General features: G+C 46.5%; 1 protein-coding gene, 1 long non-coding RNA gene and 1 pseudogene across 6 annotated transcripts; 2 read left to right on the top strand and 1 right to left on the bottom strand.

The window, feature by feature from the left end:
• Window positions 1-10,429: 10,429 nt before the first annotated feature.
• On the top strand, window positions 10,430-44,154 carry LOC119252022 (class I histocompatibility antigen, Gogo-OKO alpha chain-like). Of its 5 annotated transcripts, none has more exons than XM_054698512.1 (10): window positions 12,491-12,617; window positions 18,564-18,711; window positions 32,401-32,439; window positions 32,589-32,739; window positions 32,939-33,208; window positions 33,441-33,716; window positions 34,282-34,557; window positions 34,681-34,797; window positions 35,056-35,088; window positions 37,421-40,088. In XM_054698512.1, the coding sequence occupies exons 2-10, from the start codon at window positions 18,706-18,708 to the stop codon at window positions 37,459-37,461; spliced, it is 1,209 nt and encodes a 402-aa protein (XP_054554487.1). In that variant the 5' UTR covers window positions 12,491-12,617; window positions 18,564-18,705; the 3' UTR covers window positions 37,462-40,088. The 5 variants fall into 5 exon arrangements, with proteins under 5 accessions (XP_054554490.1, XP_054554487.1, XP_054554489.1 ...); XM_054698514.1 differs by having other exon boundaries at window positions 12,493-12,617; window positions 37,440-37,481; XM_037519266.2 differs by lacking the exon at window positions 37,421-40,088 and adding an exon at window positions 40,095-44,154 and having other exon boundaries at window positions 12,500-12,617.
• Window positions 19,123-26,468, bottom strand: LOC129146408 (uncharacterized). Its single transcript, XR_008553099.1, has 3 exons — window positions 25,987-26,468; window positions 23,019-23,216; window positions 19,123-19,542 (listed from the first exon to the last, which is right to left on the bottom strand). It is a non-coding gene; the product is annotated as an uncharacterized LOC129146408 (long non-coding RNA).
• A 21,831-nt stretch (window positions 44,155-65,985) lies between the features above and the next one.
• Window positions 65,986-66,496, top strand: LOC119253169 (60S ribosomal protein L21-like; annotated as a pseudogene).
• Window positions 66,497-71,057: the final 4,561 nt, after the last annotated feature.

Raw genomic sequence — 71,057 nt, 5'->3', positions numbered from 1 at the left:
TTGTATAAAATAAATAAATAAATCTCAAAAAAATATTAAGGTGTTCTAAATCTGCTTTCACTAGTTTCTTGTAACAAATTAAGACTGTTCAGGATTCTAAAACTCCTGGTGCTCTTTTACCTCAGGCTACCTAAGAAAAAACCTTACCATGTCAGCATTGCTGAGCCTGTCAAAGAAATAAATCTACTCTTAAAAATCCTTGTTACTGGTTACTAGGGAGGTGGAGCAACATGGCGGCGGCGAGGAGACGCTGCGAGTAAGATCTCCCATTAAAAAAAGTGAATAGGGAGGAAGCGGCAGGTCCCAGTGAGAAACTGGGACACCGAAGATAAACGGGTGACGCCAGCGAACTGCCCGAAGAAGAAAGTGGCCATAAAAGAGGACCAGAAGGGAGGGAAGCGCAGAACCCTGCTCCCTCCCCGCCCAGAGAGCAGCACTCTCCGACCGGCAGAGAGGAGGAAACAACAAACCAAACGACCACAAGAACAAACGACGCAGCAAGCGGGACGTGAGTGGAAAGGAACTATTGCAGCCACCACACCCCGTGAACGGGAGCTGAGGCGAACCCTGCAGGATCCGCCGCGGCGGTGAGCGAACGGCTCCGGGCGCCATTAGAGAAGAACAAAGACCCCGGGAGACGCGCACACACAGCCCGGGCTGCCGGTAAGCTGGGCGCGGGAAAGCGGCTCGCTCGGCGCGCTTGAAAAGCAAGTGCAGACTGGATCGCGGCTGCCCAGGTCCCCGCGCCTGCGACCTAGGCTTGCGGGGAGACGACCTAGGCTTGCGGGGAGACGCGCGGAGTCCTCACTGAGGTGAGGTCCCTCCCTGAGTGAGCAGGAACCAGGCGCCACGCACTGGAGCGGTGCAAAAGGCGCCATTCCCCGCGCACTGACTGGGCTACAGCCCGCGTCCTGGAACTGAGGGCTTTGAACTGAGACCCGGGGCACGAAAATTCGGGGCGTGGTTTCTCCACGACGGTGGGGCACAAGGCAGACGACAGCACGCCCCAAAGCTGTTGAGGTGTACCCTACCATTCCGCTCTGTTCTCTGTCCCACGGGGTGGGGGGAGGCGAAAAACAGCCCCCCAAGGACATAGGAGAGATCTCTGGCGCCACCTAGCGACCAGGAAAAAAAAAAAGTCACTAAACACCTATAAAACAGGACATTTCTTAAGACTGCTTGAAAAGGGCAGAAGGTTTCTGGAGGACCCAGTGGCCAGCCGGGAAGTTATTCCACGCCAGGCTCCTTCCGACCAGCAGTCTGAGCCCACAGAGGGAGCAGGCACCCACGTCCGGGGCAGACCGGGTGCGCAGAAGAGTGTGCCTGAAACCGGAGGCGCAGGGACTGCATCCCGCTTCGCCATTTGAGAACAGGGACATTTCTTCAGTAAAAACTGCCTAAAACCAGCAGAAAGCTCCCCCAGAAGACAGAGATGGCTCCTGGAAGAGCCAGAGGGGAGCGGAGAAGTTCACCCAAGATGTCAGTCAGTCCGAGCAACACAGTGTCCCAACGCATACGACAAATTAGAAAACAGACAGTAGGGAGTAGAAGAACCACACGCACCTAACAACTCCTCAGGAAAGAAGCACACACAAAAAGAAAACCACTCCCCAGATTGCAACAACAGCAACTTGGAAGAACTTCTGAGCCTTCCAGAAAGAGAATTTAAAATTGCCATGATTAAAAAGTGATAGATCAGAAGAAGGAAATTGAGTCCCTAAAGAGGGAAGTAAGAGAAATGCAGGAGATCAAAGAATTAATGGAGGAACTAAAGAACTCTGGGAAAAGCAATGAAAGCAGAATAGATGAATGGAAGAACGAATAAGTAATCTTGAAGACACAGAAATAAAAGAACCAAAACAGAAAAGGAAAGAGAAGTACGAAGGAAAAAGATGAAGAAAGACTTCGGGAACTATCTGACTCCATGAGGAAAGGAAATATAAGAGTTATAGGAATTCCAGAAGGAGAGGAGAGAGATGTAGGAACAGAGAAAATATTCATGGATATAATTGAAGAGAACTTCCCAAATGAGAAGAAGGAGCTGAAAATGATATACAAGAAGCAAGAAGAACACCAAACTTCCACGACGAAAGGAAAAACACAGCAAGACACATAATAGTAAAGCTCCCAAGAATCCAGGACAAGGAAAAATAATGAAGCTGACAAGAGGGAAGAAACAGATAACATTCAAAGGAAAACCAATCAGGCTGACATCAGACTTCTCTGAAGAAACATTACGGGCAAGGAGAGAGTGGAGGGACATAGTCAACAGACTCCAAGAAAACAGATGCCAACCAAGAATACTCTATCCCGCAAAGCTCTCTTTCCTCCATGAAGAAAGAATATGGACCTTCCCAGACAAAGAGAAACTCCGGAATTTCATTGCGACTAAACCCCCACTCCAAAAAATACTACAAGGAATCCTAAAGCCAGAACCTCAGAGGGACGAATAACAACGAAAGAAGACCAAAAAAAAAAAAAAAAAGTTATTAAAAGAAAATAAATAAAATCAAAGGAAAGACAAACATAATGGCAAATACAGATGCTAATATATCAATATTAACTCTAAATGTAAATGGACTAAACTCTTCAATAAAAAGACACAGAGTTGCAGCCTGGATTAAGAAACAAAACCCAACCTTTTGCTGTCTCCAGGAAACACATTTAGCTACAAAGATAAAAATAGGCTCAAAGTCAAAGGATGGAAAACAATCCTACAAGCAAATGGGCCAAAAAAGAAAGCAGGAACAGCTATACTTATATCAGATAAAACAGACTTCAAACTCAAAAAAATAAAAAGAGACCCAATGGTCACTACATTATGATTAAGGGGACAATACTTCAAGAAGAAATAACACTCATTAACATATACTCACCAAACGAAAGAGCACCAAAATATATCAGACAACTGTTGTCCTCTCTGAAAACAGACATCAGAGAAAACACATATGTAGTGGGAGACTTCAACACACCACTATCAACAATGGATAGATCAACAAGACAAAAAATAAGTAAAGAAACTAAAGCTCTAAATAAGGACCTAGAGCATTTGGGCTTAACAGACATCTATAGAACACTAAACCAAAAAAAACGGAGTACACATTTTTCTCAAGCGCACACGGATCATTCTCCAGGATCGATCACATACTGGGGCACAAGACAAACATCAACAGATACACCAAGATTGAAATCATACCAACCATCTTTTTCTGACCACGAAGGCATCAAACTAGAAATAAATCATAAAAAGAAAGGCAAGGAACTATCCTACCTCATGGAGATTAAAAGCCACATTACTGGAAGACCACTGGACTAACGAGGAGATCAAAGAAGAAATTAAAAAATTCTTTGAATTGAATGACAAGGAGGACACCAATATCCTAAATGTATGGGATGCAGCAAAAGCAGTAATAAGAGGAAATATATAGCAATAGAAGCTCACATCAAAAAACAAGAAAGAACTCAAAGAAACAACTAATCTCGAAGCTCAAAGATCTAGAAAAAGAACAACAAAAAACCCCAGAACCAGTAGAAGAAAAGAAATAATAAAACCAAAGCAGAAATAAATGAAATTGAAACTAAAAAAACAATCCAAAAGATCAATGAAACCAAGAGCTGGTTCTTTGAAAAATAAATAAAATAGACAAACCCTAGCCAGGCTCACAAAGGAAAAAAGGGAGAAAGCACAAATACACAGAATCATAAATGAAAGAGGAGAAATCACAACGGACACAGCAGAAATCAAAAGAATAATCAGTAACTACTATGAACAGTTATATGGAACAAGTTCAAATCTAGAGGAGATGGACAAATTCTACAACTCTACAATCACCCAAAGCTAGATAAAGAAGAAACAGAACACCTAAACAGACCAATTACAAGCAGCGAAATTGAAATGGTAATTAAAAACTCCCCAAAAACAAAGCCCAGGACCTGATGGATTTACAAATGAATTCTACCAACATTCAGAGACGAATTAGTGCCTATCCTTCACAAACTCTTCCAAAAAATTGAGAAGGAAGGGACAATACCAAACACGTTCTATGAAGCCAATATTACATTAATACAAAACGAATAAGGACAACACAAAAAAGGAAAACTATAGGCCAATCTCCTAATGAACACTGATGCAAAAATCCTCAATAAAATTTTAGCTATCAGAATCCAACAATGTATCCATAAGATAATTCACCACGACCAAGTTGGATTCATTCCAGGGGCACAGGATGGTTTACATCCGAAAATCAATCAACGTTATCCAACACATCAACAAAAAGAAATATAAAACCATATGATAATATCAATAGATGCTGAGAAGCTTTCGACAAAGTGCAACACCCATTCATGATAAAAGCCCTTGAAATTCTTGGGATACAAGGAACATACCTCAACATCATAAAGGCCATCTATGACAAACCAACAGCCAGTATCATTCTCAATGGTGAAAAGCTGAAAGCAATTCCATTAAGATCTGGAACAAGACAAGGATGTCCACTCTCACCACTGCTTTCAATATAATACTGGAAGTCCTAGCCAGAGCAATAAGACAAGAGAAAGACATCCAAGGAATCCAAATAGGAAAAGAAGAAGTCAAACTATCACTATTTGCAGATGATATGATAATATACATAGAGAACCCCAAAATCTCCACAGAAAAACTAATTCAACTCATCAATCAATTCAGTAAAGTGGCAGGATACAAAATCAACACGCAAAAGTCAGTAGCCTTCCTATATACAAACAATAAATCTGAAGAAGAAGAATCAAAAAAACACCCCTTTTATTATCGAAACAAAAAAAATCAAATATTTGGGAATAAATCTAACAAAAGAGGTAAAGGACCTATACAAAGAAAACTATAAACACTGTTAAAAGAAATAGAAGAAGACACAAAGAATGGAAAGACATCCCCTGCTCATGGATTGGAAGAATAAACATTATTAAAATGGCCATCCTACCAAAGCAATATACAGATTCAATGCTATTCCAATCAAAATCTCAATGGCATTCTTCAAGAGAAATAGAACAATTATTGATGAAATTCATATGGAATCACCAAAAACCCCGAATAGCCAAAGCTCTACTGAAAAAAAGAAGGAAATGGAGGCATCACACTCCCGGACTTCAAACTATACTACAAAGCCATAATCATCAAAACTGCATGGTATTGGAACAAGACAGACATACAGACCAATGGAATCGAATAGAAAATCCAGAAATAAACCCACAGATTTATGGTCAACTAATCTTTGACAAAGGAGCAAAGACTATGCATTGGAGCAAAGAAAGTTTGTTCAATAAATGGTGCTGGGAAAACTGGGTCGCTACATGCAAAGAATGAAGCTTGACCACTACCTCACACCATACACAAAAATCAACTCAAAATGGATTAAAGAACTAGACATAAGCCTGAAACCATAAAATACATAGAAGGAAATATAGGCGAAACACTACGGGATTTGCACATCAAAGACATCTTTACAGACACATCACCCAAAGCAGTGATAGTGAAGAGAAAGATAAACAGCTGGGACTACATCAAATTAAAGAGCTTCTGCACAGCAAAAGAGACAATAACAAAAACAAAGAGAAACCCCACCAACTGGGAGAACATTTTTGCACCCAACACTAATGATAAAGGACTGATCACAAAAATCTGCAAAGAGCTGATGAGACTCAGCAACAACAAAGAAAATAATCCAGTCAAAAAATGGGCAGAAGAGCTAAAAAGAAACTTCTCTGAAGAGGAAATGCAAATGGCCAACAGACATATGAAAAAATGTTCAACATCACTTGTAATCAGGGAAATGCAAATCAAAACTACCATGAGATACCATCTCACACCAGTGAGAATGGCACATATTAAAAAAACTAGCAACAACAAATGTTGGCGAGGATGTGGAGAAAAAGGAACTCTTGTGCACTGTTGGTGGGAGTGCAAACTGGTCCAACCACTATGGAGAGCTGTGTGGAGATTTCTGGACCTACTAAACATAGAGCTTCCATATGATCCAGCAATTCCACTCCTAGGTATTTACCCAAAGGACACAGAAACATCAATTCCAAAGAGCACCTGCACTCCTATGTTTATAGCAGCACTGTTTACAATAGCTAAGCTTTGGAAACAACCCAAATGCCCAAAAATAGATGACTGGATCAAGAAGATGTGGTACATATATACCATGGAATATTACTCAGCATTCAAAAAAGATAAACACATGCAATTTGCAGCAACATGGATGGCACTGGAAGGGATCATGCTCAGCGAAATAAGCCAAAAAGAAAAGAAAAATACCGGATGGTCTCACTCATAGCAGGAATCTAGAAAACTTAAATAAGGGACCAGGAAAATGAATATAAGAAAGTGAAAAATCAAAATCAACAAAAACTATGAACAAGAGACACTTTTTGGGGGGTGGGGCGGGAGGGGAAGGATTGGGGTCAGAATGGGGCGTTTGCAATTGTATGGGGGAATATAAAAATAAAATTTAATATTTAAAAAAAAAAATAAAATAATAAACAAATAAAAAAATCCTTGTTACTGTCAGTAATTAAGTGCTTTGTAAAGATCTGTAAGTTTGTTCTATGATAATTTCATTCTGATATAGTAAAGTTTTTGTCTTATGAGGACTCTAAGACACCTGATAAAATTGATTTTCATTGTGAAAACCAACAAAACTGAGTCAATTTGGGTATATTGATACCTCATAGGAAGTATTCTCATAGGATTGTTACACCTGTTCAACATAAATGTAAACTAATGAGATTATTCTAAAATACATAAGATTTCTTAAATATAATAAGCCAGTTAATTATAAAAGACCTGAGAAAGTTACTCAAAAGCCAAAAAATCCCACATCATTTTGAATCCGAAGGCAAGTTAGGGAGGATGAGGCAGCCTCAAGGACATGCAGGTGGGGACCTCGGAGCATTAGGAAGGCTTCAGAGATGAGACACCTAGAGGAATGGAAGGAATTCCACGGGGAATAATAAATATCCCAGGGCCAAGGACAACATTGTTAACACTGGCCTCGGTTTCCCTCAGGTGATAAAGGGAGGTGGAGTTTGGGAAACGGAGAGTGGTTTAATGTATGGACAAATGAGGAGGGCAGCAGACTCCTGTCTGGTAGACCACCGTCCTGCCTTTGTCAGAGTGCAGGAGATTTATGCAAGGGGGGGATGGGAGGGGTCAGCACTGAGACCGGTGGGCGCCAGCCTGGTTTTCTTCAATAGCTGATGTTTACCTTTCTCTTCCCTAAAATGCAGGGGTGCTCATCTGGGAGACTGGGCCATAAAGACAAATCTATCAAACAAGGGGAAGATGCAACAAATGGGGAAAGACAAACCTGTTAGATAAGGAATGTGAAGATCCCCCACTCAGTAGCAGATTAAGTGAGACAGCCGAGAACTACCAATCACAAAGAGACTGTGGAGCTTTAGAATAATGAGGGAAATAAGGTATACATTTCCTTAGACACAACTCCACTTTGGCTTCCTTGCCTCCCTGGCCTGGTTTCATGGCCTGGGATCCCACTTTATTTCTGCTCTTTTTCTCCTCAATAAACTTTTTCTTTCTTTAAACAAACCTGCCTCTTCTTGCTTGCTTGCCTGAGAGTCTGCAAAGTTCCTGCTGTGGCTTCCTGAGACACCAACCCGTGGTGGTCTAGTGGCTGGGACTTCGCGCTGCACCTGCAGCCTGGGATCCGTTCCTGGCTGGGAGACTAGGCCTGACAATTCCGGTATCAATTTCAGGCTAAATTTGCTGAGACTATTAAAAGGTATATAATCTAGACCCAGAAAGGACAAGCATTTTAGTGGCTTCCTTCATTAGCCAGCCTTGCTTTGACATCAGGCACAGACTCCAGAGACTAAATCAAGGGCCTAAGATCCTTTTAATACTTTGGACATGGACTTCAAGGGCCTACAGTAACATGGAGGGGACTAGCTAGACTGAAAAAAGAAAGGGAGAAAGACAAGAGAAAGCCCCAGTATACGGCAGTTGCCATTGTCAGTGCCCTGCCACCTCAGGCTCACTCAAGGCCCCATGCACCCCAGGGCATTTGAGATTTCAACCTCTTAATGGGCTGCCTCCACTGCCAAAACCCAGAAAACATCAGGGGCAAGAAAGGTGCCCCCAGTGCCATCACCCAGGGCACTGAAAAGTAGGACTGCCCCACTCTCCAGAAAGGGAGAGGCCAGCCCAACCCACAGGCCAGGATGGGAGGACAGGCTTGACCATCAGCTGCCTCTGACTATGAAGAACCCGGTGCAGGAGACCTTCTCTGACGAAGCCAGAGGTGAGACAGGCTCCTGTTTTTACTGTTTCTGTGGATAAGACTCAGATGACCCTAGGAGCAGCAGACAAAAAGATCACCTTTTTGGTAAATAAGGGGCCACTTACTCTTCCTTACTCCAATTTTTGGACTGACCTTGGTCAATTGTCCCCCTTACTAGTACTGATGGCCAGCCTGAGCCAGGACACTGTATAGCACTGCTTCCTTGCTTGCTACAAGGCCACATGTTTATATTTTCAGTCTTGCTTTCCTAGCTTCCTCTATTAGGACAGGACATGGGGACTAAATTCCAAACTAACAGCCTCGGCAGCCACGATTGGATCCCCCAGCTGCTGCTACACAAGACAAGAATAACATGGAAGCCCTAATTCTCACTGATGCTGCCACTTTGGCTACAACCCCTCCAGGTGTTTGGGACACTACAGTGCCAGGCTGAGGTGTCTTTGCCACCCCTCTTAGGGTGCAATTAAAGGAACCTCCTCTCTTCCTGATGGAACCACAACCCCCTCAAGCCAAAGCCCAACAATGCTCCTTGAATCCCCTAGTCTCAGTGGTTATGGAACACCATGGAGTGCTGGGCTCACTCACGAGTCTGTGCCCTCCTTACTCTTAAATCCTTAAAAACCCAGCTTCTGTCCTGGATGTTCCCCTTTTCCATTCCCTTACTAAAACTTTTTAATTTTTTTATCGTTTTTCTCTTGCTTGGGCCCTTTATCCTCAATGCCCTCATCGGGATCATCTCTCGCCTGGAGGCCATCAAACTCCATCTGGTCCTTCAAATGGAACCCACTATAAAGCCTCCACCATCCTTCTTCCAGGTCCCTTAGACCATCGCCCTGAAGAAGAGCCCTGACTGTATCCCCACCTCGCCTGCCCGCATTCAGCAGGAGTAGTCACTGATCAGATGGACATCCTTTGTCCCAACGACAGTTAGGGGCTCCATCCATAGGGGGGAATGAGTCCTAGGGCAAGTTAGGGATAATTAGGCAGCCCAAGGCAGTGCAGGGACTTCAGGAGAGTTCAGGAAGGCTCCAGAGATAAGGGCAACAAATTCCAAAGGGACTAATCACACTCCCCAGGACTAGGGGCAACAGGATATTCCTGGACAAGGACAATAAAGAAAAAAAGATAAGGGCTGGACACAGACACTCAGTTCTGGGCAGAGACATTCAGGCAGTGAGTGAGACACCAAGGACTAACCAATCACAAAGAGCCAGGTGGAGCTTTAGAGTAATCAGAGAAAGCAGGTCTCTATTCCTGGGGCCAGACTCCACTTGGGCTTCCTTGCCCCTCCCTGGCCTCGTTCCACTGGCCTGAGAGTCCCACTTTATTTCTGTTACTTTTCTCCTCAATAAACGTTTTCTTTCTCTAAGCAAATCTGCCTCTTCTCGCTTGCTTGCCTGAGCATCTGCGAAGTTCCTGCTGGAACTTGGGGGTCAAGTGGCTGGGACTCAGCGCTGCCCCTGCAGCCTGGGATCATTCCTGGCTTCTCCATTCTGGCTGGGAGACTAGGCCTGAAAACCTACAATTCCAGTATCATTAAGGCCTTTAGAATTTATGGTGATGTGAGCTAACATTGAGAAGAACAGATTTTCTGGGGTCTCAGGCGTCCCCTTGAGCTTTAGTATTTTCTGCTTCACTTGTTAACTTTTTTAGATCCCAGCTCAGTGGAGTGGATGCTTCATTGAGTCCACAAGATTAATCTTTGTCCTTTTCTGTCCTCTCCTGGGAGGCAGGTATGGCAAGTATTGGATCTCAGGAACAGTCAGCTGACCAACACGGTGGGAAAGAAACGAGTAAGTTCTCCTGTAAAAACAATAAATAGGGGAAAAAGCGGCAGGTCCCTGTGAGAACCGAGACACAGAAGATAAACTGGGGGTGCTAAAAATTGCCGGAGAGGAAAGTTGCATATGAAAGAGGAGAAGAGAGAAAAGCAGCAGAACCTGTGGCCCTGCCCCACCCACGAAGCTGGCCCAGAAAAGAGAAAAAAACAAGAGCAAACTAGAGATCCAGCAGGGTAGAGAACAGGCACCACGCCCTGCGGCAGGAAATGTGGGCAACCCTGAGCTAACGGCTGGGGGGATTGCAAACTGGGCGCCCCCGGAGCAAGGCCAGGACCCCGCGGAGAGACCCGCAAACAGCCAAGGGCAGCCGGGAGCGCGGGAAGCACCGGAGGGTGCGGCTGCCCAGGTCCCCGCCCGCGCCCTGGGGCTGTGGGGAGACGCGGAGCCGGCGCTGGGGTGAGTCTCCCGAGTGGGATTCACCCCTGTGGGACCCAACTCCTGGTCAGGGCGCACAGCCTGTGCCTGCGGGGACAGACAGCAGCGCCCCCATCCGGGTCAGGGATGGGACAGGCCGCCAGTCTGGTCCTGGCAGCGGGGTCGGTGCAAACCGCCGGTCTTGTCCAGACTCAGCAGGAGTGAGATGCCTGCACAGCTGCTAGGGCGGAGGGATGGCAATTTAGGGAGCTTAAAGTAAGTGGAGCTTTATATATTTGTTCCCGTGGGGGCAACTTGCTCTCTCGATTCCTTTTTGTTTTATAAGTTATGTTTTAAGGAGCCTGTTGGCTCTTTTAACTGTAGCTTGTCCTGCAGGGCTACAAGGGCCGCCAGGCACATGTTGAATATTTCACTCTAGCAGGAAGAGTTAAAGGCTTTGGACATGTAGGCAGGTCCATTATCAGCTTTTATTTGTGAAGGGATTCCCATCGCCACAATGGCAGATTAAAGGTGTTTTTTAAACATGTTTAACAGTTTACCCTGTTAGGGCCAAGGTTTGATAAAGCAGAATAGGTGTCTTTAGAGACATGAATGTAAGGTCTATTGCTGCACCTCCCCCTGCAGTGACCTTCAGGGCTAATGACTGTTGCCATGGTCCCTGAGGTCCGGTGTGGGCAAGGAACCATGCGCGCAGGGGGAGAACAGCAAAACTCCCTAAAACATAAATAAACTGGATGCCTGTTAAGACATAACGACCACTAAAAGCTGCCATAAAGCTTATCTTGCTTTCTCAAGTCCCATAAACTTTATTCTGCTACAACTGTCTTTCTAAATTCTTTCCTTTTTCTGGTCATTGATTGCTAATTAAAAAACATACGTAATTTAATAAACAGGCTAATCCAAATGAAACATTAATAATAGAATTGTTGGTTTAATAATCTTCTATTATGTGCTTGTCTTTAGTACCTATGATATTAACTGCATTATAAATTCACCCATGACAGTTAATTATGAGTAGAAACGAGTAAGTGATAGTTAGTGCAACTAAAATATACTTATAAGAATTAATAGCCTGTCTATTTAGGAATGTGAATAGGTCTAGATGTAGCTTCGGACATAGATCACTGCCCTGTCAATAATAAATCTATGAGCCATCTGGCTTAGTTCACTGATAAACAATCCTATACTATCTTTAGAAGAAAACATATATATACTGACCACTGACTAGAATAAAGCTGCACTCAGATTTACACTCTCCCTTGAAGTGTGTCTGTTTGCCATTTCTTTAGCCGAATCCCTGACCACCCTGCGCAGTCTCTCAACCCTGAGACGGCCTCATCGTTCACTGCTGTGCTGGTCCACAGCAGTCTATTTGTCAGGTATCATTACCTTGGAGACCTGGGGCTTCTGTATTATTTCTACCTTTTGTAGGAGTGGCTAGAAGAGCCAATACACTTAGTTTGGAATTTGGTTACAATGTCTTGTCCTAATAGAGGAATAGGAAGGAAGACTAAAATTTATTGTGCTGTGTATTTTTATCAATATACCCAGATTGACCCAGTTTGTTTTTACAAGGAAAACACTTTCTAGGACAAAGACTTTAACATTTTAGAATATTTGGTATCAAGGAAGTTATCATAGGATTAACAACTTACAGATTTTTATAAAATAATTAATTACTCAGACTGCTAAGGATTTTTAAGAACAGAGCTATTTCTTTGACGAGGGTTCGCAATGCTGACATGAAAAGATTTTTTTCTCATGTAACCTGAGGGTTAAAAAGCACCAAGATTTTAGATTACATAAACAGCCCTTAATTTGTTATCAAAACCAGTGAGAGTGTTAGGGGGAAAGGATGTCCTGAGCTAATCCCATACAGGCTTTGTGGACTCCACCCCCACTCCAGACTAAAGCCATCAAGACATTGGAAAGACAAATCCCATCACCACCAAAGGGAAGGTTGCTGGGGCCTGAGGGTGGAGTTAAGCAGCCAGGTTTGAGATAAAACCAGACATGTTGGTCTTGGGGGAGCTTTTTGGCTTCAGGGCTCTTGGCTTGCGGCCAGCTCTCATAGTACTATTGGGTTTCCAGGTTGGCGGATCAGGTAGGACACATTTAAGACTTTATTTCCCTATTTTCTCCCAGAGCTGTACATTTCCTCATTTCCCTTTCCCTTGTAAATAAACCTTTTATTAACCTTTCACGTGTGCCTGCAGTAGAGCATTGATAAGTCCTTTTAAGCGCGCGGGTGAGGACCCACAGTCAGGCACCCGTTTTGTATCGGGGTTGCTCTACAACAGAATTGGTTACATTCCCTTGGTTGTCCTTATCTCTGAAGCCTCCCTAAATTCTTCAGAGGTCCCCTCCTGCACTGTCCCTAAAACTGCCTAATAACCCTAGCTTGCCCTGTCTCACTCTGAATAGGTTCTGCCATCCACCACATCAACACAAAACATAAAAGATCATATATATATATATATATATATATATAATACTTAGATCATTTTTCATTTTTGCACAATGTATGCATTTTCATTTTGGTTATATTCCCCATACAATTGCCCCCCCCTTATTTTGACTCTAGTCCTTCTCTCCCTGCCTCTCTCCTCCCCCCCAACTCCCGTAGTGTGTCTCTGGTTTATAGTTGCTTGTTGATTTTGATTTTTACTTTGTATTAATTAGTCTTTTTCCTGGTCCCTTATTTATGTTTTCTAAATTCCTGCTATGAGTGAGACCATCCGGTATTTTTCTTTTTCTTTCTGGCTTATTTCGCTGTATTATTCTTTGTTTTAAAGAAGGCACAGTTGCTGAACAAAAGTGTTCTTAGAATAGTCATTCACCTTAAACAGTCATTTTATTACTAGCAAAAAACTTATGTGACTGAAACTAACATATGTTTGCCATAGTGAAGGAATAACCAGGTTAGGGGAAAAAAAGGACAGGAAGTTACCTGGGGGAGGGAAGATGCCCTGACTCTTCCCCAGCCCCAAGCTCTCAATTAAGGGAGGAATTTTCCTAATCTAACAGAAGAGTTTTTCTACCTGTTACTCCTATACTTATCTCTCGTCAGCCTAGTTTCCTAGTTTCCGTATCTAATTTTAAGATCAAGGGAAAATTTATTTTTCTGTAAAATTGTTGATTGTTGTTTAAAAGAACTACACACATTTCATCAGGGGCAGGGCCAGGGTTGGTTATAGCTTTTGGTTCTCAGAATCGTTAATACAGTGACATATCAGTAGTTGTAACACTGACTATTTCCAAGTGCATTATTTGTGCTGCCATGGTTATCAACTCAATCAGTCACAAAATTGCTGTTGACTTATTCTGGAATGCATACTCTCAGGGCTACTCTACCAATTGTCACCTCCAGGGGAATCAGCCCTAAGCAAACAGGAAGAATTTAGCAGGAGCCAACTACGGTGCCTCCTGGCTTATGAGGAAATTTCTTATACTTGGAGCATGGCTTGCATCTGCCACCCAAATGCTATCTTTAACTTTATTTTTATTTTTTTAATTTTTTTTAATAGAGGCATGTTTTATTTGTTTGTTTTGTTTATACATGCACTGGGTACAGTCAGAAGCGCGGGAGGGTGAGAGAATTCACCAGAACCAGAGCTGGGAGCAGAGCAGGCAGAAGGACCAAAGGACACTGCTGAGGGGAGCAACGGGTGGCAGGAGAGGTCTGCAGGCCAAGTGGGACCCTCCTCTGGTGGCCAGGGAGCAGCCAGGGATTGAACCAGCGCCGCAGAGACCTTGAGCAGCTTTGCAACCCCCTATCTTTAACTTTAAAGTAAAAGAATTTCCTTCTCCATTTAGCCCTTGCCTCAAAAGGCCATATATCCATATTAAAGACTTGGCCAAGGGATATTTATAGCCTTTTGTTCCCAGAAGTTTTTTCACTTGTTAATGTAAGGCCGAATTTTGAATTACTGCCTTTTGGCAGAGAACTACTAATTTTATAAAAAAATATTTGTATCACGCAGTGCCATTTGCCATCAAATTGGTTATTTAGTAATACAGTATTAGCAGTTTTACTTTTAAATGAGTATTTTAACAATGGTAGAAACTAGCCATAAACAAATGAGGAGAATCTAGCAGGAGTCAGCGAATGAGATTCCTGACTTTTCAGGAATCTGTCCCATGCCCGGACTCTTGTCAGACTGTTAGGGGGAAATGATGTCCTGAGCTAATCCCATACAGACTTTGTGGACCCCACCCCCACTCCAGACTAAAGCCATCAAGACATTGGGAAAGACAAATCCCGTCACCACCAAAGGGAGGGTGGCTGGGACCTGAGGGTGGAGTTGGGCAGCCAGGTTGGATATAAAAACCAAACACGTGGGCCTTGGGGGGCTTGCTATAGCTCGCCTCCTGGCTTCAGGGCTCCTGGCTGGAGGCCAGCTCTCAGAGCGCCATTTTGGGATTTCTGATCGGCGGATAGGGTAGGACTCATTTAAAACATTGTCTCCCACTTTTCTCTCTAAGCTGTGCATTTCCTCATTTCCCCTTCCCTTGTAAATGAACCTTTTATTAACCTGTTTTGTATCGGGGTTGCTCTACAATAAGACAACATGAGTAGCATGGCTCCCGCAGAGGGGAGCAGTGGGCGCGACAGGAGAGGTCTGCTGCATCATGTGGGACCCTCAGCGGCCAGCCGGGATCAATCTGTTATAGGACAAGGAGAGGGGCAGCCCAAACCCGCAAACTGCCTATTCTAAATGGGTTCTGCCATCCGCCGCATCAACACAAAACATATGACACTTTAATGGGAAGGAACTTTAATAAAACTAGGAAACAATACAGGTAAGGCAAAGAGTCTAGTTTCTAAATGAAGCACCCAAAGTTACCCATCCCTCGTGGGTAAAACTCCATCCATATGGGGTCGGCCCAGAGCAAGGCCCAAAGCCTGCCACAAGTCTAAAACATCTTCCAGTGGGGACCCACAGAAAAGGGTCACAAACAACCGGACAAGCCCGGAAGGAAAAGAGCAAAATCAACATCCAGATAAAAGCTGCCATTGTCACCTCCCCACGGGTCTCACCCACATCTGTGTCACCCAGTCCACGACCAAAAGACAAGCTCAGTTTCTTCACATGTCTCTAGGCTCCATGCGCCTCCTCCAGGTCTCCTGGCTCCATCCTGCTTCCTTCCTCAGTCTCTTCTGCAGCTTCTCCTCTTCCTGCTCAGCTCCACCCTCCCTTGGGTGGGGCAGGGAACCTCCCCTTTCCTGGGGACCACCCTGTTGCAGAACCAGCGCTGCAGAGGCTGTGGACAGCCCCACAGCATGGCGCTCAACTGCCTGCGCCACTAGGGGAGGCCCAGGGCTGTAATTTTAAATTAATTCCAGAGTTGATAATTGTAATAGTCCCATAAGCCAAGTTTCTTTCTTAGGCAAGTACTAGACAGATTGATGAAAAACAAGAAACATCAGAGACTTAATCTCATATACATTTTCTAAATACCTGTGAGGAACTCAGTACTGCTAAGTAACTTGCCCTTTTTGGCTATAAGCTTCATCTTTAAATTTTGCTAGGACAAGGGGAAAGAAAGTCTCATATACATTTTCTAAATACCTGTGAGGAACTCAGTACTGCTAAGTAACTTGCCCTTTTCGGCTATAGGCGTCATCTTTAAATTTTGCTAGTACAAGGGGAAAGAAAGAAGTCACTTGGGGCTTTTCCTAGAAAAGCATTTTATCAAGAGAAGTTTAGGTATAATCATCAAAATGCAAACATCTTTTCTGATGTAGACTAAGTCAAATTACTCTTTTTTTCCTCAATACTGAGTCCTTCCTTTTTAAAATAAAGACAGTGAAATATAAAGTATTGATACCCAATATTATAACCATAAGGTATGCATGCTTCAAATTCAACCATTAAGTTTTTTTTTTTTTCAACTATAAGTCCAATTTAATGGTTAGCAAAAGTGAAGGGGAAAGGGTGAGGGCAAGTTGGATAAAAATGATCAGCTGTATGGTAAAGGATAAATTTAAGCTTTAGTGGTGAACTTATGTAGTATATACACATGTTCATTTGTAATGATGCATACCTGAAACTTACATAATGTTATAAAACAATGTTACTTAAATTAAAAAGTAGTCCCATGTGCATGAATACAGCCAGTCATACAAGAAGACAGCATAGGGCAAGGTGGCCCTACATGTAACTTGTTGAGTTTCATCATACATGTTACCTAAAAAGATTTCTAAAGACCCCAAGATTTTTTGGGAAAGAGCAAGCTCTCACTGATAAAGTCCTTACAGGGTAAACCTTCTTCTGAGTCCTTATAGAAGTCCCCCTTCACGAGGAAAACACACAGGCTAAGAGAAGTTTAAAAATTTGCCCAGGACACTGACATGGGTCTGAAACCACTTTTGAAGTTCCTACTCTATTGAGTGGAGTGTGATTTAATACAACTGCTTTGGAAAACCATATGGCCATTTCTACCAATATTGATCATTTGAATACCAGTGATTCTGCATTGGAACTCCTGAGTATGTAACCAGGAGGAATAAGGACATATGTTCACTGAAAGACACACCCTAGAATGTGAATAACAGCATGGGCATACTGGCTAAAAACTGGAAACTCCCCAACTGTCTATCAATAGCAGAATAGGTGAAGATGTTGTGGAACATTTGTACAGGGAGCCCTCTGTAGCAATACAAATGGAGAGCCCACACCTACACACAAGTGCATGGGGCAATCTCACAACCATGATGCCGAACCGAAGAACCAGACATACTATAGAATGCGGCAAATAATTCCTGCTACATAAAATTTGAAATGGGCAAACAAATCTGTGCTGTTAGAAGTCAAAGTAGACATCACTCTTGAGGGTAGAGGAGTAACTGGTCCAAAGGGAAATCTTCTGGATGCTTCTGCCTGATAGTTGTGCGCATGCATTCACTTTGGAAATGTTTTGCATTTTATAACTTTTCCTTGAGCTGTGCATCACTGAGCTGTGCAGTGCTCTGTATGTTATTTATTTCAATAGAAATGTTTGTGGGGCTTTTGAATATTTTGACTATGAAGTCCCTACAACAAATTCAGAAGACAAAGAATGGTCCTCCAGGTTGCCCTAACCCCTGCCTAGACAGCATCAACCATTAAGTTTTGAACTAGTTTTTGATTACCAAAATTTTAGATCACCATCTCAAAATTTGGGGCTTTTTCTTAGAATTTATATAGGTGCCATTTATAATGAAACCATCAGCGGCATAAGACAGTGAGAGACACACTTTTTGATTCTCATTTTAAAACTTTGGCCATGTGTATTAGTTTTAAGTAGTAGTTATTTTTATTTTTTAAAAAAGATTTATTTATTTATGTATACAAGAACTGGGGTACAGGCCAGAAGTATGGCAGGTGAGAGGATTCACCAGAGACAGAGTGGGGAGCAGAACAAGAAGATCTACTGAAACAGAGGAGAGCAGCATGTAGGCAGGAGAGGTTGGCTGTACCCTGGCCAGCTGTGGATACAACTTGCACTGCAGAGGCTGGCAATAGTCCCAACAGCTGTCTTTAATCCTTGCACCACCAGGGAGGCCCAAGAAGTAGTTATTCTGTCTGTGAAAACACTGAGACATTTTTATTGATTAAATTTACAAGCTGTATTTACCAATTCCTTTAGATAAAACATATCTCAAATTTGTATTTTTAAGAGTGACTTGTTGGCTTTAACTTTTTTTTTAAAGATTTCTTTATTTATGCATACAAGAGCTGGGGTACAGACCAGAGATGCGGGGGGGGGGGGGAGGTGAGAAGATTCACCAGAGACAGAGTGGGGAACAGAGCAGGCAGATCAACTGAAATACACTGCTGAGGGGAGCAGCGGGCGAGGTCTGCTGTGCCATGTGGGTTCCTCTCTGGCCGGCCGGGGATCAAACTCATGCTGCATTGGGTGCGGATTGCTTCATAGTGCGGTGCTTACCCCCTTGTGCCACCAGGGAGGCCCGACTTCAATTATTTTTGTGAACCATGAGGTGTACAGGAGAAGAGACAGATTAAGAGCTTATTTTGTAAATTGTTTGTTCCTGGACTCTCACTAGAAATCCGAGGTTTGGAATTTAACTCAAGAGCTGAAGAAGGAAGGAAGCAGGATGGAGCCGGAAGGAGAACTTGAGCAGGCACATGGAGCCAAGAGACACATGAAGAAACTGCGCTTGCTTCTTGGTTGTGGACTGGACACAGATGTGGGTGAGACACCCGTGGGGAGGTGACAATGGCAGCTTTTATCTTGATTTTGATTTTGCTCTTTTCCTAGAAGACTTGTCTGGCTATTTCTGACCCTTTTCTGTGCGTCCCCACTAGAAGTAGCTTTAGACTTGTGGCAGGCTTTGGGGCCTTGCTCTGGGCCAATTCCATTTGGGTAGAGTTTTACCCAAGAGGGGATGGGTAACTTTGGATGCTTAATTTAGAAACTATATTCTTCGCCTTTCCTGTATTGTTTGCTAATTGTATTAAAGTTCCTTCCCATTAAAATCTTACATGTTCTGTGTTGATGCGGCAGATGGCAGAACTTATCTAAAGCAGGCAGGTTTGCGGGCTCTGGGCTGCCCCTCTCCCTGCCTTATAACAATTGAAAGGGTTGGTACAGTAAAGAAAGGAGAGCCAGGCTAAATTTCTCACAGGGTAATCTTTTATAGGACGGAGTCTGGCCTTGGTGGGAGGTGGAGTAAGGTTGCTTTACAAAGTTGTTCTCTCTTGCCGCTTGTTCTTTCATGGCTGCTTATCAGGCACAGTGCAAACCAGGTAGAGCCAACTCCCAGGATGCAGGTTGCCGGGATGCAGGTGGTCTCAGTTTCTAGTTCTTCCCTCTGCCTCATCGATGACCTTACATTCTGACCTTTTAGTTATAGGATAAAGGGTGAAGGATTCTTTCTGGCTACTTCCTGCTGATGTGGAGCAATGTGAGGAAGAGAGGTCAAAAAGCAAGGTCAATGGCCTGGCTCACTGGTGGGGAGGCTTGAGTAGGGTGTAGTTGGTTGAAGGTGGTGCGAGTCATCTCTCGAATGCGGCTTGGATGAACTGGAGCATACAAAGGGCAAGGAGAAAAAATAACAAAATTAGAATTAGTGGTCCCACCAGGGAGAGTAACCATGCAGCCAGAGGTCTACTCAGCCAGGCAAAAGGGGAGATGTACCTGATGTTCAAGGTCTTTTGCCAATTGTGAGAGCTTTTTTGAGGAATAAGCAGGTACCCCCTTTTCCGGCTGTTAGGAGCTCCAGAGCCCTTCTGTTCTGGTTAATGAGAAAAGGTCTGCCATACATTAGTTCAAACGGGCTCAGAAATAGAGGGCCACGGTGGGGTGGTCCAGATGCGCATTAGGGCTAGTGGGAATAAATCAATCCAAGATTTGTGGAGTTCAGAAGAAAGTTTAGTTAGGTGGTCTTTGATTAAACCGTTGACCCATTCTGCCTTACCAGAAGACTGAGGTCGGTAGGGAATGTGTAGTTTCCAAGTAAAGCTTAAGGAGGAGGAGACCTAGTGGGTTATCTTGGAGATAAAGGCAGGTCTGTTGTCCGACTGGATAGTGTTAGGGAGGCCAAAGTGTGGAATGATGTGGTTAATTAGGGCTTCAGCTACCACCTGTGCTGTTTCTTTAGTGGCGGGAAAGGCCTCCACCCACCCAGAGATGTGTCTACCATAGTAAGAAGGCATCTGATTTTCTTGTGATTTTCTTCATGTGGGTGAAGTCGACTTGCCAGTCTTGTCCTGGGAGATGTCCCCTCATTTGATGACCTACAAAGGAGGGAGGACGTATTCCCCCTAGCAAGTTTGACAGCGGGAGCAGGTCTCCCAGACAATCTTAGTGTGAAGGGTGAAAGAACAAAGTGAACCAGTGAGTGTGGCCCAATGTGCAGCGTCTTGTGTACCTTTTGGGTAATGTCAGAGGATTGCTGTTTGGGAGAGCCAATTTATTGTTAAATGTAATCCAACCTTGTTGTCCTTCAGTGACACCCTTGGAAAGAAGATTTGTCCGTTCATTAGGCTTATAGAGGGGTGAGATAGAGCATAAAGAGAGAAACAGAACAGGTGCGACAGAAGGCTATCCAGGGCTTGTCAAGGCCCTGGCCATTTCATTCACTTTGTTGTTTCCTCATGTCACCTCCAAAGAGTCTGATTGGTGTCACTTGCAGTGAACTATGGCCACCTCGGCTGGTAGCTGGAGGGCCTGGAGCAGTTTGAAAATAAGTTTAGCGTTAATGATAGGAGATCCTTTGGTGGACAGAAAACCACGTTCCTGCCAGATTGCCGCATGGCTATGAGCTATTAGGAAAGCATATTTAGAGTCAGTGTGTATAGTGACCCTTTTTCCCTGTGAGAGAGTAAGTGCTTGGGTGAGAACTATAAGCTCAGCTTTTTGTGATGTGGTCCCTTCAGGGAGTGAGTTCGCCTCGAAGACCTGGTGTTCAGTCACCACTGCGTAGGCAGTCCTGTGCTTCCCTTGCAGATCTATACAGGAGCTGCCGTCTGCAAACAGGATGTTTTCTGCATGTAGAAGGGGAGTGTCAGTGAGACCCGGACAAGGTGACCGCAATTCCTCCAGAACCTCAGCACACGCGTGGGAAGACAGGGGAGAGTCAGGTTGTGGTAACAGAGTGGCTGGGTTTAAAATAGGAGATTGGGATAAAGTGACCAGAGGGTTTTTCGATAAAGAGGGTGTGAGAGTCTAACACACATGAGGGCGTTAGGAGAGAGAGCCTGGTGAGTAAGTAAGTCCTGGAGCTGATGTGGAGAACTGACATTTACGGGTTGACTCAGTGTGAGTTTCAGGGCCTGCCTGGCGAGGCGAGCAGCTGCTGCTAGTGCGTGCAGGCAGGGCTGCCATCCTCTTACCGTTGAATCCATTTGTTTGGAGAGATAAGCAACTGGTCGTTGGACTGGCCCGGTGGGTTGGACCAGAACACCTAGGGCAATACCCTGTCGTTCATCTGTGAATAACCGGAATGGCTTTTCAGGGTCTGGGAGAGCTAAGGCCGGAGCCTGGAGCAAGGCTGTCTGTAAAAGGAGGAAGGCCCTGTGCATCTCAGTTGGTGTCCGGAGGGCCCTGGGGGGTAGCCTTTGCAGCCTCATATGGTGGTTTGGTCAAGAAGGCGAAATTAGGAACCCAGTGATGGAAAATCCCACCAAACCAGAAAGGACAGAATTTGTTCAGCATTTTCAGGGACCAGGAGGGAGAGTATAGCCTCCTTGCGGTCAACAGTGAGTTGTTTGCCTTAGGCCCTAAGGCCAAGTAGGTAACAGTAGAGGCTCAGTGGTAGCTGGGTAGCCTTTGCAGCCTCTATAGTGGTTTGGTCAAGAAGGCGAAATTAGGAACCCAGTGATGGAAAATCCCACCAAACCCAGAAAGGACAGAATTTGTTCAGCATTTTCAGGGACCAGGAGGGAGAGTATAGCCTCCTTGCGGTCAACAGTGAGTTGTTTGGCCTTAGGGAGGGACCCTAAGGCCAAGTAGGTAACAGTAGAGGCGGAGAGCTGTGCTTTTGAAGGTGAGACCCAGTATCCCTAAGTACTCAAGAAATTTAAGAGCTATGCAGTGTGAGTGATTGACAGTTCCAGTGAAGGGCTGCATAAAAGGAGGTCATCTACATACTGGAGGAGAGTGCCAGGACTGAGATCACAGACTGCTAGAGCCATGGCGAGGGCCTGTCCTGAGAGGTGAGGGCTGTCTCTAAACCCTTGAGGCAGGACTGTCCAGGTGAGTTGCTGAGGTGTGTTTGTGTCAGCGTCCTCCCACATAAAGGCAAAAAGATGATAACATTTTGGGTCAAGGGGAATAGTAAAGAAGGCATCCTTTAGGTCTAGGACTGAGAAATGAGTAGTCGAGGGAGGTATGTGTGAGAGAAGCGTATAAGGATTAGCAATAACAAGGTGTATGGGGTCCACCCCGTCACTGATAAGGCGCAGATCCTGGACTAGTCGGTATGAGCCGTCAGGCATTTTAACAGGTAGGATGGGAGTGTTGCAGGGTGAATTAGTAGGAACCCAAAGTCCTTTGTCCTGGAGTCATTGAATGATGGGTTTGAGACCTCACCGATGGGTTAGGGAGATAGGGAACTGAGGACGGGCTGGGAAAGAGGTGGGGTCTTTGAGAGAGATCAGCATTGGTTGGTGGTGAATAGCCACAACCGGGGTAGAGATTTCCCAGACCACAAGGTCGACAGTGGAAGGAGACAGCGGGTAGTCCTGAGGAGGATTAGATGTTTGGAGCAATGGGAGGATGAGAGCAGCGCTAGGGTCTTGGAACCATGAAAGAGTAGCCCCTAGTTTGGTTAGGAGGTTGTGACCCAAGAGTGGTGTGGGGCAAGAAGTCATGACTAAGAAAGAGTGAAATAACGACTTGCTGTCTGTTTGACAAAGGATGGGTCCAGTAGCCCAAGGCTGAGAGGGTTGGCTGTCAACACCCATAACTGAGATTTGGGAAGGATAAGTCTGACCTGGGTAGGAGGGGAGGACAGAGAAGGTAGCCTCTGTGTCAACCAAAAAGGAAATGGACTTACCTGCTACTTTGACTGTTACCCTGGGCTCCCCGAAAGTTATCAGGGTCCATGAGTCCAGGCCTCTTCAGTCCTCAGCTGCCAAACCCAAGACCGCCGGTGGCAGGATCACAGGGGCCGGAAGGACTGGCCCACCACAGCCAGGCACAGAGGGACAGTCGCTTTTCCAGTGACCCTGGACACCGCAGATGGGGCACAGTCCTGGTGGAGGGTGTGATTTGGGGCAATGTTTGGACCAGTGGCCCTCCTGGCCACACTTGAAGCAGGGTCCCAGGGGCTCTTGATGGAGGCCCATTGTCATCCTCTGTCAGGCGGCAGTTGCTACGGTGGTTGGAGGAGCTGGGCATGACGGTCTCAAGGCAGCCACCAAGGCCTGAATTTGAAGCTCAGCCTTTTGGCAACTACGGGTCTCTCTATCTGTCCTGTCCTGTTACTCCCAGTTGTTAAAAACCTTAAAGGCCATGTTCAGCAGGTCTCGGATAGGGATCTGGGGGCAATCCTCAGCTTTTTTAAACTTTTTTCTGGTATCCGGGGCTGACTGGGATATGAAATGAGTAGCCAGGACTGTGGCACCTCCAGGTGAATCAGGATCTAACCTAGTGTTCCGCTGAAGGGCCTCAGTAAGGCGGCTAAGAAAGGCTGCTGGGTTTTCTGAGGTGGACGGGGTGATCTCCCTAAGCTTATCAAAATTTACCGCCTTGTGTGCCATGTCTTGGAGACCAGACAGGAGACAGGTAATAAAATGGTCTCGGTGAGCCCTGCCTTGGTGGCCGCGTCAGTGTCAGTCTGGTAGTCCCACCCCGGCTGTTGGAGGGGAACTGCTTCTGGGCTGGGGAGCATGGCTGCATCGATCAAGTGGACCTGATCTGCATGGTCTTGAGCAGACTGGTAAACACGTTCCTTTCCATGATAGGTCAGGTTGGAAGAGAGGATAACATGTACATCATGCCACGTCAGGTCATAGGCTTGGGTAAGATAACGAAACTCTTTGATGTAGCTAGTGGGGTCATTAGTGAAAGAGCCAAGATGCTTTTCGATTTGAGAGAGATCAGACAGAGAGGAAGGAACATAGACCCTAACTACTCCCTCAGTCCCTGCCACTTCCCTAAGGGGGCAAAGAAGAGAAGATCATGAGAGCAGGTGTGGCGACTAGGAGGAGGTGAAGGACGGGGGCTGGATTGGTTGGGGGCCATGGAGGGAGGGTGGGCTGAAGCAGGTTCCGGGTAAGGCAGGGGTCTCTGGGGAGCTGAGGGAGGTGAGGACAGAGAATCTAGAGGATCAGAAAATGCTGAAAGGGGGTCCGGAGAGGGCAGTTTTTATTTGTCCTGGATGGGGTTACGGGAGGGAGAAGAGTGGGAGGAGTCTCGGGCAAGGAGGACTTACAAAGCGTGGCAGCTTTTTAGGAGAGAGGGACGGCAGTGCAAGAAAAAGCAAGCCTGGACATAAGGGATCTCTGACCATTTTCCATTGTGGTGACAGAAGTTGTTAAGGTCTGTAAGGACCAAGAAATTGAAGGTGCCGTGTTCTGGCCAGTGAGAGCCATTCTCCAATGGGCACTGAGGCCGGGCAGTGTTGCAAGAGAAGACGAGACGCTGAGGTGCAGATCTGGCCTAAGCCCCAGCGGATCGAGGTTTGAGAGAAGGCATCCCAGAGGGGTGGCCGGTTCAGGCTTAGAATTTGCGGACCCCATGGCTAACCCAGCTCCTTTTCCCAACCAACAGGGGGCACAGTGTCAGGACTGCTGCACCTCCCCCTGCAGTGACCCTTAGGGCTAATGGCTGTCGCCAAGGTCCCTAGGTCCGGCTGGGCAAGGAACCAGCGTGCAGGGGGAGAACAGCAAAACTCCCTGAAGCAGGGGGAGAACAGCAAACCCCCGAAGACATAGATAAGATGGAAGCCTGTTGAAAGATAACGGCCCCAAGAGCCACTACAGGAATGCTGACCGCACGGAACCTTATCTCACCTTCTCAAGGCCCACAAACTTTATTCTAATACAACTGTCTCTCTAAAATCTTTTCTCTTTCTAAAATCTTTTCTCTTTCTCTGTCTAAAAAGGTCATTGGTTTGCTGATTAAAAAAGAACATATAAAATCTAATAACTAGGCTAATTCAAACGAAACGTTACTAAACTCTGTGTATTAATAGAACTGTTAGCTTAATAATTTCTCTGTTGTATGCTTAGCCTTGTTAGTATTAATCTTAATGATAAAAATATTACATTGTGAAAAGTAAAATTCACCCGTGCTAATTAATAGTAATTTAGTGGTAGTGAGTAGCTTAAACAAAAAGTAATCACATAAAATAAAAAGAAAAATTAATAGCCTAACTAGTTAGGAATGCGCCTGGGTCCAGATGTAAATCACTGCCCTGTCAATGATAAGCTAAACCTATAAGCAAGCTGATTTCTTCACTGATGTTCGCCATTCCTATGCTTTTAGAAAACATGTATATATACTGGTCACCAACTCAAAGAAAATTACACTCAGATTTACACTCTCTTGAAGTGTGTCTGTTTGTCATTTCTTTTGCTGAATCCCTGACCACCCTGCACGCTTCTCTCAACCCTGAGGCGGCCTCATCGTCTACTGCTGTGCTGGTCTGCGGCAAGGACGCAGCGTCCCACGAGCCTGACCTGGCCTACAGGGGGCACAGACCCAGGACTGCAGCGTCCAAGATTAGGTTCTGGCCAACAGCAGGGGGCAAACAAGTGAGGGGGATGTCTCCACCACTCTGTTGTTGCCTATAGGACAGGAGACAGACAGATGAGGGCGATGTCTCCACCGCTCACCTGTTGCCTTAAACCGGGCACCTAGTCTGGATGGGCGTCCCCAAATCCGGTCTAGGTGTAACAGGGGGTCAGCTGACGTGGGCCCACGGTTTCAAGACAGCTGACCAAACAAGGAGTTAGGGGAGGAGCCAGATAGCCAGAGGCGAGGGCCTCCTAGGAAGGAGAGTCAGATTGATGACTTACCCCAGGAATCAAGGTCGGTGGTGGATGTGAGGCGTCTGCAATGGAGAAGAGAGGTCCCTGGGACAGGAAAGCGGCCTCAGCGCCAGGGGATGCAGCCATCCTGGGTTCAGCACCAAGATGAAAGGATTGGCGCGGTAAAGAAAAGGAAAACCAGGCTAAATTTCTCACAGGCAAAAAGTTTATTGCGCCCCGGTGAAGTTCACTGACCCCCACAGAGGTCAGAGAAGTTGTGCCTCTCAGGGGATGAGGGTAATCTTTATTAGGAGGAGTCTGGCCTTGGTGGGAGGTGGAGTGAGGTTGCATTTCAAAGATGTTCTATCTTGCAGCTTGTTGTTCTTTCATGGCTGCTTATCAGGCACAGTGCAAACCCAGTAGAGCCAGCTCCCCGGATGTGGGTTGCCTGAATGCAGGTGGCCACAATTTCAAGTTCCTCCCTCCGCCTCATTGCTGCCCCGGCCTCATGCTTATAATATCACACACACCAGCCCACTTCATCCTAGGCAGACCCCTGTCCCACAGCCTCAGTCCTGCCTCCCCGGGCGTGGGGCCTGCTCACCTGGGTGGGGCTGAAGGCCCAGATCCCCCACCTCACCCTTGGCCTCTCTCCTGTCCCTGCTCCCCTGTGGTTGATTTTCCTGTGTCCTGTTCTCTGTGTCCATCATCTTTGTTTCCCCTTTGCCAATTAGTGTCCTTTGCCCACTAGAGGAGGGACGTGGACAGTAACCCCTGAGACCACGCACAGATGAAGTGAATGTCTGTGCCTCCAGCGCCTCCCTCAACTGGGCCTGACACAGACTCTGGGCTGGATTCCCCTGAGGACTTGGCAGGCCTTGCTCCAGGGTCTTCTGGCCTCCAGGCCTGAGTTGTCTCTTGAGGGTCCCAAGGTCTGTCCTTCTTCAGCCTCTTTCTGAAAGTCCCTGGGGCAGGTCATGGTGTGGGGCTGCTCATCCTCTGTAGGAGGAACTGGGTAGGACACCCAGCGTGCACATTTTATCTGTGAGTGCTCAGGGATTTTCTTGAATTTTTTTCATCATTTCCACCTTCCATTCTTTTAGACACTTGTATTTTTTTTTTTAAAGATTTATTTATGTAAGTACAGGGGTATAGGCCAGAAGTGTGTGAGGGTAAGAAAATTCACCAGAGACAGAGCAGGGAGCAGAACAGACAGACAGACAGAAAACACTGCTGAGGGGAGCAGCGGGAGAGACAGAAGTCTGCCGTGCCATGTGGGTATCTCCCTGGCCGGCCAGGAATTGAACCTGGGCTGCAGAGACTGCAGAAAGATTCACAGCACTGCACTCAACCTGCCATGCCACCGGGGAGGCCCTAGACACCTGTATTATTAACTACTTGGAATCTCCTAGTCCATAGACTCACTTTCTTGTAGGTCTTCTCTTTGCTTGTCATTTCTTTTCCATTTACGTTATTTAGTGGAAGTGAGACTTTAATATTTCAGTTCATCTGCCTGAAGCCAGCTCCAGCAAACTGTCCTGTCAGGGTCCCTGCAGGAAAAGACAGCATCTCCACTTGAGGGGATGAGGGGGTGGGGGAGTGAGGAGACACACTTGATCAGGGTGCAGTGTCTCCTGCCTAGGGTCTCAGCAGTTCTTTATTTATACATCTCGAGCAAGCAAGCCTTGAGAGTACATAAGCAAGTGCTTTCAAGTAAAAAAAGGACTAACAACCCAGGCACTTTTTTTAAAACCGGCCATGCCGCGAGCCAGCCACAGCAGCCTGGGTGTCAGGGGTTCCTGAAGGATGGGGGAGCATTGGCGCAATTGTGGAATGATGGGGAGGGGGAGTGAGGAGACACAGACACTTGGTCAGGGTACAGACATCATCCTGCTGAGGGTCTCAGCAGCCCTTTATTTATACATTTCAAGCAAACTGTGAGAGTGCATAAGCATATGCATTAAGGCAGGAAGATAACAATCATTACATCATTCTCAAGAACAGCTAAGGGTCTATTTGCCCTCCTGCAGAGGTCATGACATTTATTATTCTTTATTTTATTTTTTTTTAAGATTTATTTATTTATTTATTTATTTATTTATTTATAGCACTGGGTACAGTCAGAAGCGCGGAAGGGTGAGAGGATTCACCAGAGCCAGAGCAGGGAACAGAACAGGCAGACTGACGAAATATACTGCTGAAGGGAGCAGGGACCCTCACTGGTGGCCGGGGATTGAACCCGCGCTGCCCAGCTTCGCAGCCCAGCGCTCAACCACTGCGCCACCAGGGGAGGACCTATTGACTTATTCTTGAATGCATACTCTAACAGCTACCATACCAATTGTCACCTCCAGGGAAATCAGCCCTAAACAAACAGGAAGAATTTAGCAGGAGCTAGCTATGGCGCCTCCTGGCTTATTAGAAATTTTCTTATACTTGGAGCAGGGCTTGCATCTGCCACTCAGCTGCTATCTTTAACTCTAAAGTAAAAGAATTTCCTTCTCCATTTAGCCCTTGCCTCAAAAGACCACCTATCCATATCAGAGACTTGGCCAAGGGATGTTTACAGCTTTTTGTTCCCAGAAGTTTTTTCACTTGTTAATGTAAGGCCAAATGTTGCCTTTTGGCAGATAATTACTAATTTTATAAAAAATGTAATATTTGTATCATGCAGTGCCATTTGCCATCAAATTGGTTATTTAGTATTGATCAAAAAGCATTTGCAGTTTTACTTTTAAATGCATATTTTAGCAATGGTAGAAACTAGCCATAAACAAATGAGGAGAAACTAGCAGGAGTCAGCTAATGAGATTCCTGACTTTTCAGGAATCTGCCCCATGCCCAGACCCTTGTCAGAAGACATGAGTAGCATGGCTCACAGCATGGCCAAACTGGCCTGGGGACCTTTGACCCCTTGCTGAGGTGATAATAGCCATTTCACTTAGTTCTAAATGTAAATACAATGACCATAAAAAATGTCCACTGACAATCATTTTATTTTCCACTGCCCAGTAATCATTCTGTTAATGCTAAAAAATAGCAAAACAACAAAAAACTTATATGACTAAAACCTAATTCCTTTGTAACTGCTAAATTACTAATTAATCAAAATTTATAAAATTCCTAAATCTTAAACATTAACAAACATAATTGTGGAACCAAGCTTAGCCGAGGTTTCACCATTTTGTATATCTTGAATGTTAGTCTCCATCAATTGTGTTAGTCCAACCGCATTCCACATTAGTTGTATATCATCCACATCTTGATCATGTCACATGATCTGTTGTACAGCCGCATTCACATGAGATATAGCAAACACAACTTGTACAGCCGCATTCGGAGATAGTTCTAGTCACAACCCTCACTGGTGATGAAAAAGCAGAACACCACAGCCGCCAATGAGGGCAGTCCTATCCATAAATGGGACAGCATCTCTAACAGTCCAATCAGTTTGAAACTGTAACTGTGCACACCAAAATGCCTTTGTAGTAGCCAATGAGTAATTGCCAGCTTGTTTCAAAATTCGTGCCTGCTTGTGACCCTATTTAAGAGCCCTGCTTCCTCTGTTCTGGGCTCTCAATATCTGCTGCTGCATTGGTAGGTGCCATGAGCCCGGACTCGAGTCTGTAATAAACTCCCTATTGTGTTTGCATCGGCTGTCTTTGGATTCTTGGAGGCTATGCTCGCCGAGTCTGCTGATCTTGGGCACAACAATAATCACCTTATATATTGGTAATCAAGTCCAATTACTGCTAAAATCAAAAAAACTTCTTATTCCTATAACTAATCTATTCTAATTTAATAAAAGTAGTAAAAAAGTTAAAAAAAAAAAAAGAATTCTGGTGCCACATAAGTTGCACTAACCCTTATCTAACCACAAGCTTCAAAAGGAAAAAAAAAAGGGAAACTCCTTTTACTTTCTCAAGGCTATATTTTCACCTGTTACTTCCCTGATTATCTTGTCAACTAACTGCTGTTTCTAACTTTAACTGCTACCTCTAACTTCAAAACTCCTCTCCAGATGGTCTCTGTCTTTAAAGACCACAATTCTACATCAAAGACTTGGCTGGGAATGTTTACAGCCTTTAGTTCCCAAAAGATTTTAAGTGTGGCATATCACTTGTTACAATGAAACCAAATTCTGAATCACGGCCTTCAGGCAGAAGTTTATTAATGGTTTAAGAATGTACTGTTCCCATCACGCAGGCCATTGTTGCCCAATTAGTTATTTAGTAATTGGTCATACAGCATTTGCAGTTTTACTTCTAAAGGCATATTTCAACAATTGCCACATTCAGTAGAAGCCACCCATAAACAAATGAGAAGACTCTAGCAGGAGTCAGCTAAGGAGATTCCTGACTTCAGGAATTTGCCCCATGCCTGGACCTTTGTCAGAGGACATGAGTAGCATGGCCGGTGCCAGTTCATCTACTGATTTATTCATTTCTATGATCAAATCTCTAATTTTCAAGAACTCTTATTCTGAGCACATGAAATTTTATAAAATCTTTTCTTCTTTTTTATATTTTAGCACTAGAAAATAACCAAATTTACCTATATATGCATAAGGAATCTACATCTAAATGAGTGTCTGAAATCCCTGTAGGAAAGGAGGGTGTGTCTCCTGAGCTAAGGAGTGAGTAGGGCCTGGGACCTCCAGGAGAGAGAAGGGGATCCCATGGCAAGGACAGGGTGGCTCATATGATGAAGACCAGATGTTCTACGATTATGTTTGCCCTGACATATAGGTAGGTTTCTCAGATACAAAGTTCATTTCTAGTAATAACCCCAATTTGGGCTAAGACCACCAGTTTTCATACTAGGAAGTTATAAAGTAGTAAACGTTTCTTAAGATGAACCCCTGATAAAGCTCAGATGGAAATAATTCACATGCCAAAGTGGCCTGTCTTGGGGACAACTTTCTGAACATCTTGGGGAGGCCTGTCCTTCAGAGCATAATAAATGAGGGGAAGAGCAGGTGAGCATGAGGATGGGGCCAGGAAGGACCAGATTAGGCTACAGGCCTCCTCAATTTGGTTGAGTCCTGGGGCAGGTCATGGTGGGGTGGTGGGTGCTGAGGGAAGAGCAGACAGGCTGGTTCTATGGGGCCAGAAAATGTGTGTCAGGGGCAAAAGTGACAGATGTAGAAAGAGATAAATTCTGTTTTCCTTATGCTTAATTTGTTTTTAATATTTTTTTTTTACATCTGTTCATACTATTGATAATAGTGGTCCAACCTGTTAGCACTCCTGCTTCTCTGCTTTCACAATAAACATGCTCCTTCCTCCCAGCACGGGGCTCAGGTGGGGTTTACACGTGTCTTTGTTACCTTTACTCAGTGTCCATCTCTCATGACAGAGCAAACTCCACGTGTCCTGGGTCCTCTCTCTGCTCCCCATTGTATCTGCAGGGGAGGCATCTTGGGGAGGCAGGAGCCAGGCAGGGAGAGGGATGCTGGGAAGTGATGAGGAGACAAAGGCAGAGAACACTTGGGAGATGCTCCCTGGTTTCCTGAGAAAAGCATTTCTCAAAGTGTGGTCTGTGGAGCCCTTGAAGTCACCCAGAACCTTTCATGGGATCCATGACATAAAACTTTTCAAAACATCACTTAGATGCCATTTGTCTTGTCACTCTTTTGGCATTTGCTGAGGTAAAATTTAGTAAGAGTGGAGCTTATAGTACCACTGCAGAAGTAGTAATTCTTCACCAGCACTTACCTGCAGAAACAAAAAATGAAAGCCAGTTTCACTTGAAAATGTACTGGAAAAAGTATTAAAAGTTATCTTCATTATTGCATCATCCTCAACTACACATTTTAAAATATGTGGTGTGCTGGGCTGGAAGGACACACAGAACACTTGTGTGGCTTTCCCAAGCACTGTGTGCTGAGGAAAATATTTGTATGTGATGAATTAGACTTTTTATTTGTGAGCAATACCAATCTTACCTGAAGGGATGAATGACAAAAACTAAGGTGATATAAATTGGGTTGATTAGCAGACACTTTCCTCAAAATGAATGAACGTTTCTTGAAGAAAATCAACAACTGGCAAATGACAGTAATTTTGTGTGATAAAATATAAGCCCTCAGAGAAATCCAGAATTATGAAAAATTGAGTGCATCACTACTTGTCAATTTATAGTATGAATTTTTCTTTTGGAATTTGGAATTAAAAAATAAAACATTTTTTGATAATTTGACTCTAGTGTAATCAGCACTAAAGATTTATGTAACTTAGTGAGACAATGTATCACCTTAAAAAAAGCCATACATTAGCACAAGTTTCAACCAATATGCCAGAGGCCTATGGAAATGTAAGAGAATGTAAGGAAATATTCCATGATATTATTTCAGGTTTCACTCTCAAAATAACCTTTGAGAAACTACCACCTGTACAGTTTTTATTTAGTATCAATATTCATAATTATCTGAAAATACTTCTATTTTCTTCATTCCTCCAGGCTGCTGCTTCTCCCAGCCCAAATCCACTCCTCCATAAGGTGAGGAAGAGAATTTGGAGCCTTCCCTGTCTGTGGATGTCACACTGTCACAGCATCATGTCTCCCTCTCACAGGCTCTGTGGGGTGGTGCAGCCTTGATGACCCCACACTCACCCCATTCTCTCTCCCCATTTCCTGGGGGTGTCCAGGGAAGACAATCAGCATCATTGCTGCTCCAGTTACAAAGTCTCCAAGGACCCTCCTGGACTCCTTCTCCCCAGACCCCTGGATGGGGTGTGATGCCCCTCACCCTCCTGCTGCTGCTCTGGGGGCCCCTGGCCCTGATGGAGACCCCGGAGGGTGAGTGCGTGTCCAGCTGGACACTGTTGCCCCAGGAGGGAGGAGCAAGGAGCCCCCTGCGGGTGCAGGACCCCAGGAAAGGCTCATCTCCCCAACATCTTGTACCCCTTCAGGCCCCTTGGGTTCTGGCCCCTTCTGTCCCTCCCGCCTCCCCTGAGTGCTCTGGCTCCCCTGAATCTGGGCCCCTCCCCTGCCGCAGGTTCCCATTCCCTGAGGATTTTCCACACCGCGATGTCCCGGCCCGGCCTCGGGGAGCCCCACTACATCGCCGTGGGCTACGTGGACGACACGCAGTACGGGTGGTTTGACAGCGACTCTCCGGGCCAGAGTGCGGAGCCGCGGGCGCCCTGGGCGGGGCAGGTGGGGCAGGAGGACCTGGACGAGGAGACTCAGAGCCAAAGAGACAACGCACAGTGGTTCAAAGCGCTCCTCGAGGAATTGCGCGGCCGCTACAACCGGAGCGAGGACGGTGAGCTTCGGGGAGCGGGGCCAGGGTCAGGTCACCCCCCGTTCCTACCATAAGGCCGGGGTGTCCCGAGTCTCAGGGTCCACTGACCCCTCGAGGATGGTGGATCTGCCAGGCCCCTCCACCAGGAAGGGACTCTCCTGCCTGCCCTTTCATTTTCAGTTTAGGTTTATTCAGGGTGAAAAGACGGGGTGATCTCGGGGTGACCTCGGGCTGACCACGGGGTGGGTTTCAGGGTCTCACACCCTCCAGAGGATGTTTGGCTGTGAAGTGGGGCCAGACCTGAGTCTCCTCGGCGGGTATGACCAGTTCGCCTACGACGGCGTGGATTTCATCTCCCTGAGCAAGGACCTGCGCTCCTGGACCCCCGCGGACTCGGGGGCTCAGATCACCCAGCACCAGTGGGAGGCGGCGGGGAGGGCCGAGCGCGTCAGGCACAGTGTGCAGAGCAGGTGCTTCCCGCGGCTCCGCAGACTCCTGGAGACGGGGAAGGAGGTGCTGCAGCGCGCAGGTAAGAGGGGCCACGAGGCCTCGGACCTCCCCTCTCCTGGCGCCCCACAGGGAAATGGAATCATGGGCAGAACAGCACCTGCTTTCTGGGCAGAGAGGGAGAGTCCCCCTGGGTTTCATGTTCTGTGCTAGAGAGAGACTCGCCCAGAAGACACCACTTTTCTGGACAGTTAAGGAATCCAGTCTCTCCCCAGGGAGGGGAGGCCATCCTGAAATAACTTCCTTGGATCCTTTTGACCCAGCAGCCATGCTGGGATCCATGAGTGTTTCTTTCAAGGCCTTGTTTTTGGTCAGAACATTTTTGGATCTGACTTCTGCCTTTCTGTGTCATTCACCCTCCAACCAGGTCAGGAGCAAAAGTCTATGTTCTCCTTATAGACCTGTATGCTCCTACCCTGGGCTCTCACCTGATTATCCCAGATTCCCCAGACCAAGCTGGTTTCTGGGTTTTGTGCTTCTTCCCTCCAAACCAATTGTCATGTTCCTTCTGAGGAGGATGGTCAGTGAGGCTACTTCAGTGTCCAGGAAAGAAAAACCCAAAGTGTGAATTTTTTGACCCTTCCCAGATCCCCCAAAGGCACAAGTGACCCTCCATCTCACCTCTGACCATGAGGTCACCCTGAAGTGCTGGGCTCTGGGCTTCTACCCTGCGGACATCACCCTCTCCTGGAAGCGAGATGGGGAGAACCTGACTCAGGACACAGAGCTGGTGGAGACCAGGCCTGGTGGTGATGGAAACTTCCAGAAGTGGGTGGCTGTGGTGGTGCCTTCTGGAGAGGAGCAGAGATACATGTGCCATGTGCAGCATGAGGGACTGGAGGAGCTCCAAGTCCTGAGATGGGGTGAGGAGGGGGTCATGGGCACTGAGCTTCTGTTCAGAGGAATCAGGAGCCCTTCTGGAGAACTTCAGAGAGGCAGGATGAGGCCTGGGGCTCAGTCTCCCCTTCCCCTCCCTTCCCTTCCAGTGCCCCCTCCTCAGTCCTCCAAGCCCAACGTGGCCATCATTGCTGGCCCAGTCCTTGGAGCTGTGCTCACTGGAGCTGTGGTTGCTGCAGCTGTGATGTGGAGGAAGAAGCGCTCAGGTAGGGAAGGGAGTGGGGGATCTTGTCCACTGGGGGCTTTCATGTCCCAGGGAGAACTTGCCCTGCCTGGTTAATGGGAAGTACCATCCACGCATGTGTGTTGCCCAGAGGGCATTTGGTCCAGTCCCCCCTCACCTCCTTTCTTCATTTTTCCCCTCCTGACCTGGGTCTTTATTCACAGTAGCCAAGGATTAGAAGATTCCTTTAGAACTTCTGACCTGACTGCTTTCTTGTCTCACATGATGCTTCTTCCCACAGGTGAAGAAGGAAGAAGCTACACTCTGGCTCCAGGTAAGTGTGGATCAGGGGTTTGATCCCTGAGCCCATGGGGACAGTGTAGATGGAGCCCATGGGGGAGTCACTCTCATCAATTCCTCCCGTGGTCTCATCTCTGACCAAGTTTTGTTGTGTTCTCCCCCAGGCAGCCACAGTCCCAGTGCTTTTAAGTGTATCTCATAGGTGAGACCCTGGAAGACTGCAGTGGGGCTGGGGGTTGAGGCAGAGAGGCTGGCACTAGGTGATGGGGATGCTTTCAGGAGGACATCTTGAGAATGCAGTGGACCATTGATAATGTTAACACTCAGGTCATTCACCTGAATTTCTTCATGATTATTTTCTTTCACGTTGTGAGACAGCCTTGTGTTGGCCTGAGTGTTACAGGATTTCTTTTTGCCCACATTTTCTAGCTTTATGTTCCCCTGGTTTAAACCACTTCACACCTGCAAGAATGGCCCATATCCAAAAGACCAGAAATTCAAGTGCTGGCAAGGATATGGAAAAAAGGGGACAGTCCTGTATTGTTTTTGGGTAAATATTGAGCCAGCCCTTATGGAAACAGTACTGAGGTTTCTTAAAAGGGTGAATGTGGTTCTGCCATTGCTCCCAGCAATTCTACTCTGAGGATCTCCTCACAGAGGATAAATACTCTCCTGTGAGGGGACCTGCACTCCCGTCACCACTGCAGCACTATTTACAGTAGCCAAGCTATGGGAACCACCTGAATGCCCCAGACAGGTGACAAATCAAGAAGAAGCTGGGATTACATGTATACATATATGTGCATGTACAGGTGATGTATGTCCCTGTGTAATGAAGTAGCATCCACGGTCAGAAAACATAACTCATGCCACTGCGGCAACATGGATGGAAGAGGGAAAAGTCAAAAGGAAAAAGAGAAATACTTATATATGAATGTAGAGAAAGAAAATTAAGGGCCAGATTAAGCCAAACTTGAAAACTAACCCTTGAGCCCCGCCAGGCTGCGCCTATTGCTGACCAGGGCTGCAGACCAGCCCAGGCTTCCTGGCCCAGCAGTTCTGGATGGTGGACGGACCCTCTCTAGTTTGGCATCAGACTCATTTGATGACAAAGCCTGACTCCCGCTGACTGAGTCCCCCCTTGTGTCTTGTTGCACCTGCACCACCACTGGGTCCCCAGCCTCTGCTGTTTGCTGGGTCTGAGATGGATCTTGTACTTGATGCTGCAGATTATGACTTTTTTACAACACTTATATATTCACCACATGGCCAGAAGCTGACATCTTCCAACAAATTGTTATTCTCCTGATAGTAACAAATCTTGATGCTTTTATCCTTTATTTTCCCTTTGCAACACTGAGTTATTATTTATCTATAATTCCCTAATGAAACATCCACAAATTTTTTAAGTTTTTTTTTTTTAATTTTTGTTTAGAATAACTGGGGTGAAGGCCAGTGGTATAGGGCAGAGGCGTCAGAGGATTCTCCAGAGACAGAGTGGGGAGCAGAACAGGTGGATCTACTGAAATGCACTGCTAAGGGAGAAGTGGGCGAGACAGGAGTAGTCTGCTGCACCACATGGGTCAGCTCCCTGGCCCGGGACCCACTCAGGCTGTTGCAGTGGGCCTTCTCAGTGGTAGTGCTGAGAGTTAACCCTTAGGCAACCACAGAGGCCCAACACCCACAATTTTTAAAGAATCAAATCTCACAAGAAATTGTTTACTGTTACATCATTACCATGGATTAAGTATTCTCACCATTTCATTGTTACCGCTGGAGCTGAGAGGATACAGCAAATTATATGACAACATATGAGAGTTTCCAAATGGCTGGATTCAACTCATTATTAGTGAATGGTCCACAAGCTGGCTTATTTAGGTGCTACATCTTGGTCAATATCTGGACAGTTTCCATTCATGATGGTGATTTTTGTATCTTCAATTCTTAAGGACATTTCTTAATGGCTCAGCTCACCATACATACCTTCACATCTTCTTCATTCAAAAATTCTTCCTCCTTTGAAGGGAAAGGACCACTGTTATGTGAAGAAGGGGACAGAAGACTAGCACAGCAGCCAGCAGGAAATGGTGAAAATGAATAGTTTTTCGATGGAGAGGTTACAAAGGCTGAGATTATTGCCATTTATTAAATATTTTTAATGAGGGAAAATAATCTATAATCAGCCAGGAGACATAGCAATGGTAGCACTTGAAACTCCACATTGAGGGCCCTGCTGAGGGATGGTCATGCTGAGAGACCAAGAGAAACCAACCTCTTACATAAACACCAGGGGTGACCTAAGAGGTGACTGTGTCTTTCCGGCCAGTGAATCTGTAACTTATATTGTCTCATCAATAATTTTTAAGGGTCTCCCTGGTGTTGCAGGTGGTTGAGCACAGCACTGTGAAGCTGTCTGCAGCCTCTGCAGTGCCTATTTGATCCCCACCAGCCCTGGAGCAACCCACATGGCGAGCAGACCTCTTCTGTCTCACCCGCTGCTCCCCTCAGCAATGTATTTCGTCAGTCTGCCTGTTCTGTTCCCCGCTCTGTCTTTGGTGAATCCTCTCACCCTCTCACGCATCTGGCCTGTACCCCGGTTCTTATATAAATAAAATAAATCTTTAAAAATAATAATAATAATAATTTTTAAAAAGGTGGAGGGAAAGTAAATGATTGAGGGGAACTTTTGTTTTAACCCACCCCATTCATTAAGAAAAACTCATAGTGCTTAATAGCACCAAGGCTCAGCACCCTAACACGGAAACATAAATACAGGATTCAGGTGGTGCCTGGTGTCAGGAGTGAGCTCCGTGTTCCATACTGGTCTGGCAATGACTGCTTGTAGTACTTTGTTCACAGGGAAGCCTCAGTATGAGAGCAGTTCTGTTATAATCTAGTAGTGACTGCAAATGACCCACTTCATAGCAGGTGTGATGACACTGTCATCTCCCTACACACAGGAAGCTTATTCTCTAGCGATATTGTCAAATATTACATTTTACTGATGAATAAATAAACTGGAATTTATAAAAAATATCCATACTACCATGATTCAATCCAGATGTGATATTATTTAACTAAAGATTTTGATGGCTTTTATTTTTAAAAGCATTCTGTAATAAGCGTAGAATTATGTGAATATAAGTGAATTTAGAAAGGGAAACTTGATGGCCAAGTAGTATGTTTGGCTGCTGGATTTTTAACTAAACTGTGTTTTTGCTATGTTTCAAAGTGAAAAACCTATACTTTTCTATAAAAGGAAATAATTGACAAATATTTAGGCTTGTCATTGAAGTTTGGTTTGGATTTCGTAATCTTTTCTCTGAGTAAGATGTGTTATCAATGGACCTTTCTGGACAGAGTGATGTGGTGCAACTTCTCTTTAGAAGCCTCAGTCTGGGTGCTGTACAGAATCAAGAGGTGAAGGTGAGAGGTGGAAGATAAATGTAGGAAACTAGGACAGATTCTAGGATGGAAAATTTGGTAGCTTTTTGGGGTGTGATCAGGAAAATAATAGGAAGTCATTGGAGCTAGCTATATTTAGAGACGGGCTTTACAGCATTTCCTAATGTAACATCTGGGGTGTGAGATAGAGGGGTCAGGATACGACCCAACATTTCAGACTGTGAAGTAGAGATATGAAGGGCCTGTCACTATTCCTGGATGGATTTCTCACTCATTTGATACAAATTTACAACAGAAATTCTTCAAGTAAAATTTACTAAAGGCATTAATAGATACATGTGAATGTGTGTATGTTTGTATATAATAGTATATTGTGTGACACTGACTCCAGATCCCTGTGGCTTACCCAGCTCTTTCCTGCCCCGAGTGGTGGGACATGAGGGTTTGTTGGTGGGGCTACCCCAGTGGGCACAGCCAGAGACCTGCAGCCTGCCAGAGCAGGTGGGAGCAGGAATCTGAAAGCACTGGCAGCAGCAGTGGTGGTTTCCTGCCCTGGCACCTGCGTGTGCAGTTGGGAGCTGGTGGGCACAGCTCTAGAAGTGGTGGCAGAGGGGGGTTTCCTGCCAGGGGGCAGGCAGTCTTCAGAGGACCCCTCCCCCAGAGCAAGCCAGGGTTAAACAAAGAAGCCCCTAGGGCTTAGGGTCCCCTCCCCTGTCCCCCAGAGGAGCTGCTTCTGGGCAGCACCAAGGCTGCCCTGCAGTAGGTGCCACAGGACAGCTTCGCTGAGGCCACCTCCCTGGGCTAGGCATGAGAGCTTGGGACACAGCTGGGTTTGAATGGAACCCTACCTGCTCTGGCAGGCTGCAGGAGGCCACTGCTTGAGGACAGGGCCCAGTCCTCCCTGACAGCTGTGCCCACTGCAACCTGCAGCGGGAGTGGCAGTGGTTGACAGTATGTGGGGGCACTTTACCACCAGCCACCGTCAGTGTCTTTGACAAAGGCGGCAGCCAATCTGGAAGCAGAGGCGCTCTCTCTCCCCCCCACACCACCCCAGGGCATGTTGCCCACTGGGGTACAGCAGCAAGGTCACCTTTGAGACCTGTCATTGCTGCTGACTGGCTGGCACCACCTCCTGGTGCTGTTGCCTCCTTCTTGTCCCGCCCAGTGTTCAGACTGTGGCTGTGCCTGCTGGGGTGTCTCCTCAGAGGTGAACACCTCCTGGGAGCACCTCCCACTGCCACTGTGAGTTGGATCCTGGCCCAGTGCTTATGGCTGTGCTACCAGCTCCAGGCCCTCCCTGACAGGACTGTACCACCTTGCACGGCAGCCTTAATTTGGGACTATTGAATGCTATGGACACTATCTGCGGTGAACAGCTGCCACTGAGGCCTTTGAAACTCTTTATTTCCCTGCTCTCCTGTTTGCTAAGAAACCTCATTGCTGTTCCCTGAGCCTGAGTGGTTGCAACTGAGCACACGGGTGAGAACCATAGACAGTGCCCTGTGCGCTACCTTAGCTCTGTCCTTCTGAGAGGGGGCCAGGGAGGAAGGGCCCATACCTAGTACAGGAATCTGCACACACACAGGCTGCACGTACACGCTACATGACTCATGATCTATCTTCTTTGAACTAAAGCTCTTGTTTGACACTGAGATTCCCGCCCTGCTGATGCCCCAAAGAGGAGGAGGCTGGACACTGATTCCCTCAGATGTACCAGGGTCAGGATAACCGGGAGGCTGACGACAAGTTCTGGGGCTGAACAGGACGGACACTGGGAGTGTCAGCTGTGACGGGCTGTTCTGATGGGCTGTTTGGTCAGAACATGAAGGTTTCTCAGAGCAGAGAGCACCGGGAGGACACACAGGAGAGAAACGTGTGGAGAAGCCGCCTTGCTTCTTGGCTTTGCACTTGAACTGGGAACTTAGAGACGTAGAAGGAGACGCCTGGAAGACACCATGATGGCCTGAGTTGGATCCCTAGCCAGGTAGCTGACCCCCGTGGTGCGGCAGACCTCTCCTATCGTGCCTGGTGCTCCCCTCAGCAGTGTATTTCAGTAGATCTGCCTGTTCCGTTCCCCACTTTGTCTCTGATGAATCCTCTCACCATTGCAACCCCCACCACCTCTGGCCTTCACCCCAGCTCTTCTGCACATAAGTAAATATATCTTAAAAATGTGTTTGTTTTCATAAATCCAATAAAGTTCTGTTTCCCCTTTTCTTTAATAGATAATTGGAAATACGGGTATTTTACCAAGGCTTTGTCTGGAATGTTGTGTTTTCAGAAACCAGACTGATCTCAGAGCCTACAAGGAAACAATAACCTGGCACTTGTTTTAGGGGTACAAAAGGTCTGTCATGAGTGTAAAGAATAACCCCTTGTGAGGCCCAGAAACCCCAGATGTCTTGGGAACCTCAAGAGAGGGTTCCTGGAAGATCTAGGTACTGCAGGCCAAATCTGATGGTGAGACCTTGGTGTGGTCCTGAGCCCTGACTCCTGGCTTTCAGAAGCTCTTAGTCTGAGGGTTCTTATAAGTTCCAACAAAGCAAAATTAAAAGGTCTGCATAATAATTTCTGTTCCTGTTGAATTCATGCAAACTGACTGTGATGGTGTAGTGTCTGGGTGAGGCCGGGACCTGATAACAGTCTGGAGGCTGAACATGCTGGATACCAGGAACAATAACTGTGACAGGCTGTTCTGACAGCTCTTTGCTGTGACTGTCTGTGTGTAACTGATTATAACAAGGCCAGCTGGAGATGAGACGGGCCCTTCAGGGTGCGATGCCCCCCATTCTCTCAGATCAATGGCCAGTGATCTGAAAAGTGAAAGTGCCTGAAGATTCCATTCCTGGCTCTGCTTGTGGCTTTCTGGTGGTGATGGTGAAGGGTCCATGCAGGAGGCCTGAATGCAAAAGCCCACCACGAAGCCTACCTGAGGGCAGGAATGCGGAAGCTGCCTGGAGGATTCAGACAATGAGCCTCCCCCCTCCCCCTATGGGTCTCTTCTCAGACAAAGAACCTCTACCTGCCCCATGAATCTTTTCGTGCCCTACAAAGTTCTTCCCACCTTATGAACCCAATTTCCCACCTGACCTCTCCTCACTCTATAAAAGCCTGCCTCCCCCTGACAATGTGTGCGGCTTTACTGACCCCCACCTTGGTCCGTGAAGCTCTCCCGGGCGCACAACAAATTTTCCCCATCTTTGAGAAACTTAGCCTGGCTCTTCTTTACAGCGCTGAACCTTTCAATATGATTTAAGCCATCATGAATTTATGACACTTGTGTGACCAAACAAATGGTGTATTCTGGAGACTATTCCAGGTGCACCTGACAAGAATATATATTCAGCTTTTTGGAGTGTAGCGCCCTGTGAATATTTATTCAGCCCACATGGTCTAATTCCTCACTTAAAGCTATAGTTTCCCTGAGTTCTGTCAGGTGATGTGTCCTTGATGAAAGTGGGGTCTTGAATTTCTTTACCACCATTGTGTTGCTGCTGATATCTGTTTTCAGATCTGTTAATAGTTGCCTTATATATTTTGCTGCTCCTTTGTTTTGTGCATGTGTATTGATGAGTGTTATGTCTTCCTGATGTAGGATTCCTTAATCAGATGATGGTCATCCCTGTCTCTTGTTACCTTTTTTAGCTGGAAATTTATTTTATGTTATAGAGCAGCCCCTGCAATTTTGGGGATGCCCCAATTAAATTGTGTTTTTTCCCAAGAACTTTTCAATCCTATTGGTTATCTTAGTAGCTCCAGTGGGTCTCCTGGAGAGGCATAGAGTTGGGTTTTATTTTTTGGTACAATCAGGCACTGTGCCTTTTTGTTTACTAAGCTTAATTCATTTGCAAAAAGGTGATTAAATGATGAGCTACTATTGCCATTTTGTCTTTAGTCAAATCCAGCCCAGAAATGTGTGGTATCTGGAGCGGGTGGTGAGGGCTCCAGGGTCACTGCCACCTTGGTCCCCTGGTCAGTTTGCAGGATGGTGTCGGGTGGGAGGCCCAGACATTAGCCAGGTGGCTGGGGTTCAGACCTGGGCACTAACATAGCCCCCCAGTCTCCATGTCCTTGTTTCTGAAAGGGAATGGGGGAGGGGTGTCAGGACAGTATCACTTCCCAATTCACAGAGTGCTGGGGAGGAATCTCCGAGGTCACACAGAGAAAGTAACTGCTGAGGTCACGTAGTCGGCCTTCCATCAGCTCCCTGAGCCACTTCTGTTCCTGTGCCCACATGTGGCTTTCAAGACCCAGCTCCCATGTCCCCTTCCTGCTGAGGAAGGAACCTCCCTGGCTCTACCCTTGGCCCCCTCTGAGGCAGCTACTGCAGCCCTTCTCTCCTCACACACCCCAGGCTGCAGGGCCTCCAGGGTGGGGTAATGTGGTTCTCTGTGACCTTAACACCCAGTGGAGTATGTTCCTGGGCACCAGTATGTGTTGGGCTAGGGGACCCCAAATGCCCAACTGCAGGTCTGAAGGGCAGAGTCACCTGGGATGTGTTTAGAGAGAAGTTCCCCAGTCTGTCCCCAGAGGCAGAGAGTGGGCTCTTGGCTGCCCAGAGCTGGGGAGGAAAAGGTAGGGGTGGTACCCATGGGCCCAGGCCCAGGAAACAAGGTTGTTGTGGTGACGGAGATGTTCTCAAGATAGAGTACATGATGGTTGCCCTGTTTTGTGCTTACCAAAAGGACATGAGAGGTTGAGCTGTCAACAAGTGACTCGATGCATAAGTTATATCTCAAATTCCTTTAGAAACATATTTAAAAATGTGTCTGCAAGTTATCCTGTGTCTGTCCTCCACTGTATCCTCATCGAGGGCTTGTGGGGCAGGAAACTGCCTCAGCCCACGAGGAGCTGAGCACAGACGGCTTCACTGCACAGGTGCTCTCAAGGAGCCTCCTCTGCGTGGTCCTGAGTCACGTGATGAGATGCTGACGTCACGCTGTTTCTGTGATGGAAGAGACTTTTAGGGGCCTTGAGTGGGAGGCAGCTTATTTTTCATGTGGGCAGAATGGAAATAATTTGTGTCAAGAAGGTGGATTGTGTTGGTTTTCAATTTTCCACCAATTCTGTGATACACAAGAGAGTAGACACTTCCCCCTGTGAGTGTACCTGACTTGCTGGCTCTTCCTCGTGAGGAGAATGAAGCAGAAGAGACGCGCCACGTCAGAGTCAGGCTCACAGGGACTGAGACTTCCCGCCCGGACTCCCCTCCTGGTCCCTCTCTGGGGTGACTCCCTGCACACGGTGGACCCTCAGCTAAGGGGACGCCCACAGGACAAGGACCTGAGGGTTTTCTCCAGGAGCCACATGCAGGAGCTCTGAGGCAGGTCCTTCCACGCTGATCACGGCCGTTCAGATCCGCCAACATCTCGTCCCCATCGCTGCCTCATGGGACCCAGAGCTGGAGCTTCTGAGTGAGGCCCCTCTTCATGCCCCCCCCTCAGAGACTGTGCCAGATGCCAGATCTTTGTATTAGGTGCAAAGTATGAAATGATTTGGTATAAACCATTCAAAAATTAAGCAATAAAGTGATCAGTGGCTGTTTTCTCGCAAGAAACACCAGAGACCAGAGTAGCTCATGTGACAGTCAAGTCTTGATAGTAATGAGCTGTCAGATGAGAATTCCACATCCCCTGAAGTGTTCTTCAAAATAAACGTGATTTAAAAAAATTATTTCTACTGTTTTCAGATTCCACTTAATTTTGCTCTTCATTTATTTTTCACACTGTCTCCAGAGCAGTGTCTGCAGGGTCACAGCACAGAGGGGCTGTCAGCAGCCTGGAGCTGTGAGCGGGGCTGACTCTGCCCTGCCTGCAGGGATTGGGGTCCTGGAGCCCCAGAATCAGCCCCCAGGGCTGGTACTCCAGGGCGGCACAGGCCTTGCTCTGCCCTCATCTTGGCCCCCTGAATCTCCCTGACACCCCAGCATTTGGGAGCTGAGTGGGGATGTTCTGGATAAGGAGGGGGACTCCCCTTAACCATCTATCTCCCCCATCTCTCTGCCATCCCCCGCATCAAGACAAAACATGTAAGACCTTTAATGGAAAGGATCTTATCTACAATTAATGTACAACAAAGAAAAAGGAAAGAATAAAGTTTCCAAATCAAGCACCAAAGTCACCATCCCCTCGTGGGTAAATGTTCAGCCAAACAGGGTTGGCCCAAGCAGGGCCTGAAAGCCTGTCACAGTCTAAAGCACCTCCTGGCCCGACCCATAGAAAAAGGGTGGGCGGGGCTGACAAGACTGGAAGAAAAGAGCAAAATCAAGATGGAAGCTGCCATTGTCACCTCCACATGGATTTCTCACCCACGTCTGTGTCACCCAGTCCAAGTGTTACGGAGCAGCCCCGATATAAAACGGGTTGCCTGGCTGTGGGTCCTCACCCGTGCGCTTACAAGGGACTTATTAATACTCCACTGCAGGCACACACAAAAAGTTAATAAAAGGTTTATTTACAAGGGAAAGGGAATTGAGGAAATGTACAACTCAGGGAGAAAATAGGGAAATAAAGTCTTTAATGCGTCCTACCCGATCCGCCAACCTGGAAACCCAAAGGCACTCTCAGAGCTGGCTGAGCTGCGAGCTGGCGGAGAGCCAAGATGGGGGATCCCCAAAGCCCACGTGTCTGGTTTTATACCAAACCTGGCTGCTTAACCCCACCCTCAGGTTCCTTTGGGGTGGTGATGGGATTTGGAGTTCCCAGTGTCTTTTGGCTTTGGTCTGGAGTGGGGGTGGAGTCCACAAAGCCTGTATGGAATTAGCTTTAGGACATCCTTTTCCCCCTAACACAAGGCCAAGAAGCAAGTGCAGCTTCTTCATGTGTCTCTCTGCTCCACGTGCCTCCTCCAGGTCTACTTCTGGCTCCATCCTGCTTCCTTCCTTCCTCAGCCTCCTTTCCAGCTTCCTCTCCCTGCTCAGCTCCACCCTCCTTGGGTGGGACAGGAACCCAGATCCTCCCCTGGGGGCCCCCTGTTATAGTCTTCTCCTTCAGCAGCATGTGTGTGTGTGTGTGTGTGTGTGTGTGTGTGTGTGTGAGACACCAGCCCTGCAAGGACGGGCAAGGCCCCGGATGTGCGCAGTTCCCTGGGCAGTTACAGGCCAGCACTGCTGCATCCCCCCAGGTGAGACAGATGCTCCCGGCCCCCCAGTGAGAGTCCATGTCACCAACACAGACATTCCCCCTTCCCCCCAAAGCGTCTCCTATGCTGCCCCTTCTCTGCTGGGTCCTCTCTGGCTCCCCACTGCACCCCTTTCCACCTCTGTCCCCTAAAGTCCCCATTTCCATCCTCTGCTCTCTTTTCCAGGAGTCTCCCCATCTTCCTAGCCAGTGCCTTGGGGGCTCTCCTAGGCCCTCCCCTCCTCCAAAGGATGGAGAATGTAAGGTGATTCCCAGGAGGAGGGGCTTTCGTCCTTGGAAGCAGAAGCAGAAACAAATTACAGGGACCCTGGAATGTAAGTTTCCATCCCAAGGGGGGACACAGGCGACCTATATATTTGGGGATTTGCCCAGCACCTAGGAACCAGTTGTTATGTCCTGGAGACCACTGGAGATAAAAAATGAGGACACTTAAACTGACACAGACTTGGGCGCCCCCTTGTGTGCAGATCCCTGTCCTGCCGCTGGGGGCCCAGGGAGCCTGGGGAGGGCCTGGCTGAGCAGGAGAAAGGGCGGCTCTGGGCTCCTGTGCTCAGCCCTGTGGCCACACGGGGGCGCTGCCGCGCTGCTCCGGATTTGGTGGCACCGCCAGGACGGGGCGGGGGATGAAATGGGCAGAGTTGGGGGTCCTGGAGGGCGGCGTCCTGGGGTGAGATGCTCTGTGAGGAGTCAAAGAAGCAGGGCTCAGAGGAGAGGAGACTACGGAGCCAGCCCTGGGTGTGAGGTTTCCAGCTTTTCTCCCCAGGACCCCTCTCTCCAGTCCCTGGATAACAAAACCTGAGGAAATAGGAAAGTAGCTCATTTTTTCCTTCTAGAACCTATTTAGTATTGAGGACATTAAAAAATAACATTTAAAGAATACTATTAAATTTACAGAAAAGTTGCAAAGGTAGTGCAGTTCTTGTTTATCCCACACCATTTCCACTTTGTTAACATCTTACATGACTAAAGTTGTTACTGTTTTTTTTACAGCTAATGAAGCAATGTTGACACAACCACCAAACTCCATGCTTAATTTCTTTAGTTTTTCCTCATGTCCATTTTATGTTCCAGAATCCCATCTAGTTTGCCTCATTCAGTTCCAACCAGGTCTCCTTGATGTGCCTCTGGCTGAACGTTTCTCTGACTTTCCTTGTTTTTATATAACATTGACTGTGGGGAGGAGTGATGTTTGGGAGAGGTGCTGGGGTCATAGCTGGGGATTCTTGGGTCACCTCTGAGAAAAGTTTCACCAGATTCCCCCTTTCACATACACAGTGCGTTTCCCCACAAGACAGAGACTTTTAGTCTCTGCAAAAGAGAAGGTTATTATATTTTTTAAAAAGTCGGGGGAGGGAGAAGGAGCTGCTTGCGCAGACACCAGCAGGCAGGAAGAGCTGCCCCTGGAGAGGGCGGCTGTGTGAGGAGAAGCCTGCAGGCCCCAGGTGGAGCCTTGGGAGCAGAGCTGAGTCTTTCCTGGGGCAGAAAGGGCACTGATGAAGTGCTCCTGTTGGGAGGGCTCCTTCCTTTCTGCAATTGTCATTGTCATTAAATTAGTTACTTCTGGGTAAATACCTAGGAGTGGAATTGCTGGATCATATGGAAGCTCTATGTTTAGTAGGTCCAGAAATCTCCACACAACTCTCCATAGTGGTTGGACCAGTTTGCACTCCCACCAACAGTGTAGAAGAGTTCCTTTTCTCCACAACCTTGCCAACATTTGTTGTTGCTAGTTTTTTTAATATGTGCCATTCTCACTGGTGTAAGATGGTATCTCATGGTAGTTTTGATTTGCATTTCCCTGCACCCCTATGTTTATAGCAGCACTGTTTACAATAGCTAAGCTTTGGAAACAGCCCAAATGCCCCAAAATAGATGACTGGATCAAGAAGATGTGGTACATATATACCATGGGATATTACTCAGCATTCAAAAAAGATAAACACATGCAATTTGCAGCAACATGGATGGCGCTGGAAGGGATCATGCTCAGCGAAATAAGCCAGAAAGAAAAAGAAAAATACCGGATGGTCTCACTCATAGCAGGAATCTAGAAAACTTAAATAAGGGACCAGGAAAATGAATAACTATAAGAAAGTGAAAATCAAAATCAACAAAAAACTATGAACCAGAGACACTTTTTGGGGGGTGGGGGCCGGGAGGGGAGGGATTGGGGTCAGAATGGGGCATTTGCAATTGTATGGGGGAATATAAAAATAAAATTTATTATTTAAAAAAAAAAACACTCGGAAGCTTTCATACACCCTGATATTGCACAGAACAAAGACTATACTAGAGGATCTTTTATAAGGATTGCAGACACTGACAATCTGCTTGTTATTTTTTAATATGATATATGTATATAGTTAAAAATAAAATTCAAGCAGTACAAAGACTGTAAAAAAAAATAAAAAATAAAAATATCTACACAGCCAAAAAAAAAAAAATAGTTATTTCTTTGGTGACTGTTCATTTGTAAGGACGCGTGATTCTCTGCAATGGCTCCATCCCCACAATCCCACCTCTGGTCTGCACCTCTGGGTCCTTTCCAGAGCAGTTGGTGCTGCCTGGAGCATCTGCCTGAAGCATCAGTCATTTCTATACTGGGTTTAATTACTATGTTAATCACCTCTACCCCCACCTCCACTTTCTGGTCTTGTGACCCCTCCGTCCTCAATTTTCTACTCTTAGCCTCTATCAAGGAGCACAGCTCAGGAATATTGTCCCTCAACTTAGTGTTTTTTTTTTTTTTTTCTTTGACTGGGACTGTGGCTTGGGAAAGCAGACCACAGAGATGCAGGCCACTGTCCACTCAACACATCAGTCATGTCAGTCACCACGCAGTCATGCCCCCCTGACTGATCACTGAGGGTGTTAACCTTCAACACCAGGCTAGGGTAGAGTCTCCCAGCTTTCTTCCTGCAAAGCTTGTTTTTGTTTCATTTCTTTAGCTACCATTGTCTTTTGAAATTAGTCACTATGGGCAGCTCACATTTATGGGTGTTCTGCTATAAACATTTACATGCATGTAGGGTTTTATGCAAATATAAGTTTGAAATTAGGTAACTAGTGGGTAACTAGTGGGGCCAGGATCACAGGGCTGTATAATCAGTTTTTTTTGGTTTTCAAAGAAACTGTCTAATATCTTCCACAGTGACAGTCCGTTTTGCATTCCTCCAGCGGTGATGAGGCTCCTGTTGTTTACACCATGGGCAGCACCTGGTGTTGTACAGGGTTTGCGTTTTCAGCCTCTCCTCGGTGTGATGGCGTCACTGTTGTTCTTTTTGTCTTTCCCTAGTGCCCTGTGATGCTGAGCATCTATTTATGTTCTTCCTTGTCGTCTGTGTCTCTTCTTGGTGAAATGTCTGTTAAGGCCTTTTGTCCATATTTTTACTGAGAAACCATTGATTTACTCCACTGTTTGCGTCTTTTTTTAAATTGGGTTATTTCTTTCTGATACTGAATTTTAAGGGCTATTTTGTAAATTCTAGATCTAGTCCTTTCTCAGATTCATGATTTGCAATGTTTTCTCCCACTTTGTGTCCTGAACTCCAGTGGTGACAGGAAAACAAACACTGTTGTCTAGACAGAAGCATGGATATAGTGTTTTGAGAAGAAATATGATAAACTGTGAACTAGTTTTGAGCAGATACTACCTGATTGGGGAAGGGGAATGACTTATCTATGTGAATCCTTGAGTGTTATTTAAATGTTCTTGCATGCACTAGAAGTAACGTTTTCAAAAGTAAATTACGCTAGGGCCTCCCCTGGTGGCGCAGGTGGTTGAGCACAGCACTGTGAAGCTGTCCTCAGCCTCTGCAGCACTGGTTAGATCCTGGCCAGCTGGTAAGGGTCCCACATGGCGCAGTAGACCTCTCCTGCCTCGCCCGCTGCTCCCCTCAGCAGTGTACTTCGTCAAGTCTGCCTGTTCTGTTCCCCACTCTGTCTCTGGTGAATCCTCTCACCCTCCCACACATTTGGCCTGTACCCCGGTTCTTGTATAAATAAATAAATAAATCTTTTTTTTAAAAAAGTAAATTAAGCTAAATTCCTCAACTTATAAAACACTTCACAAGTCACATCCAAACCACGTGTTAACACCAGAGTGGCACGTGTGTTACAAGTGAGGGGCCCGCACTTCATACCCTCTCAGAGTCCGTGGTTTCCCTTTGGGTTCACTCTAGTGTTGTCCGTTCTCGGGGTGTTGGACAAACGTATAATGACCTGTGTCCATCATGAGAACTTCATGCAGAGTATTTTCACTGCCCATAATGTCCTCTGTGCTCCAAGGAAACAAAAGCAAAAAAAAAAAAAAAATCACCAGTGGAGTCACATCAGACTAAAAAGCTTCTATATAGTGAGGGAAAGTAGTGAGGGAAAGTATCATTTAAATCAAAAGACAGTATCGAGTGGGAGAAAATATTTGTACATCCTATATCCAACAAAGGGTTAATAGCCAAGATCTACAAATGACTCCAAAACAAGAAAACAAACAAACCAATCAAAACAAGAGCTAAAAAGGCACTTCTCTAAAGAAGACACACATGTGGCCAATAAGTACATGGATCAGTGTTACCATGTGCTCTTAGGAAAATGCCAGTTGAAACCACAATGAACTACCTCCTCACATCTGTGACAATGACCCATTGTAGGGTGGGGAGGAAAAGGAACTCTGGTACATGGTGGGTGGGGATGGAGACGGCTCCTGTTAGCGGGCAGAATGAGGGGTTCCCCAGATCCTCAAGCCCGATCAATCTAAGTGGGAACTGTCATCGGTTGCATAAAGATAAAACATACTGTAGTGTGTAAGACCTTTAATAGAAAAGAATGATAATATAATTAGCATGCAATAGAGAATTAGTGTGAGAATTAGGGTGAAAAGAGAAGAGAAAGAATATAGTTAAAATAGTTTCCAAATTACCAAAGTTACCTGTTCCCTCATGGGTAACACCCAGCCAAACAGGGTTGGCCCAAAGCAGGACTGCTGAGGCCCAAAAGCCTGGCACAGTCTAAGGCACCTCTGGTGGGGACTCCCAGGAAAGGGGCAGGAGGGGCCAGGCAAGTCTGGCAGGACAAGAGCAAAATCAAAATCCACATCAAGATAAAGGCTGCCATTGTCAGCCTCCCCTGGGTCTCTCACCCAAGTCTTTGTCTCTTTCACGTGTCTCATTCCATGTCCCCCCTGGTCCCCGGCCCCAGCCCAAAGCTCAGAAGCAAGTGTGGTTTCTCTTCACATGACCCTCTGATCCATGCGCCTCCTCCAGTCTCCTTTCCCCACCTCGTTTCTTCTGCTTCCTCTTTAGCTTCCCACTCCTGGTGGACTCCACCCTTCCTGGGGTGGGGCAGGAAACTGGAATCTTTTCTATGGATGCCACACTGTTACAGTCCAGCCCCTGTGGAGAACAGAATGAAGGTTCCTCAAAATATTCAAAATACACTTCCCACATGGTCAAGCATTCCATTCCTTGGTATTTATCCAAAGGAGGTAAAAACACTAATTCCAAAGGATATGTGCCTGCTGTATTCATTGCAGCACTGTGCACAATAACCAACTGTGGAAACAACCTAAGTGCCCAACGACAGATGAGTGGACAAAGAAGAGGTGGTAGATAGACACAATGGAATACTACTCAGCTGTGAAAAAGTTAAAGCCTTGAATTTGCAATTCATGGATGGATGTGGAGGGGATGATGCTAAGTGAAATACGTTTGAAGGAGAAAGTCAAATACTAGATGATTTCATTCATATGTGGAATAGAAAGAAACAAAGCAGGGACAGATGAAATAAACTAAAACATACTCTAGAAATATGAGTGGAGAATTGACCCTATGGGTGAGGGAGGGTGAGAGCAGGACACAAAGAGGGAAGAGGACCTCATGGACTGTGGTGGAGGACTGTGGGTGCCCTTAGGTGGGTGTGATGTGGGAACAAACATCTGAAGAGGGTGACCCTGTGCCTCTGAACACATGCAGTGTGTAAACTTAAGTTGCCTCAGTGGAAATAATACAGTAATGAGGGAAAAAAGAAAGTACAAAAAAAGGTAAATTGTCTCCTCCATCCATCACTGACCTCAGGACTTTGCCTTCGCCTCCTCACTGTCATGCAGGGTGAGGGGCTGGTTTCCCACAAGGTCAGAGGCAGGAGGTGCAGGGACTCCTGGGGCTGCTCAGACACCGCTGAGTAGAGACACTGCAGAGAGGGCGGCTCTGAGGGGACCAGAGACAGAGGGTCAGAGTAACCCCAGTGCTGAGTGAGGGTCTGGTTCCCAAGGAGAGGGGAGTGTGTGTGTGTGTGTGTGTGTGTGTGTGTGTGTGTGTGACAGGAGAGACAGGGCACACAGCATAGACAGTGGGAGAACAATTACACATCAAGCCCAGCATAAATGAATTCAAATCCCACACAGAGTAAGGAATGTCAGGACAACACCCCAACAGATACAGTTCAAAAAAGAAGCAGTTTTTGAGCAGGACTTGGAAAAGCAGGACTGGCAAAAAGGAGCAAGTTTATAACTGATCTCTTGGTTAGAATGTAAGGAGGGACCCCTCTCAAGGCATCCTGCTGGGTTGTGGTGGCATCCCCACTCCTGACATCTCCGTCCCCCACTACCCAACATTCACTTCAAGCTCATCTCCTTTGGGGTCACTGTAGAAAACCCACTGGCCTCAGGGTCAGGGAGCTCCAGCCTGGCAGCCCCTCTGTTTCCCAGGGGTCACTGCCTCTGTGGGCTGCAGCTACTTTCTCTCTAGACCAGAGCTGGAGGGAGTCCCACAGGGGGAGGGAGGAGTGTGTGTCCTGCTGGCCTGGCCCAGGGGCAGGATTAGCCCAGGTCACCCCAGTTCCTGAGCTGAGCCTTTGTCCACAGTCCAGGAAGGGAGGGGGAGATGGAGCAGGGTCTCCCTCAGCTCCTGGAGGAAGGTGTAATGTTAGAGGAGGTGAAATTATTGTTTCTTTCTCATTTTCTCATCATCACAATCCACTGGACAACATCCAGAGTGAGGGTTGGGTCCTCTCAGTGATGGGCACCCACTTCCTGCCCAGGCAGCCATATGTTGTTAAGTTGAATTTAAAAATCCCTCCTGATGTTGCTCTTGTGGTGGAGGGAGATGCGTGGGGAGGGAGGGGATGTGATGACAGAGGCTGGGCCGCAAACCTTCTACAGAATGACCAATTTCTGACCTCTCTCAAACAGAATAAGGACACTTTTTCATATCATTGCCCTTGAAATATCTGAAACCTCTGTGTGCATAAGCAGGGCAAATCCCAACACAATACATAGTTGTTTTTAGTATGTTGGTTGGTGTGAAAGTCCTAACCTGCCATTACCAGAAACAAGAGTCCTCCTGAGCTGCTTTTTGCATAACCGTATTAATTTCTTAACTCAAATGACATATATTGCGGTGCCACCCGCCAGGCAGAGTGAGCCGTCCTGGGACTCTGTGTCTGTAACTCAAGAGTCCAGCCGGAGACGGGCCCGGGGAGCACAGAGCGAGGGGCCCCTGACCTGGGAGCCGCTGGGCCTCCTCCCTGAGGAGGTGACAGGTGACCTGAGCCCCAGGGGGAGCATGAGGTGACAGGGAGGTGAGTCACCCCAAGGAGACAGGGTGTTGGTGTTGGGCACGGGGCGGGTGTTGGGCACAGGGCAGGTCCAGGGCTGGGCTGGGCAGGAGCTGGAGCTGCTGCAGCGGGTGCTGAGGGGCGTGGGCCTCTCTCTGGGCCTATACTCCATCCAGCCCATCCCCCCAGCACACGGGTGGGACCTGCACAGGGGCTCCCCCCCAGAGCCTGAGTTTCCTGTGTGTGGTGAGGTTAGGGATGCGGTGAGAATGGGGAGCTGATGCCTGTGAGTCTCAGCTCAGGGCCTGGCACATCGTGGGCGCTCAGCCCCTGTCTGCTCTCCTGGCTGCAGGGAAAGGGGGTGGGGGGGAAAGTGGAGGTGATGCCAGGCCCTGTGAGCCCTCCCTGCCTGGTTTGGGGAGCAGAGAAGGCAGGTGAGGGTCCATGTTGAGAAAGGCCTGGGGTGCCGTGGGGAGCAGAGACTGGAGAGGGTGAGAGTGTGCGGGGCAGGGAGGAGGCTCCTGCAGCCTGACCAGGGCAGATGTGATCACCTCCACCCTGAGTGTCTCCTCTGCCCTCCTTTTGTTCCCCTTCCTCACCCACCTTGCAGGACACTCGTGACCTCGGGGCCACAACTGGACCCTCCTGGCAGAGGTGGCCTGAAGCATCTGCCTGGAGACAGGGGCCCCTGGGAGCATCTCCTGTGGCCACAGCTTCTGCCAGGCCTGTCCCACCGAGGGCCACGTGCTGTCCAAGCTGCCAGGAGCCACCCCAGAGGAATAGCAGCCCCAGTGGGTTTGTCCTCTGGGGGCAGATTGTCCTCTGGGGGCAGAATTGGGCAGTGATCATTTTCCAGTAGCTACATAAATGAGGATCCCTGCAACCTGGCGCAAGCAGTGGGGTGTGACCGGCTTTGCTGAGGCAGCTTCAGCAGCAAGGTTTGACACAAGCCACGGGACAAGAGGCCCATGGTGAGTCAGGCCCCAAGCTCAGTGTGCAGCCTGTGTACATGCTTGAGCTCTGGCAGCCTTGACCTGGGCTGTGCTGCAGCAGGTGGGAGAGTGGCCTGGTGGGCTGTGATAGAGGGTGCCTGGGTGCTCAGGTGAGCATCTTGCCCTCCTGAAGCCCCCTCCCACTATGATTCCTGTAGGTAGAGGGGACCTTACTGTTTGCAGCCTGTGGGCCCATCTGATGGATTCTGAGTGTCAGCAGCCTGCACTGCAGGATGAGACTGCCTGACCTCAGGTATCTGACATACAGGCAGGCGTTTCACTTATGAATATGGTGCCAGAATTGTGAACAGACCAATCAAGTTCAAGCTCCCAATAGACCAATCAGATTCGAGCTCTCACGTGTGCCATTCAAGTTTTTTGAGACCATTCAGGGCCATAAATGGACCAATCCGATTGGAGCTTGACTGGTACCAATCAAACAGCTGGGATTATAAAGGGACCAATCCATCTTGAAGAGCTGGGACCCTGAAGAGGATACAAGCCAGTTTGAGTTACTTGATTAGAGGCTATAGATCAGATTCGTCAGTACACCTAGAAAGACATGCTCAGACCTCCGCAGACTTTGAGACCTCATATATTGATGCCTTTGAGACCTTTGCTGAGACCTGAACTTTGCACATGCCTACAGCCCTGCCTCTAACATCACCTGCAGAGAGCATCATTGGCCTGTCCCTCGTGCTTCTAAAGGAGTTGGCTCATGCCCAACATCTCTAAGGCTGTTTGCTGTTGGTACAGTGGCATCTCTATGAGCTGTGACACTGGCATCTCTAGCACCATTGTCTGCTGACCAGCACCGCTGACCTGTAGCTGGCCACCTTTGAGAGCTGTCCACCACCTCTGATCCTCTGGCACCATCGCTTGGTGCTGTTACATCTGGCACTGTCCAGTCCAGTGTCTGGTGCTGTCCTCCTGGCCTTTGGACTTTGTTGTGGTTGCTGCAGTGTCACCTGAGCAGCCCCATCTGGGATCACCTCCTGCTGCCACTGTGATCACCTCCAGCTTGCCCACTGCTTACCTATGAGCTCCATGCTCTCACTGAAGGGCCAGCACCACCAAACCTGAGTAGCATTTGTTTGGACAGCTGGGCACTGTGGACATTATTTGAGGTAGGACAGATGGTCATTTATGGCCTTAGACACTCCTCCCTTTTGCAGTGTCTCTTTGTTAACAGACCCTGTTGTTGCACCTTGAACCTGACAGCTGTCCTGCAATTGTGAACGCATGGGTGAGGACCAGAAACAGTGACCTGTCCCCCACCTTTGTGCTGTTTTAACATGACCAGAAATTGGAACTGGTGACTGTCCCACTGCAGGGTGTGATGTCCTGCACCCACCTGACACCTTCTTTCTCTGCTCAGTCCTGAGAAAGTGACACTAAATACAGAAGTGAAGGTATGTAAGTCATGACTTCCAGAAAGTGTTAGGATTTCAGGTAAATAGACCTTCACAGTCATTCTCACTATACCCATGAGGGTGATCAATGAAAAGACCGTCAGGGCCAGTGATGGCAGAACCTGGACACAGCTGGGACCCTGAGTCCCCATCCCTGCTCGTCCCCTGATTCCTGAGGGAGGACAGAGGATGAGTGTCCAGAGGAGCTGGACACTCACCTCCTCCTGCTGGGTGTGAGGGTCCCTCCCTGCCAGGGACCCACTGCTGTGGTGACACTGTCATAGGAGAGCACTGCAGCTGGGGTGCTGGAGAGTCATTAAGAATAAAGGGCCGACTCTCCCTCTGCAGGAGGAGGGCATCTGGGCTGTGAGGGTCACCAGGCGACAGGTCTGGACTCTCACACCCCAGAAACCAAACTGATCCTGTATGAAAATCCCCAACGACAGAGGTGACCTTGAATTTCAAAAAGGACAGGTGATGTTCACTAGTGCAGGAAGAACAGGCCATCATTTTTCCTTTTCAGGATCTTTCAGGGAAAACAGCCCCATTCCTTGGTCCCTGTGGACCAGGGCACAGCTGAGCCTGTGATGCTGGCAGGGACACGGCTTTCCCACGGCCTCTTATGAGAACCTGCTCAGTTAATTAACTACCAGCTCAGGGCTCCTATCATGTTCGTCCCACATTGGATGAGTGCAGGGACAGGTGTGTCATCCTCCCTGCATCACCTCTGTGTGGTTCATGAGGATGGAAGGTCTGTGTCATCTGGTGTCACTGGATCTGACCACTGATGAAAGTAGGATCCATGGCAGGTGCTCCAGGTCCTAATCATCGTCCAAACAGATCTCACCCCGATTCTCCACCATCTAAAGTGGTTCTGAAACCTGAGGTTTCAGAAAATTTAGGATGATTGTCAAAATGTAGATTCCTGGACCTCCCCAACCAGATGCAGCACCTCTGGACAGAGCTTGAGAATCTTCTCTCTGAGATGAGCTCCAGGTGTCTGGGGATCCCACTTTAGAGAATCATGGTCCTAGAGCAGAGCTTCTGAAACTCTAGCAGTTATGCAAATAAGAAGGATCTTGTTAAAATGTAAACCCTGATCCTGTGATTTGGGGGCTGGTCCTGAAATCCATTTTCATGGCATGAAAGTTGTATCATAAAGATTAAGTTTTATTCTAGTTCATTTAGCTTTCTTCTTTCTTTTTAAGACTTATTTATGCATAAAAGAGCTGGGGTGTAGGCCAGAGGTGTGGGGGGTGAGAAGATTCATCAGAGACAGAGTGGGGAGCAGAACACGCAGATCTACTGAAATACACTGCTGAGGGGAGCAGCAGGTGAGTCAGGAGAGGTCTGCTGCACCATGTGGGTCATCTCCTTGGCCGGGGATCAAACTTGTGTTGCAGTGGCTGAGGACTGCTTCATAGTGCTGAGGCTTACCCTTTTGTGCCACCAGGGAGACCCCATTTAACCTTCTTTATAAAGGGGTTCACTTTATAATGTGTCCTTCAAAATCCAGTGTGGAGACTCCAATGGTGCGAAGGTTGGGAAGCCCTGAACAGTTGTTAAGTAGCCAAAAAGATGCTAAAGAAGGCAGGGGGGCCTCTTAAAATCACCTGTGGGTGATGCCCCGTTTGTTTTGAATAAGGGTGAGGAGCTGAGGAACTGTCCTTGGGGGATGGGTGGGGAACAAGGCTGTGGTGGAGTCCATGGCCAAAGAACTGTGGCCTCGAGAGAGACATTGCATGTGGAGCTTGTATACATGGATCCCCGACCCATGTGCTTGTGCAATGGGCGGGCCTTAGTGCAGGGGTCTGCTTGTCACTCTGGTGGCTATGAAGGCCAAGTGTTGGAGTGACAGCAATGAGTACCCCTGGGGATTTGTGGTTACCCACAAAAGAGTACAGATTGTGTCATCAGTCTCAGAATGAGCGCATCCTGGGGGTGGATGTGGTGTGTGGCTTGTGGCTGAGACCACAGTCAGAGAAGGCCAGGAAGCTGATGGCTCCTGGAGTGTGACAGCAGATGCCGTGAGTGAAGAGTGGTTCCCCATCACATAAGCAGCACCTTCTATTGGGAGCCTGCTGCCCTAAAGGGAGCCTGAGTATTTGGAGAGCACCTGTTCACTCTGCACACGGAGCTCCAGGACGTTAGAAGTGCTGCAAACAGAACTTCCCATGACTGACTCCTATTCTCTGAGGACGTGCTGGCGTGTGTGCATGATCCCCACTAACCAGGAAAGCTTGTTCCAGCAGTAACTTATTCCTCTGTGTAAGCACAAACACAATTGTGTGCTGGTTTCTTATTCCTTTGTATCTTTAATAAAAGCTTGGGCTGGGAGAGTAAAAGGTAGAGCTGCTCTCAATGGCTCTCCCCAGGTCCCCCCACTGAAAATTCATTTGGACTCTGAGTCTTTGTTAATGGCAGAGAACTTCATCAGCTGTCCTGTCTGCAGCAGTGGCATCTGAACAGGGTCACGGACCCTGGAACCTCAAGGAAGGTGCATGTGGTAAGTGTGTTCTCTAGCTCCTCTATAGTCATGGGTCGCAACTGACCGAGAGGGGATTATCTAAGGTTGGGTAACAAATGGGGCCGAATTCGGCTCATCATCATTATATAAGCCTTTTAAAATACCTATTAGAACAGAGTGGAGCCACTGTCTCCACCGATAGCTTAAATGAGCTGTTAGATTGGGTCCTTCAGACCCCTCCATGGTTCCCGGGTGAAGGTGTTTTGGATGTAGAACTTGGCAACGAATCGGTGACACTTTGAAAAGTCATCATGAACAAGGTATGAAAATCCCTACTGTAGATTTTTCAACATGGGCGTTGGTATGAACGGCTCTGGAACCCTTCTAGGAAACTTTAAAAAAGGAAACTAAACATAAATATGAGGTACCTGATATTTCTCAGCCTTCCACACCTTCAGCAACACTAAATGAAAGGGAACTTGCTCTGAAAGTAAAATCCCTAGAAATAAATGGTCCCACAATCATCCTTTACAGAAGGAATACGTTGTTGGTTCAACTTCCTTAGCCAAAGCAATGAAGGAACAAAAGACAATTTTTGCAGATGGCCCGAAAATGGCTTCTGTATTGATGACTTTTCCAGTATTAAAAAAAAAAAAAGGGCGAGTTGACCACCAGGCATATCAACAGGTCACTTTAGCAGCACGTAGAGATGGACAGAGCTTGCCTCAACCCAGAACACCGGATTGGTCTTTCGTGTGTATATTGCAGGAGCCCAGGCAGTTCCCTTGGTAGGCCCAGGCTAAAACTTTAATAATAAAACTCACATGTTCTTGCAAAACAAAAACAAAAACAAAAACAAAAACAAAAACAAAACAAAACAAAAACAAAAAAAAAGGGACATGGTGATCTTGGATCCACTGGGAGGCACTGCGTAAATATACAAACATAGACCCAGAGTCCTATGAGGGCCAGACTTTACTGAAAGATAATTTATCTACAGGCAGCCCCTAATATCAGGAAAAAATAACAAAAAATGGCTGTAGGCCCTCAACAACCATTGGAAAATCTCCTGACTGTTGTCACCCAAGTCTTTCACAGCAGGGATCAGGAGGAGGCACAGAAAAAGACCCAAAAGGCCCGTATCAAGGTGGAGGCTCCGGTGGCGGCTCTCAGAACTTCAGGGGGGGCTTCACGAGCGGGGCAAGAGCTGTCAGTGCGGCTGCTCAGGGCGTGTCCAGAGAGCGCCCGGCCAAGCGGTGGCTTCCGGAGAGCGGGCAGTTGCCTCTCAGACACGCCCGAGTGTCAGGGTCATCACTGGGGAAGACACTGGCCCAGGCTGCTCTGAACGCAGAAGGCCCGGGAGGCTCTGACGGCCCCGCCCTCTCGGTTTCCTCCTCCGCGCCCAGGCCCGCCCTGCGGTGGAGACCGTGCAGCAGCCTTTCTGCGGGCTCCTGGGCCACGTCCTCCGCCCTCCAACCTTGTCCCTTGTCATTAACATCTAATGGGGTGACAGTTAAGGAGGTAGCCAAAAAAACTATTACTAGGTGTTTTACCCCTGTGGGGTGCCTCTGGGACTCCTTTTGTTTTCCGCACGCCTTCCTAGTGATCCCCAAATGCCCAACCCTGCCTCTGGGACAAAATATCTTGGCCAAGGGGGGTGCTTCACTTTCTGTTCACCAGCCAGAACAGCGGGCCGCTCCCTCATGCATCCTTATTTTGCCTGTAAGTGTAGAAATTGACCCATAGGTCTGGTCTGACGGGTCACAGCTGGGGAGAGCAGTTTCCAGCATTCCCGTTAAAATCAAGTTACGCTGCTGTCCCAGGTGCCAGGAGATTCAAAGTTCGTCTCAGTCCTGGACCTAAAAGATGTATTTTTTTTTTATTCCCTTACATCCAGACTCATGGTTTCTTTTTGCCTTGGAGGACCCTCCAAAATTCACTCCCAACTTGCTTGGCCCCTTGCCACACTCCTGCCCTCCTTCTCTTTGGTCTGTGCATTCTGAACCTCTTGGTTAGTTTTGTCTCCCACAGGTTAAAAGCTACAAACCTTCAGCTTGCAGGTATCTCCAGTCCACTGACTATGCACCGGCTCTGACCCGGCTGCCCTGCCCTACTCCGCACCTTCCAGGAGGAAGTAGCCAGATAGACTGAACACCCCCTTCCCTAGGACTGCTCGGTGTCTTGCTCTCTCTGGGGGGACTGAGAAAATCTGAAACCAGGAGAACTTGGGGAACCATAAAGGCTGAAACACGGGCCTATGCAAAAAGAGTCCATCTAAAAGCTGGGTCTGGTACAACCTCCCCTTCATGTGTGGGAGGCTTACAGCATCCGGGAAAAGGTCCCAAACTCATATAAACATGACCTTCCCAACAGAAAATTTTTGATTCTGCCTGTGTGCTTCATCCATATGTTTTGTTGTCAGGAAAAGTTCATGTTAGTTACAATGCATCCTATTCCAAGTATCATGTTACTTGTAGTGTCTCTTATCTGCAACAATGTATTAACTGGACATATTGGGTAATTATCACATTCTTAATACACCACTTGGGTTCCAGTTGAACTCCAGATCTGTTGCAACAGACCCTTCTATCACATTCATACAAGAGTTGCTGCATCACTTAAAACACCACACCAAAAGATTCATACAAGCTTTACCAAAACTAGTTATGCTTACTCTGCTTTGAAAACAAAAAGGAGGATCTGTTTGGAGCCTGCTGCCTTAAAGGGAGCTGGAGTTTTTGGAGAGCACCTGCTTGCTCTGCACACGGAGTTTCAGGACATTAGAAGTGCTATAAATGGAACTTCCCATGACTGATTCCTTCTCTCCGGAACTGACTCCTGTTCTCTGAGGACGTGCTGGGGTGTGTGCATGTTCCCTGCTAACCAGGGAAACTTGTTTTCAGCAGTACCTTATTGATCTGTATAAGCACAAACACAATTGTGTGCTATTTTCTTGATCCTTTGTTCATATCTTCCATAAAAGCTTGGGCTGGAGAGTGAGAGGCAGAGCTGCTCTCGATGGCTCTCCCCAGCCTCCCCTGCTGCAAATTCATTTAGACTCTGAGTCTGCGTTAATGGTAGAGAACTTCATCAGCTGTCCTGTCTGCAGCAACCTTCGGCAGCAGAATTGGTGGATCATCTGCTGGCGACAATAATCTTGTCTTGTTACCCCTTGGTTGGTGCCCTCCCTGGGCTTAGTTGCATTCCTATATTCAGTTGTATTGTTTACTTTTGTGGGTCATGGCTGGAGTGCTCATATTCGCCAGAGGGAAACTATTATGTAGATTGTATGGAGAAAACCCTGAGGGGGTAGATTGTAGGGTGAATGGGAGTGATCAGGTTTTTCTCGCCCTCCTGCCATTAGCATCCTTGATCCACACCTGTGGGCTTACACACGTGCCTGATGGCGGCACCTGGAATGTGGTGCAGGCATGCATGAGTGCCTGAGCCGAGACTGAGCATATAAAGGCAGCGTCACGCAGGACCATGCAGCAGAGGGCAGTAGAGACCAGCTGAGAGACCACAAGAGAATGCCAGAGAGCCCAGAAACAGTAAAGATTCACCAGAGGCTGGGACACCTACCAGCTTCCTGGCCCCCAGGCTCCCCTGCCAGCCCTGAACCAGCACACCTCACTGCAAATGATGTAGAAAGATCAGTAAAAGCCTGAGGAAGCCACTGAGGGCTCCAGACTCCTCCTCTACCCATCTGTCTGGGTCATAGAGAAACTGCTCTGTGCCTTCCTGGCGCTACAGTATTCATTAGGCTCCTGACCCATGGGATTATGCAGTCACTTCTCAAAATGCCTGTGCTCCTCAGAGGTGGAGGGATCCCTATTCAAGAGGCCCAGAACCCATGAGTAATGGGGCTTCTCACTGTCAGAGCCCACAAGCATCTGTCAGATTGATGAGACGCCTGTGATTTCATGGTTTGGAGAAGATGAGACAAATGCAGAGACAGTTTCAGATGTGAGCTAACCACTTCCAGGGCTCCTTTCAAACTTGACTGTATTTCTGGTGACTTAGATAATGCAGGGACATCCTCAGTCTGCAGGTTCTGCCTCCAAACTAGTGAGGCCAGAGGGACTGTCCTCCATTGTCATGCTGGCTGTGCACAGTCAGTGGTTCCTGAGTGGGTTTGGTGCTTCCCAGTCCCTGGTCCAGTCTCATGTCAGTTTGAGAACCTGAGCAGGGATCCTAAGGCCTGGATGCACATTAGTTTCACACAATTAAATCATGGACTATGACCTTCTCCCCCAATTCCTCTGTCAGGTGGGACTGCTGATGGCAGGGTGGAGAGGTTCAGCAAGTGTGGGAGTGTAAACTGGTGCAGCCACTGTGGGAGTTTCCTCCAAACACTAAAAATAGATCTGCCATATGATCCAGCAATTCCACTCTTAGGAATTTACACTAATACCCAGGACACTGTGGGGAGTTTCCTCCAAACACTAAAAATAGATCTGCCATATGATCCAGCAATTCCACTCTTAGGAATTTACACTAATACCCAGGACACACTAATGTGAAAGGAAACCTGCACTCCTATGTTTATTGCATCACTATTTATAATGGTCAAGATATGGAAACAATCCAAATACCCCAAGCAGAGGAATGGATCAAAAAGGTATGATATATATGCACAAGTGAATACTACTCAGCAATCAAAAATGACAAACTCATGTTATTTGAGGCAAAAGGGAAGACACTGGAAGGGATTATGCTAGGCACAATAAGTGGAAAGGACAAAGATAAATGTAGGATGGCTTCACTTATATGTGGCATGTAGAGAAAATGAACAAAACATCAAGAAAAAGATAAAAGTTGCAAGCTGACTATAGACCAGAGTCATACAGCAGGGGAGGGTAAGGAGGGCTTCAAAACAGGGGAAGGAAGAGCACACGGCTATGGTGAGCGTTCCCAGGTGCTGGGGTGGTGGGAGAGCTATGGGGACTACACCTGAGGGAAGAAGCTGCACAAAAATGAACAGCCTTGTATGAAATACATTTTAAAAATTGATATGTGAAAGTACAAAGCAATAGTTTGAGCAAGTCTTTGACAGAAAATAATTACAATTGAACAAAAGTATAAAAACAAATATTTGAAGTAACCAGAAAAATAAACCAAGGCAGCAGAAATATGGGAAGAAATTTCATCTTGAAGAGCTCCTGCAATGAGTAGAAACAGCAAAGCTCAGCCTTCTCACCCCAGGGTGCTCTCCACCCCCGCAGACACTGCAGCCCAGTGTCTCAGGGGCAGAGCAGAGCTGCCAAACATTCCAGGGGAAATACAAACCTGAGAGAGCAGAAGGGTTGAAACCAAATCTGAATACAAACTGTGCCCAGGTGTGGGGGCCTCAAGAAAACTGCTAGAAAAGCCACAATACCACAATACCAAGCCACAACACCAAGAGGTATTTTTGCCTTGAAAGAGACAGACTGATCCTGGTGAAATCGGTGAGTCTCCACCTTTCACTGATGACTTGTCCATTCCCGCAAAGCTCAGGCTGTCAAAAGCAAAAATCCTACTGGATTGAGATATTGAGGGTGGGACTTTGTGGAGAGACATTTGGAAATTTGGGGTAAAAGCCAGGAGCAAGGCAACCGCTGAGTGGGAGATCGACACAGTTGGAGTAGAAACTGCCCAAACCTCGATTGACCTTTCAATCTCACAGATGCGGTTAAATCCTTCAAGCCCAGGATAAAGGCGTAGCATGTGGACCCTGGAGGAGAGAACACAGCAGCTGCGCACACTGCAGGCTTCCCTAGGGTCCAGGGAAGGGTCCATGGGGGGTGGGGTGGAGGGAAATGTACCCCAGGAAAGTAACATAGATTCCAGATGTGCTAAATCTTATCTTCCATGTATTCGGAATTAAAGCTGATTTCTCACGGGGCTCATTGGAGTCAAGCCGAGGCTTGTCCTTAGAGATAGTATGTGGGGGAGCCTGTCTCACCTCTGGGCTCCTTTAGAGAAGGTCTTTTTCTCCTGCACTGGGTCTTCACAGCCAGAGGCAGCTTATGGTCCATTTGTCCTCCAGTCTGGCCTCTGTAGAGAGAGCCTCTTCCAAAGCCCTGTGTGATGGCACAGAAGGCATGGCCCTGGGGGGGTCTCTTTGGACACTTGTGGCTGAAATGTCCTGGTTGCTTCAGGCTCTTTAAGCGGGTGAGGTCCCAAGCACCCTGGGCACACATGGGGTCTGGGGTGTCTAAGGTGGCGGTACTGCCAATGGCTGCCAACATACTGATTCTTTCTTCCTCTCCTTTTTTAGTCTGCCTGGTCTCCCTGTTACTATTGGCCTTGAAGTTTATACCCAAAAGTGTGAGAAAGAGGTTTGAGGCTCTTGATCCAGGGCAAGACTGGCTAATGAAGGGGCTGCTAGAATGGCTTCATTTTTTACAGTCCCTGGGGCCAGATTAGTATATATTTTTTATGGCCTCAGCAAGTCTAGCCTGAAATAATGCAGGATTTTTATCAGGCTCCTGAGTAACCTTGCTCCATTTGTTATTATTGAAGGGCTTAACAATTGTTTTTAAAGTAGCATTTATTATTATTATTATTTTAATCTTATATGTTTTTATATCATTTTTCATTTTTGCACAATGTATGCATTTTCATCTTGGTTATAGTCCCCTTACAATTCCCACCACCCCTTATTTTGATTGTACTCCCTCCTCACCTCCCCCGCTGTATTGTGTCTCTGGTTTATAGTTGCTCGTTGATTTATGGAAACAACTCAAATGCCCAAAAATAGATGACTGGATCAAGAAGATGTGGTACATATACACAATGGAATATTACTCAGCAATCAAAAAGATAAACTCATGCAATTTGCAGCAACATGGATGGAGCTGGAAGGGATCATGCTCAGCAAAATAAGCCAGAAAGAAAAAGAAAAATACCAGATGGTCTCACTCATAGCAGGAATTTAGAAAACCTAAATAAGGGACCAGGAAAAAGACTAATTATAATAAAGTAAAAATCAAAATTAACAATTGTTTTGTGTTCCCTGAAGGAGGCAGGTGATCACTTGGTCGCTGCTTTAAGGCCAGTTCTAGGGACCACCCACCAGAAAGTATGAAGTTTTAAGAACTCATAAATTCTAGAATCACTCATATTCGGATATTTTTATGCTGAAAATGTGTAACCATTTTTTTCAAAAATATTTATTTATTTATACAAGAACTTGGGGTATAGGCCAGAGGCATGGGCAGGTGAAAGGAGAACAGAACAGGCAGACTGACGAAATACACTGCTGAGGAAGCAGCGGGTGAGAAAAGAGAGGTCTGCCACGCCATATGGGTATCTCCCTGGCCAGCGGGGAATCGAACTCACACTGGTGAGGCTGCGGCCAGCTTCATAGTGCTGCGCTCAACATGCTGCGCCACTGGGGAGGCCCATGTAACCATTTTTTAAATGGCAATAAATGTTTCTTTACTGGTTTTAATACACTCAAATTGATCCAATTTGTTTTTCACAAGAAAAACTACTTTATCAGATGTCTTAGGTGTCCTTTCAAGACTTTCAAAGAAAATCTTTACTATTTTAGAATATTTGATATTATGGCAGTCTGCATAGGATTAAGAAATGTACAGATTTTTATAACATATTTAATTACCTGGAGTGACAAAGATTTTCCAGAGCAGATCTTATTTTTCTGACAAGGCTTAGCAATGCTGACCGGATTATTAAAAATTAGTAAAGACAGTCCAAGAATACTTTAGTTCTTCTTGCAAATCAGAAATTTAAGTTGGTATCAATAAGCACACGAGAAATATTAAAGTTTAATTTAATTGCTATTATAGTGAGTTAGAGGACCACATAACATTTTTTTAGGATGTCTTTAACTTTAAATATTTTCTTTTGCTTTTCTGTTTTATGGTACTTTATTTCAAAGATAATGAGTTTTAATTTGATATTAAACCCTTTTTTAGCTTTTCAGCCGGAACCGCCATCTCTCAGTAAGTTGCCAAAATGACTAACACAAAGGGAAAGAGAAGAGGGACCCGCTATATGTTCTCTAGGCCTTTTAGAAAACATGGGGTTGTTCCTCTGGCCCCATACATGCGAATCTATTAGAAAGATGATATTGTAGACATCAAGGGGATGGGCACTGTTCAGAAAGGAGTGCCCCACAGATGTTACCATGGCAAAACTGGAAGAGTCTATAATGTTGCCCAGCATGCAGTTGGCATTGTTGTAAACAAGCAAGTAAAGGGCAAGATTCTTGCAAAGAGAATTAATGCTCGTATTGAGCACATTAAGCACTCTAAGAGCCGAGATAGCTTCCTGAAACGGGTGAAAGAAAATGATCAGAAGAAAAAGGAAGCCAAAGAGAAGGGTGCTTGGGTTCAGCTGAAGCACCAGCCTGCGCCACCTAGAGAAGCATACATTGTGAGAACCTGTGGGAAGGAGCCTGAGCTGCTAGAACCTATTCCCTATGAATTCATGGCATGATAGGTGTGCAAAAAGAAATAAAAGAGATCTGGACTATAAAGATGTTTCTCCTAATTGAGCAGAAGTGTGGTGTCCCCTCTCTAAAAAAATATTTAAAGCAGACTTTTAATTATATTGTAATTCATTGGAAAAAAAATAAACCTTTTTTTAAAAACACACATTTTACTTTACCTCTATTGAGATTTATAACACCCTAGTTTTTTTTTCTAGATTGTAAAATATTGAAGCAATGATTGTACTATCATCCCTTTGCACTGAATGTCTTACACTTAAACACATGGTTTAAGTTTTGTCCTTTCAGTTACATGACATTAAAATTTCAGCTTCTTTAAAATAAGGAGCAAAATGTAAACCTGAAATTTTAGTAATTTTAAATAAAATAATTTTAGATATTTAACAAATTTTTATAACTCAATACAACTTTACGTAATGATAAGTGGATTTGTCTTTTGGAATATAATTTCATAAAGAGAAGTTTTGGTATTAACATCAAAAAGCAAATTTATCTTTGTTGACATAGAGCAAGTTAATCACTTTTTTTTTTTTTTGCTGAATACCATGAGCTTTTTTTTTTTAAGTAATCACATTTAAACACAGAATCAAGCACTAATTCTCAACATCATAACTTTAAGGCAAATATGTTTTTAATTAAACTACTAAATTTTGAATTGTTTTTTATTTGTGGAAGCATGGAGAACTTTTATTAATTTAACTTTAAGCAGTTTTTACTGACTTGAGGATTTTATTTAGGTCTAGGATACGGGACGGCCTCCAAGATGATGAGTGAGGTCAGGAGTAGCAGAGCCCTGGGCCTGTGGTTGAGATGGACAGTCAGAGTATAAATAGAAAGTGGTGCAAGAGAGGACAACTTCCCGCCTCAAAAGACTCCAGGAGTTTCTACTCTACAGCGCACAGCCTACCCTGAGACTTTGCTGCCTACAGTCACTGTAGTGTTGTTGTTTTTTTTTTTTTAATTTTATTCATGCATACAAGAATTGTGGTGTAGGCCAGAGGTGTGGGGGTTGAGAGGATTCACCCATGGCAGAGTGGGGAATAGGCAGATCTACTGAAACACACTGCTTAAGGGGAGCAGCAAGCGAGACAGGAGAGGTCTGCTGTGCCATGTGGGTCAGCTCCCTGACTGGGGATTGAACTCATGCTACAGTGGCTGATAGCTTGATAGTGCTGAGACTTTAACCCTTTTGCCACCAGGGAGGTCCCTACCCCAGTGGTCTTTAAAAAAAATATATATATATATATATATATATATATATTACATCATTGTTCATTTTTGTACAATGTTTGCTTTCTTTTCTCGGGTGTGGTCCCAATAAAACTCCCACCAACAATTCACCTATGCACCATCACCATAGTCCCTTGTGCTCTTCACACCCTTGTTTTGATCCCTCGCCCTCCCCTCCCCTGCAGAATGTCTCTGACTTATAGTCGCCTGTTTTTTTTTTTTTTTTTTCATTGTTATCATTTTTTCTCTGATCCCTTATTTGGTTACCCTTTATTCTTCCTATAAGTGAAACCATGCGATGTTTTTCTTTTTCCTTCTGATTTATTTCACTGAGCGTAATTCCTTCTAATTTCATCCATGTTGCTGTGAATGGCATGAGTTTATCTTTTTTGGTTGCTGAATAGTATTCCATTGTGTATATATAGCACATCTTCTTGATCTAGTCATCTATTTGGGCATTTGGGTTGTTTCCAAACCCAAGCCCCTATTATAAAAAGTGCTGCCATAAACATGGGGGTGAAGATATACTCACCAAATGAAGGAGAACCAACATATATAAGACAATTACTACCAGCTCTGAAAACAGACATTACAGAAAATGCATATATAGAGACTTCAACATCCCTCTCTCATCAATGGACATATCGAAGAGACAAAAAATGAGCAAGGACACTAGAGCCCTAAATAAAGACCTAGACCTTATGGGTTTAACAGATATCTATAGGATTCTGCACCCAAAAAAATATCCAAGCACACATTTTTCTCAAGTGTGCACAGATCATTCTTCAGAATCGATCACATACTGGCTACAAGACAAGCATCAACAGATACATTAAGATAAAAATCATTCCAACTATCTTCTCTGATCATAAAGGTATCAACCAGAAATAAACCATGAAAAGAGGGGCCTCTCTGGTGGTGCAGCTGGTTGAGCACAGAGCTGTGAAGCTGCCTCAGCCTCTGCAGCGAGGGTCAATTGCCGGCAGGCCAGGGAGATTCCCACATCGTGAGGCAGACCTCTCCTGTCTCTCCTGCTGCTCCCCTCAGCAGTACTTTCAGTCTGTCTGCCTGTTCTGCTCCCCGCTCTGTCTCTGGTGAATCCTCTCACCTTCCTGCGACTTTGGCCTGTACCCCATCTCTTGTAAAAATAAAATAAATCTTTTTTTTTTTTTTAAAGAAAGATACCATGAAAAGAAAGCAAGGAACCTGCCCACTTCATGGAGTTTGAAACCCACACTACGGGAAGAAGACCATTGGATTAAAGAGGAGATCAAAGAAGAAATTAAAAAATGCTTTGAGTTGAACGACAATGAGGACAAAACTTTCCAGAGTATACGGGACACCCTAATGGATTTTAACTGGCCCACAGGGCCCTGGTAATTTTAGGATCCTGGTAATTTTCTTTAATAAGAAAACATTTGTTTTAAGGTTGCATTTAAAATAAATTATTGTTTTATGGCTTTAAATTGAGACAAAAGATTTACATTAGTTTCCCAAAGTCCTTGTTTTTCACTTGGTCTCATGAGAACAGAGGCAGCTTCCCCAGCAGCTGCTGTGAGTCTCTCACTTTAGTCTCCAGCATTTTCCCTCCTGACTCAGTTGTGGCATAAGAATTTAAATTTACACTCTCAACTTCGGCCAGGATTTCTTTGTTCTCTATTTTATGAGCTGGCCAGGCAGAAGTTCAAAAGAAGATCGGAGGACACAGTCCAGGGGTGAGCAGGCAGTGGAGGCCTCCTTACACACCGGGATGAGAATGACAGGAAAATCACCCTCTTTTTGGTCAACTCTGACCTGTAGCCAAAAAGTACCCCCTTTTGGGTCTCAGAATTGTGGGGGGAGGGTGACCTGCACTGACAAGTTGGAGGGGAGAGATCCTCTGGATTAGTCACCCTTTTTCATGCCCAGAGGTCTCGTCCTGTCCCGACTCCTTTCCACTGGTCTGAACACGCAGTTGGGCACCTGCCTGGAGGGCGGGTCTCAGGAGCTGGTGAACACGGAGGGGGAACCTTTCCCAGCTTCCAGGACAATATCTGTGGTGACTGAATAAAGGAGCAGGGAAACCAAGGAGGGGATCTAGGGGCCTGTCCAGGTGGGTCAGAAAATCTGTGAGGGCAGACTCGGCTGGCTAGGACCGGTATAGTTTCCAGGGTTATGTCCCAAGTGGTGTGTGGGGAAAGGTGGGTGGGACTCAGGACTTGGGACAGATTTAAGAGTCACAGATTATTGATGCAAAGCCATGACCACGAGTCAGGGACATGGACAGAGACCATCCTGTCCAGCATGAAGAGCTGTGGGGTCCTGGACGGGGAGGCTCAGGAAAGCAGGGAGCATCTCCTCAAGCCTGAGAGAAAGAATCTTGAGACAAAGTAAACTCATTTGTTTTTCTAGAAAGTGCAGTAACAAACCACAGGAAATGACATGAAGCAACTGCTCACACTCAGTCATTGTACAGGGGGTGTTTCGTTTCCATTTGAGGCCTAAAGACCCAGAGCCCCATTTACACCACATTGTCAGTGAGGATCATTTATGGATTTTAATATTGTCCTCTGCTTAGGCTCAAGGAGGCAAATTGCCTAAAAACGAGGTGGATACAATCTGAACACTTTTGATGCTCATTTCAGTGAAAGCCTAGGAAATAGTTTGTCCCACACTTTACAAAGGTATGTCATTTGCATGCTGTTATATGAAATGCTTTTTATTTTTATGTCTTCAAATAACTAAGAAAAGTTGATGGTTGATTTGAGGTTTAAGGTTATAAGGTTTCTGGCTTGTTTGTTTTCTGTTAATAGCTTGTATGTAATGTTAAAGTATTACACATATAAAGGAATTGCTGTGACTTGGGTGACTGCATACAGACTAATTATAAAATTAAATCATTATTTCCTGCTCTTTTTTAAAAAGATTTATTTATTTTTTTTATAGAGGCATGTTTTATTTATTTATTTATTTGTTTGTTTGTTTGTTTTTGTTTATACATGCACTGGGTACAGTCAGAAGCGCGGGAGGGTGAGAGAATTCACCAGAGCCAGAGCGGGGAGCAGAGCAGGCAGAAGGACCGAAGTACACTGCTGAGGGGAGCAGCGGGCGGCAGGAGAGGTCTGCGTGCATTGCGGGACCCTCCTCCGGTGGCCGGGGAGCAGCCGGGGATCGAACCGGCGCCGCAGAGGTCCCGGGCAGCTTCGCAACCCAGCACTCAACCGCTGCGCCACCGGGGAGGCCCTAAAAGATTTATTTTTATTTATTTATATATACAAGAAATTGGGTGTCGGCCAGAGTTATGTGTGGGGGGAGGGGTGATGAGATTCACCAGAGACAGAGTGGGGAGCAGAACAGGTGCATCTAG

This window comes from Talpa occidentalis, unplaced genomic scaffold (assembly GCF_014898055.3).
Source record: "Talpa occidentalis isolate TD23 unplaced genomic scaffold, MPIMG_talOcc4v2.1 talOcc4.2, whole genome shotgun sequence".
Classification (NCBI taxonomy): Eukaryota; Metazoa; Chordata; class Mammalia; order Eulipotyphla; family Talpidae; genus Talpa; species Talpa occidentalis.
Note: the sequence above shows the minus strand (reverse complement) of the source record. Positions and strands in the feature narration are given on the sequence as shown.

Coding starts and splice junctions, on each gene's coding strand:
- LOC119252022 (XM_054698512.1), top strand. Junction 32,740..32,938: donor CCTGATGGAGACCCCGGAGG/GTGAGTGCGTGT, acceptor CCCCTGCCGCAG/GTTCCCATTCCCTGAGGATT. Junction 33,717..34,281: donor GGAGGTGCTGCAGCGCGCAG/GTAAGAGGGGCC, acceptor GACCCTTCCCAG/ATCCCCCAAAGGCACAAGTG.